The 72,089-nt window shown below is 43.2% G+C and overlaps 1 protein-coding gene, 1 long non-coding RNA gene and 1 other non-coding gene across 3 annotated transcripts; all 3 read right to left on the bottom strand.

Moving 5' to 3' along the window:
* Nucleotides 1-13,657: 13,657 nt before the first annotated feature.
* Nucleotides 13,658-14,093, bottom strand: LOC122703759 (60S ribosomal protein L10-like). The gene has a single exon (XM_043918217.1). The coding sequence runs from the start codon at nt 14,003-14,005 to the stop codon at nt 13,673-13,675; it is 333 nt and encodes a 110-aa protein (XP_043774152.1). The 5' UTR covers nt 14,006-14,093; the 3' UTR covers nt 13,658-13,672.
* A 33-nt stretch (nt 14,094-14,126) lies between these two features.
* On the bottom strand, nt 14,127-14,261 carry LOC122704151. Its single transcript, XR_006343771.1, has one exon. It is a non-coding gene; the product is annotated as a small nucleolar RNA SNORA70 (small nucleolar RNA).
* Nucleotides 14,262-16,120: 1,859 nt separating this feature from the next.
* Nucleotides 16,121-50,645, bottom strand: LOC122703762. The gene is made up of 4 exons (XR_006343596.1): nt 50,481-50,645; nt 49,488-49,737; nt 22,083-22,228; nt 16,121-16,173 (listed from the first exon to the last, which is right to left on the bottom strand). It is a non-coding gene; the product is annotated as an uncharacterized LOC122703762 (long non-coding RNA).
* Nucleotides 50,646-72,089: the final 21,444 nt, after the last annotated feature.

Raw genomic sequence — 72,089 nt, forward strand, 5'->3', positions numbered from 1 at the left:
GAGAAACCCAAGAATACTGGAGTGAGTAGCCTATCCCTTCTCCAGCAGATCTCCCGACCCAGGAATCAAACTGGGGTCTCCTGCATTGCAGGTGGATTCTTTACCAACTGAGCTATAAGGGAAGCCTTAATTATAGTATTTAATAAAACAAAGGAGGTCAAGCTCCGCTCTCTTTAGCCCTGGCCACATCTCCCTTGGGATGTGGACTTAATTCTAGGGGTCTCACTTTCAGAGGAGTATGATCCAAGGGTAATGGGCTTTGATGTGAAATCATGTTATGTGGACAAGTGTTAATAGAGTTGTAGCTGCTTTGCCTGGAGAAGGAGGAACATTCTCATCCTTTTTTCTTCTCCAGCATTTTCATTAAAAAGGGTATGATCCATCTCTCTACAACCCTTCTTCCCCTCCATCCTTCCTATTCTCTCCTGTAGGGCTGGCACCAGGGGGTGCCGTTTACACAGACTGCAATGTAAAGGATATCCTTTAGGGCTGTGCAAGGCAGTAGCCCAGTCACTGCTATTATGAAAAGGGATTTGATTTCTAACAAATGGCTCCAAAGATTGATTCAAATGCAAAGATCAGAGGACAAGGTGAGTGAAATTTTGGTTTAGGATAAGGACAAACTCACAGTGGGAGAAGACAGAATGGACAGCTCTAGATGGAAGTATTTGGAAACAGGTACAGTGGAGGGAAGTCCATGCTTTGAAGATGGATAATAATAAATTAATTGTGCTTTCGTGGTGTGACTGACATTGTGGCATTTTAGGTTTTCACAAGTGCTCTCCTTCTGTCATTACAACAATACTCCTGGGTGAGAACTATGGTTATCTTTATTTTTTAGATGGACAACTGCAGTGTGGATAAGTTGCTTTACTTTCTTTCTTAAGGTCACAACAGAAAGTCAGTCAAAGCAAGTACTTGAGCTTAGGTCTCTCTGATTTCAGAATGCAAACTCTTAACCATTATGTCACATGAAATGGTCAACAAGGAGGTACAAGATTCCATCATTCTTAATGTGTTTGTCTGTTCAATTGCAGCTAACCTTGACCTGCAAATGAAATTAGATCTTGACCTTGTATATCAGAGAGTAAAGTCATTTCTGTGGAATAAGGGTGGGTGAGCTGCATGTGCCTGGCTCTCCCTGCTCATTCATATCTCTACCTGGGACTCGGGTGAAACTGCACAGCTGGGCTCCAGATGCCCTGGGGAAGCTGTCTTCCCTGCAGCATAACCCGCCAGATCTGACTCCATCACTCAGACACCCAGCGTATGAAAGATGTGCAAAGACTCATGCTGGATATTTTGTTTGGTTTTCCCAAATGCCCGCTCCAAAAATAACACCTAAGGGAGGCAAGACATGGCCTTATGGAATATTGCAGAGTCGCTTGCTGGTGGGAGCTGGTGGGAACGGAGCCCATCAGAGCACACTCGGGGTCCACTGTCACCTAGGAAACATAAGATGAAAGGGAGAGACAAGACCATTCACAACGTGTGCCTCCGACAGCTGTGGCTCTCCCATCACTAGTGCTGGGTCTGCTCTGAAGACCACGGGGAGGCCTGCACCGAGGCTCTGTTAGTGCTAAAACAGATGTTCCTTCAGCGTGCACATCTTAGGTGGCCACTTTCACGGGGTGGAAAAGGATAATCTAAACCTTCCTGTTCTTGCCAAAATAACCATGTGTAGGTCTTTGTTCTGCAAGCCTCTGGAACACACAGATAGCTTTCCAAGCAGTGGGAACCTCCTGTCTAATTCAGTCTTTGGACCAACTCTTGTTCTGTCCATTTCACCCCAGTTTCCTGAAACCCTGGCTGGAAGGCTCCCGTGGCTGGAGCCTATGAGAGCCTCCTTTGTAAGGAGACTGTTCACGGCCAAAGCCATCAAAGCAGCAGTAAGGGACACTGGCCTCAAGCCAGTGACAGCAGTGACAGGTATTGCCTTGGCTTCCCAGGCTGAGAGGTCCCCCCACCCCTGCAGTTTTGTTTGCCTCGTTTGGCTCCTTTCCAGGGAGCGCAGCAGCAGTGTCACTGCCCGTGGGTTTCAATTGCCACTGCCAGGCTGAGGGGGAGGATGGCAGAGGACCAAGCTGTGGCTGATTCAGATGCTTGGGGAAATGTTTGGGCCTTGAGTTGACACTGAAACAAGCTACGAAGCAAGAAAAAGAATTCTCCAAAGCAACCCAAACGTGGAAGCCCCAAATTTATATTCAAACCTTTCCTCCATTTTCCTTCTCTGAAGTTGGAACATTTGCATCAGAAAGAGAAACTGGAAAGAGACGAATTTAGAAAAGAGAGGGGAGTAGGTTAGACAGTCACAAAGAGAGGCAATGTGACAAAGTGAAAAAGAGAAATGGACTTGGAACAAGATCTCAGATTTGGGCATTGTCCCTATGCCTGTGTGGCCCAAGGAAAGTCACCTTTCAGCTCCAAGATCTGGGTCACTTAGGTCCCTTTCAGCTATAAAACTAAGACCTAAGAGTTCTTGGTTATATAAACAGAATTCTTCCAAGACCATAATTATTCCCATAATCAAGAACTATTTGTGAAGTCATCAGTATGTGATTTTCTGAAGATAAAAGCAAGAAGACTTGATCCTTACAGGCTGGATAGCTGTAATAGGGACCAACAACTAAGTTTTTGAGTGTCTAAAAATTTAACCTATGTGCATTAATAATATAAATATTATGAATTTAATAAACAAAAATGTTTATATCATGGGACAGTGAGTGATAGGGAAGTTTTTTGACAGGGGAAACCCAGCTCCTGACTTTAGGATGCCACCTTCCATTTCAGGTGCTCCAGAGCCTAAGACCCACAGGGACTCTCTGGCATGGCAGAACTGTGTTCTGTATTCTGTATTTGCAACAGACCTGAAGGGGTGATGGGTCAAACAAAAGGAGCCCTTCTGGGGTTAACGACCATAAAAGCTGAAGACCAAGGCTGCACAATGATACTCAGTGGAGTGAGTTTCTTTTAATGGATGTCCTTGGTCACCTTAAAGAAACCTGAGTGCCAAAGAATTGATGCTTTTGAACTATGGTGCTGGAAAAGACTCTGAGAATCCCTTGGACAGCAAGGGGATCAAACCAGTCAATCCTAAAGGACATCAACCTTGAATATTCATTGGAAGGACTGATGCTGAAACTGAAACTCTGATCGATCACCTGTTGGGAAGAGCTGACTCAATGGAAAAGACCCTGATGCTGGGAAAGATTGAGGGAAGGAGGAGAAGGGGATGACAGAGGATGAAGTGGTTGGATGGCATCATCGATTCAACACACACAAGATAACAAAGTCCAGGAGATAGTGAAGGACAGGGAAGCCTGGCATGCTGCCGTTTACGGGGTGGCGAAGAGTCAGACATGACTTAGCGACTGAACAGCAACATTCGTCACCTTGAAGAGACTTAGAATGTTTAAGTAACTTAACCAACACTCAGTAAGGAAGGGAATCAGGATTCAAACTCAAACTGCCTGACTCCAAAGCAAACAGTTTTAACCAAAAGCCTACACTGCCAACTTCAGAATTCTGCCAACCTGAGTGGCAGTAATTTCCAATCCTGACAAATGGAAGTCATCAACATTAGGGATTCTCTAGCTAGACTGCATGTTAGGACCCCTTGGAGAGCTTTGTAAAAACCACCCATGCCAGGCTCACCCCCAGAGTTTCCAGTGTTATTGGCTTGAGGGAAGACCTGGTCATCAGTTGTTTTTGAAAGCTCTCCCTAGGTGATTCTAAGTGAAGCTGGGGTGTGAATCACCAATGTTCCTAATGAAAAATGTCAGACTCTAAATAAATGAAACTCAGGTCTGGGGCTGCCCTCGTGGGATGTATCCATGGCAGCTTAGCTGATGGTTTGAGTAGTCGCTTGTTGGGGATGGGGGGGTAGGGATACAAATCTTAGAATCGTTAAGTGGTAGATAAAGCTCTGGACCCATGAGAGCTCGGCTCTAGGTGAAAATTCCCCATGTGCCACAGGCCTCTGCTGGAGAAATCACTCAGAGAGCACAAGAGGAATTTATTTGTCTGCAAATGAATGTTTGTATCAAGAAGACAGATTTAACCATTTAAATTCCTATTAATGGAAGAACACTTTCTCACTCCTCTCCGGTTTCCAGGGATGGAGACTTCCCCTAAACGGCATTTACTTACCTCACCACTAACACTCCAGGGAGGTTGTACAAGTTCCCAGTGGGAACGAGCAGAAGGGAAAACAGGTGTCATCCAGGCCCTTCCTCTCTTCCTTCCTGGTAGAAGCCAGCTTCCCCAGAAAAGCTCACATTCTGCTCTGCTCTGCTCTGTCTTGGCCTTTGGTCCCTCAGGGGAGACAAGTTTTCTAAGACTGCCCATGTGGCAATGCTTCCTAATTCAGGGCGCAGAGCTAGCCATGCCATACTTCTCAGCTGTTCTCATTAAGGTGATATCTTAACCACCCTCAACCTTATTCCTTGTCTCTTACATAGTTCAGAACTTGGATGGGGGAAAGACATATATATATATATACATATATATGTATATATAAGTATATATATATATACATATACATAAGTATATAAGTATATATATATACTTCATAAAAATGTCTCATCAGTCCCCTTTAAAATGTCATTTTCCACAAGTTGAACAAAAGACACCAAAATATACGACAAGTTCTCTCCCCACCCATCCTGTCTCAGCATTGTACTACAACCCTCATTATAATGCATTAGCTTTTTCTTGAAATAATAATAATCACACCATTTGTAATCCATATGTTTCCACCCAAGACTGGCAACCAGAACTTTAGGATTAATTGCAAGAGCTCTAAAGAGATTTTTGGACATTTGTCCCAAGAGCTTCCACAAATAGCACCAAGATGAGCAGCAAGCCCCGACTCAGAGATCCCCACTGCTATGCCAGGTTATGATGCCTTCTTTCCTAACTAGTGGCCAAGAGAAAAGACTTTCCAGATCTTCTGGAGGGTGCATGACATGAAAAGCTTGTTCTAGTAAAGGGAACCAGACCCCTGTCATCTGACACCAACCATGTCCCTAGGCCTAGAAAGAACCAGAGGAGGATGAGCAGATAACCTGCAGCCTAAATAAGTACTGTCATCACTGCCCTGGAATCTCTCTGATGCCCGCCCAGTTACAGTGTAGAATTCCACAGGACACGTGGCCCTCTTGGACTCCATCCAAAGGAGTAAGCGATCAGGAGGTCCTCATCCCAACATGTGCCTCTGGGACCGTGTTCATCAGCCAGCTTCAGCACAGCTAGTGTTAATAAAATCCTGCTGCTAGTCCGCTAATCACTACATGCGTGTTGATTCAGTCAAGGCTCTGTGTAGAAGCAACAACCCAGTTTGTCACTCACCCATTCCTCATTCCCTCATTGACCAGTGAGCTTGTTCATAAGGCAGGTGTGGGTGTTGGACAAAATGAGCCTCTGCTTACTGGCCTAACCCAGAGGGCTTTCCTATGATCTGTGGTTTTCTATTACCAGCAACTCCGCTTCATGCCAGACTCTTGGTTCACTGAAGTTGCTGAAGGCAAGAGGATTCCACTAATGGACTCAGCTCTCCCTCAGGGGTCAGACGCCAAGACAATGTCACAGCAGCGGAAGGAAGAGCCCAGATGGCCAGGCTCAGGTGGTGAAGGCCTTTAGAATCTGCCTTGAGGCTCTCAATGGCTTTAGATTGAAAACCATCTTGGCCCCTTCCAGCAGCGTAAGGCATTTTATGACAGCCTGAAAGCACGGAGCTTAAACAGAATGATGATCACAGGGCAGGAATTTGGACTCCAGGAGAACTGCCTAAGCACAGATTATTTTTCTACGGTATTTGATGAGAACAAACCAAGTAAGAATTTTCCTTTTGTTCGTCTGGCCTCTGGCATTGTTTACTTTCTTTTTATTATTCTCGAAGGCACTTAGCGCTCTGGCAGTGTTTCTGTCCTAAAATCTTATTGTCAGAAGTTTATTTTTCAGCTGTTTCAAATCATATCTGATAGAGTGAGTGCTTTGCCGGGGTTCATCGCTTTACCTCAGAAGAAATAAAGTTCACCCTTTAAATGACAATATTGATTGTCTACAGCTTTAAGTTTTCTACACTTAAGCTGCAGGCTTCATTTCAAAACCTGTTTTCCCTCATCACAGAGGAACGATGGTGGAAGTCTCACTCCGCTGGCGTCTGGGTAATGACCTAACACCGTCGTTTGGACTATCGCTGTGTTTTGTCAGATTTTCACTGCGTGTGGAGTAATTCTTTGTCAATGGTGGTTCTGTCAACTGTGGTTTGGAGGCAATGAGGTTTTATACTTGTGCCTGAAATTTCTTAAATATATAAGCTTTTAACGTTTGCGGAGTTGACTTCAGTCCTCTTTTGAAAGAAACCCAGTATGCTGTGTTTCCTCTCCTCAATCAGAACGTGCGTCGGAGAGTCTGGACTTTACGTGCTGCTCTTGCAAAACAAGGACAAGGATATCAACCCAGAAAAATGAGCCCTATCAGACCTGCAATGATCTGTGAAAAGCTCAGATGGACTTAGCAGGCATTTTCTTGACACCTGAGAAAAGTCAGCGTGTGAGGGAGGGAGTGGCATTATGGTTAGGAGGCTACGTTCTAGAGCGGGGCTGCCTGTTTGAATGCCAGATGCTCAGCTGTAGTGGGTTAAATGTTGCCGTCTGCAAAAAAAAAAAGATAAGAGCACCTCCTAACCCCAGGAACCTGTGACCGTGGCCTTATTGGGGAAAGGGGTCTGGGAGGATGTAAATACATTGAGGATCTCTGAGATGAGATCCCCCTGCAGGATGAGTCCTGTATCCAATGAGGAGAAGACACAGACGCAGAAGAGGAGGTCATGTGAAGATGGAGGCAGAGACTGGAGTGACACTGTCACAGGCCAGGGAACACCTGGAGCCACCAGAAGCCAGAATAAGACAGAAGTGTTTCTCCTTAGAGACTCTGGAGGGAGTGTGGTCCTGCTGGCCCCTTGACTTTGGACTTTTGGACCTCAGAACTGTGAGAAAATACATTTCTGTTGTCTTAAGCCACCCCGTTTGTGGTCATTTGTTAGAGCAGCCCTAGGAAACAAACACGTCACTTACCAGCTGAGTGACCTGGGACACAATATTTGACCTCGACAAATCAGACCCCTCGAAATGCCTTCACTCAGGTGAGTGTCTGCACCTGGTATGCTCATACACATGACTTTTTTTCTCTTGTGACAACAGGCAAATACAACAGAGCTGAGATATCAACCCAGTAAGTGCTGGTCAAAAGAGTCACTATCTTGCAGATGTAGAGGACAGACTTGGGGACATGGGGGGAAAGGGAGGGTAGAACACAATGACATACATACACTACCATGTGTAAAATAGCTATCTAGTGGGAAGCTGCTCCATAGCACAGGGAGCTCAGCTCAGAGCCCTGTGATGACCTAGAAGGGTGGGATATGGGGAGAGAGGGAGGCTAAAGAGGGAGGGAATATGTGTATACATGCCGCTGATTCACTTCATTGTACAGCAGAAACACGTGCTTGGCACATGTGCTTGGCACGTAACATGTGCTCAATAGGGTATTCATCACTGTTTCACTTTTACTTACCCTACAGAGTTGTGATGAGAATCAAACGAAATAGTGTATTTAGAAGAATGCAGTGTATTCAACTGGTAATTGTGACCATTATCAAATGACTGGGTCTTTCCGCTCTCATGATCTGTCCTTTCATTTGCTTATAATTAGTGCTAACTAAGCATGTGTATAGCGAGAAGTCAGGGGCAAAGAGTGTATACATAGAACAACACTGAGCTGGAAGCTTGGTTTTCTAGCATCTTCTTAGGGCAGCTTCTACCCTGTTGCTGGTAAATCATTTAGGAGGAGACTCCTGCTCTGGAGGATAGTCTTTGGGAGACCCTATGTCCCTACGTGGAATGGTTGTTTGAATCCCCAGAGTGCCCCTCTTCTGAGAATGGCCAACGCGTGGTTTGTTCTCCAAGGGCCATGGAGATGTGTGATGGGTCTGTGTGATGTGGCCCTTGCTGACCAGCTCTGTGGTGGGCCCTGCCTCTGTCTCCAGGATTTTGCGAACATGCTCTGAGGAAGTAGGGTTGGTCCCTCTCTGGTAGTGCAGCTGTCATGCGTGAGGTGGGGAAGGTGCGGCAGCCCAGTTTGCTGCCCATCTGCAGTAAGAGAATGAGACGGACATGCAGAGAGCACCCAGGTGAGCACGCAGGGAGGGCCCTAGAACATCTGAGGCCACAGCACTCCTGCCCTTCCCAAGGTCACATCTAACCTTCCAATATATTCCCTGTTTCACCTAAATGGTATTTCTGTTACTTGCAACCAAGAGAATTTTCCTCTCCCTTTAAGAACCAGTCCAAAAATCTCTTGTTCTGCAAAAATTCTCCTGACCTCCTCCCCCACGATATCTAGTCTGGGCCGTAGCATTTTGCACTTCCCTTCCCAGGGTGGGTTCTAGTCCCCCTGAATTACTGGGGCTTCCCTGGTGGCTCAGACAGTAAAGAATCTGCCTGCACTGTGGGAGACCTGGGTTCGATCCCTGGGTCGGGAAGATTCCCTGGAGAAGGGAATGACAACCCACTCCAGTATTCTTGCCTGGAGAATTCCATGGACAGAGGAGCCTGGCGGGCTACAGTCCATGGGGTCACAAAGAGTGGGACACAACTGAGCAACTAATACTTTCCCTTTCTGAAATACTAAGCTTCTTAAGGACAGTGTTTAGGTCTAACTTGTCACCTGTCCCAGTGCTATGCACCAATGATAGACTGGCTTTGTTTTCCAATGAATATATGAATGGTGTAGAATGTATGCACTCAGGTAGGATTACCTCTATGATCTTTTCCAAACTGGAGATTCTCTAATGGTGATCCTAAGTTATTTGTAAAGGGAGGTTCTGAAGGGGTTCAGTGGATGGTTCCAGAATTCCAGAAGTGATAATTTCCATTTTTATGTTTAATTTTACTTCCATACCTCCATCTTTCCTTGACAAAGGTGTGTCTCTGGCACCACTCATAATTTGGAATGATGAATTACCGACATCACTCTTAGGTTCACAAATGGAGTGAGAAGGGATAAGGAAGGGAGAGAAGCTGCAAATGAGAGATAAAGAGCTACGAGAAAGCTCATGGTACATGTGTGTGTGAGAGAAATCCCCAGAAAGAGAAGTAAACTGAATTATGTGTGAAGGTCAGAGGGAGAGGAGTCGGTGCCTGCAGGAAACTTGCCTGATCAGTCATCACAGTGAAGCAACTAAACTGACAGACGCCTTAAGAGGTTAGATTTCTCTGTTCCTGACATACAGATGGCCAACAGGCACGTGAAAAAATGTTCAATGTTGCTAATTATTAGGTAAATGCAAATCAAAAATACAATAAGTTTCACCTCTCTCTGGTCAGCGTGGCCAAAATGTCTACAAATAACAAATGCTGGAGAAGGTGTGGAGAAAAAGGAACCATCTTATGCTGTTGGTGGAAATGTAAATTGGTACAGCCACTATGGGGAACAGTATAGAGTTTCCTTAAGAAACTAAAACTACAATTGCCATATGATCTTTCAATCACACTTATGGGCATTTATCTAGAAAAAACTAATTTGTAAAGACATATGCACCCCAATGTTCACTGCAGCACTATTTACAGTAGACAGAATATGGCAGCAACCTAAATGTACATTGACAGATGAGTGGATAAAGAAGATGTGGTACATGTATACAATGAAATATTACTCAGCCATAAAAAGGGTGATACAAGAAAGGATGATGCAAATAATGCCATTTGCAGTAACATGGATGGACCTGGAGATTATCATACTAAGTGAAATAAGCTAGACAAAGAAAGAAAAATATCATATGATATCGCTTATATGGAAATCTAAAAAAGAAAGATACAAACGAACTTATCTACCAAACAGAAATAGACTCACAGGCATAGAAAAGCTAATGGTTTGCCAAAGGGAAAAGGGTGGGGAGGGATTAAATTAGGAGGTTGGGATTAACATATCCACATTGCTCTATATAAAATAGATAACCAACAAAGATGTATAGCACAGGGAACTATATTCAATGTTTCATAACAACCTATAAAGAAAAAGAATCTGAAAAAGAATATATATGTCTGAATCACTGTGCTGTACATCTGAAACTAACACAACACTGTAAATCAACTATGCGATTTTTTTTTTTAAGTTTTAAAGTTTAAAAAAAAAAAAGATTTCTCTGTTCCTGGCCACCTAAAAAATTACTTTCATTTCCCAAAGTGTTTTCCAGAGAACAGTCTGGTAGGGGGAGAACCTGGCTGCAAAGAGGTCACGGAACACTGAGTCTACTTTCTTCATGAAGGGAGACAAGCTACTTTGGGCCATTTCTTTGAAGTCCCTCTAGAGGCTTCTAAAGGTTGTGTAGTGGCATCTGGTCTTTAATTCCAGGCATCAAACTTGTTGATTTTTGCCCTGAACCATCTGCTTCTCAACTTTCAGAGAATCTTTCCTTTGTGACCAGTAGGGAAAGAAATATTGCATTTTTATTTCTTTCTGTCTTGCCTTCCCCTCCTAGTCACAGCGTTAGAAAGGTGGAACTTACTTGTCAGCCGGTGCGCTGAAAGCCTGGACGCACAGTGCTGACCTTGGCGTCTGCAGCACATTTCCTCTAGGTGGATGTCTTTCCCTTCAATTTCTGATAGAAGTGAATGACGCTAAGTCTAGTCTTGGGACCGCTCAATGTCAGCACACTGTTTGTACTACTTGCCATCATCACGATCATGAGGAGCACGGGCTCTGGGACCTGACTGCCTGTTTGAATTCCAGTGGAACAAGCGCCTGGACATATTATCTCAGACCCAGTCTCCACGCCTCCAAGGTGACATAATGATAGCTGCTGGCTCAATGAGGCATTGTGAGGATTAAATGAGATAAAACATGGAAAACCTTCAGTCAGTGTCTGGCGTTTTGTAACTCCCATGAACATTAGTTGTGGTTTCCCAAGTGGCATTAGCGGCAAGGAACCTCCCTGCCGATGCAGGAGACATAAGAGAGGTGGGTTCAGTCCCTGGACTGGGAAGATCCCCTCGAAGAGGGCATGGCAACCTCTTACCTGGAGAATCCCATGGACAGAAGAGCCTGGAGGACTACAGTCCATAGTGTCGCAAAGAGTTGGACATGACTGAAGTGACTTAGTATGTGTGAACACTAGCTATTATTATTATACTACTACATCCTTAATATAGTAATAGTATTTTCAGCAATAAAGTGGGAGAAAGCTCTGCACCGGCCAGAGAACTTGCAGCAAGAGGGAAGCTTAAGTAGTCAAACAAGCCCTCCCTTGAGTTCATCCTACTCCAAAGAATTTGGTGTTGCCATATATGGGATACGAAGTTCAGAAATGGCTGTTTCCAAACTGATGAATTCCCTGAGGACTTTTTCTCCATTGTGGTTCATCTGATCATGCCCTCTGTTTCCAGCAGTAATGATTGTTTCAAACTAGCCACAAGCTGGAAGAACATTGCTCTGTGGTAAGCCCAGTGCCACCCTAATTCCATCTTCTCCAGTTCTACAAGCCCCAGGTGGTATGTGGGACAATTAATGTAGGCTTCCATGACAAACAGTTGCTGGGCATTGTAGAAACCCTCACTTCAAGAGGACTGCAGGTTCTGGCCATCAGAATGACAACTGTGATAATTGAGCTACCCTTCTGGACAAAATGGCGGCTCTCTCAGTGAAAAAGTTTAGGAGACTGATTTTTTTTCCCCCTCTGAAACCACTATTTATTGCATGAGATTTCAGAAGATAATGAAAAAGAGCAAGTTTATAAGACACTATGAGGTTGTATAAATAAAATGAAGTCATATCTGGAAAAAATGTACCAAAGAACATTGAACCCAAAATATCTAACTTTGCAATCCATACTCGGCCAAAAGTCCCATTGAATTAAAGCACAGACAGTGTAGCTATGTATACAAGATGCCTTTAAAGTTCCTCCATAAATTTAGAGAAAAAGGAATAGTCTGTTTAGAGGTACTAAGGCAAAATTCCTTACTGTGGATTTATAGGCACTTGCACAAGTGGTCCCCAAACACCCTTTTTAATTTTTTTATTATAAATAAGAAAGAACAGATTCTACCCTCATGACTTCCACTTTTGAACTTGTAATCACCAGCACAAAGAACAGAATTCTTGGAAAAAAGGAAGGCTGAATTCCAGGACTCTGAGAGGGAAGTTAGAGTCTGACTGAATGTTGATTGTATTTTAAATCTACCACATTTCTCCTTTGAAACCCACATATTATTTAACATCTTAGTTGCTTTGTGTTGAATTTGTTGAAGGAAATTTTTCAGTGTTTTCAGGCCTTTACCCTAATGGTTTTTATTTCTTAATTTCCCCTTTTTTCATTTCTTTTTAAGAATTTATTTTATTTTTTATTAATTTTCCTCTTTGAATAAGTGAGAAAATCAAGCTGACTAAGCAATGCTATATGAGTCATCCATTTATTAATAACATAGAAATTCTGGGAATTGTAGCTTTCTTTTGGTGCTTACCTGGTGGCTCAGGGGTTAAAGCGTCTGCCTGCAGTGGAGGAGACCCAGGTTTGATCCCTGAGTCGGGAAGATCCCCTACAGAAGGAAATGGCACCCCACTCCAGTATTCTTGCCTGGAGAATCCCATGGACAGAGGAGCCGGGTGGGCTACAGTCCATGGGGTCGCAAAGAGTCGGACATGACTGAGGGACTTCACTTCACTTCACTTCATTGCATGATTGAAATCAAGTAGTTTCTACCTCTAGGCAGACCTAGGCAGTTTTTGCATGCGTGCTAAATCACTTCATTGGTGTCTTTACTGTTAAGCCACCGGGGAAGCCCCCGGCAGTTTTTAGGGCGTGTCAAAAGGGGTGGTATCTTGGTTCTTACTGTAGAAGCGCCTGCATCTGCTGTGACCCAAATTTGAGCAGTAACTCAGGGGTGTGGCTGGCAAAGGAGGAAGTGGCTATGAAGAGCTAATGTTAACAAACAGATAACCAACCAAGGGGTGGTAAAAAATCTGCCTGCAATGCAGGAGACCCTGATTGAATCCCTGGGTCAGGAAGATCACCTGTAGAAAGAAATGACAACCCACTCCAGTATTCTAGCCTGGAGAATTTCATGGGCAGAGGAGCCTGGTGGGCTACAGTCCATGGGGTCACTTAGAGTGGGACACAACTGAGCACCACACATGTATAATCAACCAAGTCATCCCTCCCCCAACACCTACTATTACCAAGAGTGATCATGTGGAGATGGCTGTGCAATGGGCAGTGCATATGTTTGCTATCTATGAGTATTCCTTTATTACAGTTCAGTGTTACTGAACTCTGATTATACGACACAAAATGTATGGGATGCAGGAGGACTGCGGGATTTAACCTCGATCCCACAGTCTTATCTCCATATAAAGCATCTATCAACTACATTGAGACCACAGGATTTATATGAACATATCATATCATTGCATTTATTAAAAATATTCACAATCACCATTTCATAAAATTTCCCCACAATCCTATGATATAGGTAGGGAACATCATTTTCATTTTACCAAAGAAGTACTAAATATAGGAAAAGTGCTTGATCTTACTAACAATATAAGAAGTACACGTTATAACAGGAAAGCGTACTTTGACTATCAAACTAACAAAGTCATGTAGATCATCAAATCAGCAATATTTTATTTTATTTTTATTTTTTATTTTTGACAGGAAATAGCATTTATTGGTGAGCGTGATTAAGGAGGGAACAGCGCTGATGCTCATGAGTGCAGGGCCCGACAATTTGTCCAGGGGACCACAATTAGGGACGTATTTGACCGCACAGCCATCCGGGATGAGTCGCTTTTCTGCCACCATGTTCTCAAATTCATCTGTATTGAACTTGGTAAATCTCCACTTCTTGGAGATGTGGATCTTCTGACGGCCAGGGAAACTGAACTTGGCCCGGCGGAGGGCTTCAATCACATGCTCCTTGTTCTGCAGCTTGGTGCGGATGGACATTATGACCTGGCCAATGTGGACCCTGGCCACTGTGCCCTGGGGCTTTCCAAAGGCACCACGCACACCTGTCTGGAGTCTAGATTGGGAAACAGCAGGCCAGTCATGAGTGCCCACTAGGAAGAGTTGTCTCCAAGGTCCCTTAGGGCTACCTGTACAGGCGACAGGCTGCATACACTACCAAGGAGGCTGCTGTTTGCAGCCATTGCACACTGGGCCCCCATGGGGAAAAGAGCACAGTCGGCTTAACTGGCTGCAAAATCAAATCAACAATATTTTAGAATAACGGTTATGTTGGCAAAGTTGCATCAAGATGAAATTTCTCCTTCTACTAGTGGAAGCACATGCTGGTTAAACCTTTCTGAAGGGCAATTTGCAACATGTATCAGATCCTTTAAAAGTATTTAAACCTTTGGATGCAGTGATTTCATTTCTGAGAGTTCCTTCTAAGAAAGTAATAGGAAATGTGGACAAATATTGTAAACAAAGATGTTTCTCACAATATTTTTTATTAAAGTGAAAACTTGGAAATAATAGAAATATTTAACCACAGAAAACAGTCATGATACACCTACACAGTGGAGTACTATAAGGCTCCTGGAAGTGATATCTTTGAGAAACTTTTAATGATATGAGAAAATGTTCAGAATACAAAGGTTAAGCGAAAAAGCAGGATGAAAGGCTTATCTAATAGCATGATCATAGTTATGTAAAAACATGTACCTAAACCCAAATCTAAACTAGACTGGAGGAAATAGGACTGTAGCTATCAGAGGTTTCTAGGTTATGTATAATTTTGGATTTTAAAAATACTTATCTGCATGTTCCCTCTTTTTAGAAGGAGGCTATATTACTTTTGTAGTCAGGGGGAAAAAACCCCAACAAAGTTCTAAAAATAAAGTGGAAAAGTATGCTCAGAGACATTAATTAACTTGCCCAAGGTCACACAGCTGCAAAGCAGAGAAGCCAGCACCTAAACCTGGTTCTGGCTCTAATTCCAGTGTCTCCTTCCCCATACCACAGTGTCTCTGAAAATAGTTAACTTCAGCAATGTATCACTGATGTTTGAGTTGTTAGAGAACCATTTGTGGAATCATGCTAGAATCTTCATGAATTCTATGATTAGACTCAGATATACAAGCATTCCTTGGTCGGTGGTGGTGGTTTAGTCACTAACTCGTGTCCAACTCTTGCAACCCCATGGACTGTAGACTGCCAGGCTCCTCTGTCCATGGGATTCTCCAGGCAAGAATATTGGAGTGGGTTGCCATTTCCTTCTCCAAGGGATCTTCCCGACCCAAGGAGCGAACCCGGGTCTCCTGCATTGCAGAAAGATTTTTTTATCAGCTGAGCTACGAGGGAATTCCTTTGCTCAAATTTCTGAGTCCTACAACAAGCTTCTGAATACCCACATTTAGAACATACAAATATGCTAACCTCACTGCTGGGTATTACCTGCATGAGATGTGAAGCTCCTTTAACACAGAGAGCCATGGACATCCAACACAGAACAAGACCTGGAAAGGTTATTTATTCCAGTGATTTCTAAAATGAACTAAACGGAAAAATTACTGGGATGATTTACCAGAAATACAGATCCAGGTCCACCCTAGAGATTCTATTTTAGTAAGTCTGTGGTGGAGCCCTTGCCTCTGGACCAAGACTGTCTTTAAACTACTCTAGCCAGTGGTGGAAATGTGTCTGAGGAGCTCCCTGTATGCACAGTGAATCACGGGTGGTGATTCCACCACTAAAGTTTAGAAAAACTCCCCCTCCAATGTCAGGATCCACTTAGAACTCGAGTGTACAGTCCACTGAGTCCTGTGATGACTCGGCCCAGCCACTCAGTGGTTAACGGGGGAACCAGCGTGGCATCCAGTGCTGCCTGTGTTGGTTTTCTACTCCTGCTTAATAAATGACACCCCTCGCTCAAAAAAAAATACTTGGTGTCTTCAAACTACAAACATCTATTACACTTTCTGTTGATCAGAAATCTGGGCACAGCTTCACCGAGTGCCTCTGGGTCAAGGTCTCTCTGAGGTTGCAGGCAAGCTGTTGGCTAGGGTTGTGGTTTCATCTGAATGCCAGAGAGGGGACGAAAAAGGGGAGGGAACTTACTTTCATGCTCCCTGATGTAGTTACTGGCAGGTCTCTTTTCTTTTTTCTCCAGCCTAATTCACAGCATGGTTCCCACAGAAAGAATGATCAAAGAGAAAAAGAGAATGAGAGAAAGTGAGAAAGTTTGCATTCAAGCTGGAAACCACAATCTTTTTATGCTCTAATCTCAGAATTGACATTTCATCACTTTTCTGTATTTGCTAGATGCCAGTGAATAGCCAAGGGGAGGGAATTACACAAGGGTGTGAATACCAGGATTCAGAGGTCACTGGTGGCCACCTTGGAGGATACTTGCTACACTGCCCCAGGCAAACAGCAGAGTTAAAATTCTACACCAAACCACCTTCACCTCTATTCTACAACTTCTACTTGGTAAATAGGCAGAGGTGGGACTGGAGTGAACTCTGCCTGTTGGTGGTAATTGAGTCAATAGACCCAAAGTAGAAAGAAAACAAAACTTCAAGTTTAATGTAGGGCAGTGCCTGAATTTTCACTCACAGCATAAGCCATGGATGTCACTTTAGGTATCAATAGAGAGACTCAATTAGCCAATAGGTTCATTCACTCTGCTTTGGTCTTTAAAGGAGGGAACATTTCAAATGAACCTGGGAGCTATTATTTTCAACTCTGACACACTAGTGAAATACTCAGTTCTACTAGAAAGCATACCTGAACTTCATGCCCTGACCTCAAATGCAACCTGCTCAGGGGTGGATATAATTATATTTTCCATCCTCTTTGGAATATAGACAACAAATACTGAGTAAAAATAAATATATTTATTTATATTTTGTACATATATGTATATATACATATATATATATATTTAATATATATGTATACATACACACCCCACACTCTTCATTGGGACCACCTAGGGTGCCTCTACTTACCCCATGATCTCCAGCTCAGCCTTGGTAGCAGAGCCTTCTAGTAATGTTGACAAAGCTAGGCATCCAGACACAACCAGCTTATCCACTAGACCTGCCGTGTAAAGTTAATTTCAACTTGCCATCTGGTCGCCAGCTGACCACTGCTACACGCATTTTCAGCATCTCAACTTGTTATTGTCAGAGCCACAAATTAAAGCAGTCAATACAGCTGCACCATGGCTGCTCTTAGTATGGGGTGTTTTCTGACTCACTCTGTGAAATCACTGATGAGGAGGGAATCCCCACTGTCATTTCAGCTGCCAAGACATTTCACGCCAACCAACTGTGAAAGGAAAGCTGCTAATGATATGAAATCCCTTTTTATGGCCAGGGCTGGGCCAAGGCCACCAGACAGGCCATGTTTTTCCCATGCTGCTGGACCACTCAGAGAAGTTCTTAACAACCAAGACTGATCCGTCTGTTCATGGAAGATAGGAGAAGGACAGGCCAATCCCTAAGCCATGCCCAAGGACCCTGAGAACACTGGCATGATTCCATAAGCCACTATCCAATCCTTCCCTCACACCTCAAAATTTTAGAAGGGAGCTTAAGTTAGGTTTAGAGGTAAAATAGAAGAGGTAATACTTTTGGCAGATCACCTAGGAAAACTAAAAGTGATTCCCAAGGTAACTGTTTGAGTTACGGAAAGTCTCATAAATATTACTACCCCATCAAAGTCTATCTCTGCCCCTAATTCAAGCCAGGTGATGTCCCAAAGATTTGTACAAAGTAATTGCCAAGAGAAGCACTTGTGGTGCAATGGAAAGACCCCTGCTTTGGAGTCAGAGAATTTGCTTCCATGTTTCACTTTTGTTATTTTCTTGCTGTGTGACCTTGTGTAAAAACTAGGACTTTCTGAATTTCATATTCTTTTCTATTTATTATCAACAACTTCATATGATTACTGTGAAATTAAGTGAATATTAAAATAATGTCACTAGACATAGAAGGGAATATTAAAATAATGTCAGTATTTAAAAAAATTTTTTTAACCATTCTGTCCCTGTGACAGAAATTCTGCCATCAGAAGTATGATTCTTTCGGATAAAACTCTGCTCTCTGGTGTGTGTGTGTGTGTGTGTGTACTCAGTCGTATCCAATTTTTTGCGACCTCATGGACTACAGCCTGCCAGGCTCCTCTGTCTGTGGAATTTTCAAGGCAAGAATACTGGAGTGGGTAGCCATTTCCTCCTCCAGGGTGCCCTCTTTTAAAAGTAAATATCTTTGGAAAAAAAGGTAACAGGATCTAAGTGATCAGTCAATAGATTGAACTTCCCCAGCAAATAGGTATTTCAGAGTACTCAAGGGATGAGGGTGCAAGAGAAAAGGGATTTGGGGGAGCTTAGGAATGGTGTCTTCAAAGAACAGAAATGCAGGTAGGTGTCTGGTCTCCATGTGACACAGGCTGGCTGGTGCAAGGACATTTTTTGAGAAGGAGAAGGGGACCCTGGAGGTGGGGTGACCGCTTGATTCCAGTCTGATATTTGAACTATAAATTCTTGTTTCTTGTTCACCAATGTTTCCCCACAGCTTATTACAGGGCTTGGCGTATGATAGTTGCTAAATGAATGTTTATAGACTAAAAACTATGCTTTGCAGACTTTACCCTCTTCCCAGGGTCGGTCCTCAATTAGCTGATTGACCCAGGCTTTGGGGTACCTCTCCTGGACACACTTCTCTTCCCGCCCTCTGCCTTTCCCTCTGGTATTTCTGAGGTGGGGCAAATCTCCACCCCCTGCCCCGATGCATTACAACCCTGGTAATGGCTTCCCAAATGCCCCTGAAGCCCTGGACAGAGATCTGCGTGGCAGGGGCCCCTCCTCAAACAGGTCAATTCCTCATCACTTATGACTCAGAAGCAGAATGGGCACTGATTCCAGGTGTGACACGCAGGTGTAGGTGACATCTCAAAGTCAGGGGCACCCAGCCCAGCAGAATAAGCATGAGTATCATAGAAGCCAAGGGGCCAGCAGGCTCGTGGGTCAGGAACTGGCCTGATCTAATAAGTCCATGCTCAGGCCTCCTGGTATTTTCGGATTTCTGTCTTTATCACAAGAGCCTCTCTGACCAGTTTTATGATTCTTCTATATGAAACTAAAGCAACATTACAGCTCTTGATTAGAGGTAATTATAGGGCAGATATAGATTCAGGGGGAAAAAAATGTGTTTCCCCAGTAACCAGGAGACTAAATTCAGGGGCTGAGAAAATTAGAAAGTGTCAAATAGAGAAACATCAAGTTGGTTTTCACCTGATTAAAATAGCAGCTCAAAATTCCCTTTTTTCCCCACACATTCACAGTAGATTTTTTAGAGTGTTCACTGCGTGAGTCTCAGTGAAGGTTGAAACCCCTTCCCTGTGTTTTGTTGACACTAATGCAAAGACTCCTAAGTCCGGACCTATAAGGGCCTGGGGAGGCCATGACCCCCACATGGCAAAGTGATGACACTTTTTCTTGAGCAAACATTCTCCTTGTTGGAGTTTCACCTGCTGATCCATTATTAACATTCTGTCCCTTTTCTTCTCTAAAAACACGTGAATGGGAAAGCTATTCACTATTTGTCCATCTGAGGCAGGTTTGCATTGTGAAAAGTTAATACTTAGTCACAAATAAATCATTAATAGGCCAAGATTTAGGAGTGCAGTGGGGAATTTTGTCAAATCAACTGAGTCTCCCTGAAGTCTCTCAGAGTCACTGTAGAAGCAATCTCTTACTCAGCATTTGTGTGAGGGCAGGATGGCTAGGGGAGTTCCGATGTTTTAAATGACCAAGAATGAGAATAGATGTCCTTTGGAAGAAATGCCTGTTGAATTCAATTGAGGTGAACTTTCATTGTTGTTGTTCAGTTGTTAAGTCATGTCCGACTCTTTGTGACCCCATGGACTGCAGCATACCAGACTTCCCTGTCCTTCACTGTCTCCCGGAGTTTGCTCAAACTCATGTCCATTGAGTCAGTGATGCTATTTAACCATCTCATCCTCTGCCACCCCCTACTCCTTTTGCTTCCAATCTTTCCCAGCATCAGGGTCTTTTCCAATGAGTTGGCTCTTCACATCAGGGGACCAAGGTATTGGAGCTTCAGCTTCAGCATCAGTCCTTCTAATGAATATCCAGGATTGATTTCCTTCAGGATTGGCTGGTTTGATCTCCTTGCTGTCCAAGGAACTCTTAAGGGTCTTCTGCAGCACCACAATTTTAAAGCATCTGTTCTTCAGCACTCAGCTTTATTATGGAGAAGGAAATGGCGGCCCACTCCTGTATCTTTTGCGTGGAAAATTCCATGGACAGAGAAGCCTGGAAGGTTACAGTCTATGGGGTCGCAAAGAGTCAGACATGACGGAGCATGCATATGCAGCTTTCTTTATAGTCCAACTCACACATCCATATATGACTAATGGTAAAACCGTAGTTTTGACTAAATGAACTTTTGTTGGCAAAGTGATGTCTCTGCTTTTTAATATGCTGTCTAGATTTATCAAAACTTTCCTTCCAATGAGCAAACATCAGTCACCATCTGCAGTGATTCTGCTGCTCAAGAAAATAATATCTGTCACTACTTCTACTTTTTTCCCTTCCATTTTCCAGGAAGTAATGGGGCTGGATGCCATGATCTTAGCTTTTTGAATGTTGAGTTTTAAGCCAGCTTTTTCACTCTCCTCTTTCACCCCCATCAGGAGGCTCTTCAGTTCCTCTTCACTTTCTGCCATTAGAGTGGTATCATCTGCATATCTGAGATTGTTGGTATTTCTCCTGGCAATCTTGATTCCAGCTTGTAATTCATCAATCTCTTTGTATGATGTACTCCCCATGTAAGTTAAATAAGTAGGGTGAAAATATATAGCCTTGACATACTCCTATCCCAGTTTTGAACCAGTCCATTGTTCCAGGCCATGTGGGAAGCTTTATCCCAACACCAAAGCAAGCCTGGAACCCAAGCTGTAGGAACTCAGCTACAGGACTCCACCCACTGTGTGATCCACCTTCTAGAAGTCCAGTTCAACCCTCTGCAAGAGATCAACCTCTCTTCAGTGAGTCCAGGGTCCCCAATGCTTGTTAAATGTCCAGTCCAGGCCTCTCTCGGAGCGCTCATCATTACTGAGGGGTGCTGATGGCTGAGGAGACGGTGCCCAGGGCAGTCTGGGTGCAACGCACTGAAGGAGGGCAAACGTCCAGGGCTCTGCTTCCCCAGAGGCCTGGACATGAAGCTGCCAACTTGCCTCAAGCAGTTGGAATTCTTCAGGTCCTGCCTGACTCACTTCCAACATTGCATTCAGTGAAGGCGGCTCCCAGTCTGTCTGGCCAAATCCCTTCTCATTAAGGCTCTTCTGATAACCTCCACTCAGCACACAGTATCAATATGAGGTTGCCCCAGGGAGGTGGGCATGGAAGAGGCTTGGAATCAGTTATCTCATGGGCACGGGCAGTGGAGAAACAACTCCAGTGGAAACTGAGGACCATGGGAGGTAGAGCTCCACCTGGGACCCCTATCCCAGGGGTTCCTGCTCTCGCTGTTGCCTGGGTGCTGGCGTACAGAATGCTTTCACAATACTTTTCAAAGGAAGATGGCCCTCCACACACTCAGCTTAGAGGACTTTGCACTGTCAGTTACCTGAGCCACAGTGGTCAGTTCACGGCTTCTAGCTTATCATGCAGTCACACTCGGGTGTGCTCCGTGTGTGTGTGTGTGTGCGTGTATGCATTCAGTCACTCAATTTTGTACACAGCCCTGCAGATCCTTCCCCACAATGGGTCTCAGTCCTGGGCCAGCCTCTGGCTCAATCACATCTTCTATACAATGATCCTTGGTTAGCAAGTGGTCAGCTAGGCAGGAGAGAGAGTTCTGCTAAAGTCAGGGTCCACAATGTGTGTGTCAGGAACATACTGTTGAGACTATAGGTGTCAGGAAGAACATAAGGAAGAAGCATGTAGGTCATGGAAGAAAGGGCCTCGTTAATTCCATGCAGGTTATGTCATTCTTCCCACTTGGGGTTTTGCTGCATGGAACTGGACCTTCCCAGAGACTTCACTTACCTAGTTCAGGAACTGACAAGAACTAGGCTGGCCTTGGAAACCATTCCCAATGCAGAGAAGTTTGTGAACAGGAGCTCGGCGTTAGGTGTCTGGGTGACACAGCCTTGGGCAAATCACTGTTATCTTTTGTGTCTCAGTCTTCTTGTCTGTAAAACACAGAAAATATCAGGTTCTTCCCTGAGTTCATTGTGAGGGTTAAATGTGATGATGTCTGTAAGAAGGTTAACTACTCTGCGTATACCATGTGGCAACAGATCCCACTCTTACTCTGATGGGCGTGTTTTCCTGACTTAACACTTCAGACAGACTAGAGACTTCTGGCAACTTTCAGGGACACACAGAAGGTTGAAATGAATCCTTCCTGTGGGTTTCTAGAACTTTCCCAGAGGAGGAGAGCAACCAGGAGTCAGCATTTCCCCAGTGAGATATTTGCATGTGGAAAAATGCTGTTTGCTTGAATCTCTGGGACAGATATGAAGCATCTCTCGGGATCTCTGGAAGTTTCTTTGTAAAAATATTCATACTGTACCCAGAGCAAGGTCTTTCTTCATCCAGGTGAAAAGAGATTACTCTATTAATATTGAGAATGATCTAAGGTGAATCATATATAAAGTCTGGATTCTTTGTACTTGCTTCTGAGAGTGAACAACTCCTCAGCAGCTATACCCCTGGGATATTAATATTAAACATCCACACACCCTGCCCGCATGGACGTACACACACACACCATCTAAACTTGCTATATAACACTTGTTATTCTCCAGAGAGAGGACTCAGATCTGAGACTGTAGGACAGGAATGCCCCCTTCACCTAATACTGATCAAACTGTTACTCTCCCTCTTTACTCTCTCCCCAGAGTGCTATAAGGTAGGTATATGCCTATATTTTTCAATGATTTGCTAAATCACTGAAGTCTCAGCCAGGAATGAGAACCACTGTAGTTGATGTTATCCGCAGATCTTATTCAGATTAATTTTGTTAGTTTCTCTTCACCATTTTTGGGGGGTAGCGGAGAAGAGTGGTCATTTTTGTTATGTTCATGACAGCTGATTACTTTCTGTGCTCATGTCAGCTTGGTTAACAATAAGCTTCCTCTGGCAGCTGCATGAAAGTGAAGTCAATTGCCTGTATGTGGGTGAGTCTGTGTCCGTGTACTCAATTTCCTTGTATTAACTTAGGGGCCATTTCTCACCTTGTTCTCTAGCTTTGCAGCCAAAATAAGTACAGGGCTCCTATTGATTTTTGTGACCTGGAGTTGGGTTGCTTTCAGTAGAAATGAAACAGGCTCAGATCTGTCCCATGGAGAAGAGAGCAAGCAGAGAAAGAAACCATAAATTCAGGTACACCCAAGTACAGGCTGTGGTTGGATTTCCTTCTTTCTTTGAGCGCAGACCAAATGCTACGGTTGGGCTTAAACTTTTGGTACAAGGCAGATTTTTGGAGTTTTTACTGTGAAGCATAGTTTCCATTATTTATCCTACTCTCATGAGTTCTCCTAGCTAAAGGAACCACCACTGTGGAATGTATAGAACTCAACTTACGTAGAATACTAGCTCCTTGAGACAAGGTAAATTTGAAGTGGGATAAAACATGAAAAAGGAGCAGTTCTCTACCCTACCCCTGTGTGTTTTCCATTGGCAAGTATGTTCAGTCAGTTCAGTCGTTCAGTTGTGTCTGACTCTTTGCGACCCCATGGACTGCAGCATGCCAGGCCTCCTTGTCCATCACCAATTCCCGGAGATTACTCAAACTCATGTCCATTGAGTTGGTGATGCCATCCAACCATCTCATCCTCTGTCATCCCCTTCTCCTGCCTTCAATCTTTCCCAGCATCAGGGTCTTTTCAAATGAGTCAATTCTTCACATCAGGTGGCCAAAATATTGGAGTTTCAGCTTCAGCATCAGTCCTTCTAATGAATACTCAGGACTGATTTTCTTTAGGATGGACTTGGTTGGATCTTCTTGCAGTCTAAGGGACTCTTCAAGAGTCTTCTCCAATGCCACAGTTAAAAAGCATCAATTCTTTGGTGCTCACCTGTCTTTATAGTCCAACTCTCACATCCATACATGACCACTGGAAAAACCATAGCCTTGACTAGACAGACCTTTGTTGGCAAAGTAATGTCTCTGCTTTTTAATATGCTGTCTAGGTTGGTCATAACTTTTCTTCCAAGGAGCAAGTGTCTTTTAATTTCATGACTGCAGTCACCATCTGCAGTGATTTTGGAGTCCAAAAAAATGAAGTCTGACACTGTTTCCACTGTCTCCCCATCAATTTCCCATGAGGTGATGGGACCAGATGCCATGATCTTAGTTTTCTGAATGTTGAGTTTTAAGCCAACTTTTTCACTCTCCTCTCACTTTCATCAAGAGGTTCTTTCATTCTTCTTTCTTTCTGACATAAAAAGTGCCATCTGTATATCTGAGGTTACTGATATTTCTCCCGGCACTCTTGATTCCAGCTTGTGCTTCATCCAGCCCAGCGTTTCTCATGATGTACTCTGCATGTAAGTTAAATAAGCAGGGTGACAATATATAGCCTTGCCATACTCCTTTCCCTATTTGGAACCAGTCTGTTGTTCCAGATAAAATGTTTTTATACTTGATCCAGTTCTGCAAATAATGTAATTATATAACCTGATATGGTTTTATGTTTCTTTAAATATATTTATTTTATTGAAGTATGGTTGACTTACAATGTTTCAGGTGTACAGCAAGGTGATTCAGTTACACAAAATACATATATATTATTTTTGAAACTATTTTCCATCATAGGTTATTACAAGATACTGTCTATAGTTCCCTATGCTATACAGTAAACTTTATTTGCTTGTTGCATATCTATTTTTTAATTAGAAATTTAGCATTCTATTCACACTAAGTCAACCAAGTGGGATCAAGATGCCATAATTTTTTAGATAGGCAAAAATTCATAAGTTTTATAAAATATATATATCATACATATATATGTATACAATAGTTTTTATACTACACTTGATAAAGAGTTGAGAAAGAACATCAAAAACAGATGGAGAAATTGGAGAACATAAACTAAATGAAATGGGAGCACTGAATGTGAAATAAAAAAAAGTGAAACAAACTAGATAAAAATAAAAGATCATCATATAGTCCTAGTGTTTTTAAACATGACTGCTCATTAGAAATGTATCTGGAGCTCTGGAGAAAAAAAGCAATACCTGGGCATTGTATTTTTCAAAAATTTCAAGATAATTCTGATACACATCTGAATTTTAGAAAGTGATTACTGATTTTTGTATTAGATACTAGTTTTGGTGATACAGAGTTCTATTATTTTTTCTGTTGACCAATCATGATACAATAGTGTGAAGTGAGTAACAGTTACATAATCACAATAGTAAAAGATGTTTATCAGTTTTCACAATCAATAGCCAGACAAAAAATAAAAGATAATTACAGTTGCAAGCCATAATGAGAACATGATTAACTTAGCAATATAAAATAATTACATACAACTTGGGGGGTGGTCAAGGTGAGTGATGTGGTAAGTGGAAGTGCATACATGCACATGTTTTCATCCACCTAGTCAGTCTATGTCTTTTGGTTGGTGCATTTAATCCATTTACATTTAAGGTAAGTATCAATATGTATGATCCTATTACTGTTTTCTTAATTGTTTTGGGTTTATTTTCTGTAGGTCTTTTCCTTCTCTTATGTTTCCTGCCTAGAGAAGTTGCTTTAGCATTTGTTGTAAAGCTGGTTTTGTGGTGCTGAATTCTCTTAATTTTTGCTTGTCTGGAAAGCTTTTGATTTCTCTATCAAATCTGAAGGACAGTGTTGCTGGGTAGAGTATTCTTGGTTGTAGGTTCTTCCGTTTCATCACTTTAAATATATCATGCCATTTGCTTCTGGCTTGTAGGGTTTCTGTTGAGAAATCAGCTGAAAGCCTGATGGGAGTTCCCATGTATTTTTTTGGTCATTTTTCCCTTGTTGCTTTTTTTTTTTTTTCATTTATTTTTATTAGTTGGAGGCTAATTACTTTATAATATTGTAGTGGTTTTGCCATACATTGACATGAATCAGCCATGGATTTACATGTGTTCCCCATCCTGAACCCCCCTCCCACCTCCCTCCCCATCCCTTCCCTCTGGGTCTTCCCAGTGCACCAGGCCCGAGCACTTGTCTCATGCATCCAACCTGGGCTGGTGATCTGTTTCACACTTGATAATATACATGTTTCGATTCTGTTCTCTCAGATCATCCCACCCTCGCCTTCTCCCATAGAGTCCAAGAGTCTGTTCTATACATCTGTGTCTCTTTTTCTGTCTTGCATATAGCGTTATCGTTACCATCTTTCTAAATTCCATATATATGCATTAGTATACTGTATTGGTGTTTATCTTTCTGGCTTACTTCACTCTGTATAATGGGCTCCAGTTTTATCCATCTCATCAGAACTGATTCAAATGAATTCTTTTTAATGGCTGAGTAATATTCCATTGTGTATATGTACCACAGCTTCCTTATCCATTCGTCTGCTGATGGGCATCTAGGTTGCTTCCATGTCCTGGCTATTATAAACAGTGCTGCGATGAACATTGGGGTACACGTGTCTCTTTCAGATTTGGTTTCCTCGGTGTGTATGCCCAGGAGTGGGATTGCTGGGTCATATGGCAATTCTATTCCCAGTTTTTTAAGGAATCTCCACACTGTTCTCCATAGTGGCTGTACTAGTTTGCATTCCCACCAACAGTGTAAGAGAGTTCCCTTTTCTCCACACTCTCTCCAGCATTTATTGCTTGTAGACTTTTGAATAGCAGCCATTCTGACTGGCGTGTAATGCTACATCATTGTGGTTTTGATTTGCATTTCTCTGATAATGAGTGATGTTGAGCATCTTTTCATGTGTTTGTTAGCCATCTGTATGTCTTCTTTGGAGAAATGTCTGTTTAGATCTTTGGCCCATTTTTTGATTGGGTCATTTATTTTTCTGGAATTGAGCTGCAGGAGTTGCTTGTATATTTTTCCCTTGTTGCTTTTAATATTTTATCTCTGTCTTTAATTTATGCCAGCCTGATTACTATGTGTCTTGGTGTGTTCCTCCTTGGGTTTATCCTTGCTGGAACTCTGTGCTTCCTGGACTTGGCAGACTACTTCCTTTCCCATGTTTGGGAAGTTTTCAGCTATTATCTCTTCAAATATTTTCTCGGGTCCTTTCTCTCTCTCTTCTCCTTCTGACACCCCTCTAAGGTGAATATTGGTGTGTTTAATGTTGTCCCAGAGGTGGTTTTATGTTTTAAAGTCAATGGAATTCAATAGCTTTGGTGTGGGATTGGAACTGTATTTCTGCTGTTTCTGTTAGGCAAACAAAACCAAATGCTTTCTTAACTCTCTCATTGGATTCTTGGACTTGGTACCCTTGTTAAAGCCCACTAAATTGAATCATTGTGTGTCAGGGATGGGGTTTCATGTAATGGCATTCTCACATTTACACAGAGTGAGCGTATGTCTCACCTAGAAGGAGAGAACCAGTCATGCCTGAGGCTGTGAGCATTTGGACCTTCTGATTAATTTCCTAAGGGATTACATTTCACAAAACTTTTTTTTTTTAATGGATTCTTTTTTAAAAAAATATTTATTTATTTGATTGTGCTGGGTCTTAGTTGCAGCACAAGGAATCTTTTAGTTGCGGCAAGTGGGATGTAGTTTCCTGACCAGGATCAAACCCGGGTACCCTGCATTGAGAGCACAGAATCTTAGCCACTAGACCACCAGGGAAGTCACAAAACTTTTTAATTTCAGAATTTCAGATGTTGAAAAGATCAGAACCTGCAGAGGTCACTCATTTTAAATATTTTCCCTTCAATTATTTTTTTATTGATATAAAGAGATGGGTGGATGATTGTTTGTTGTTTTTTAATGAAACTTCTGTGAGGAGCGTTAAGGTAGAATTTCCTCTCTGTATTTTGTTTGCTTCCTTTCTGCCCACTTCTCTTTGCTCATCTTGCCAAAACTAACGTTTCTCTACGGCTTTGGTACGCTTTATCCTCAAGACGGACTTTTGATCTTGAAAGATTTAAAGTTTGGAATAAGCATTGGTGGCCTCAAGTTTGCAAAAAAAAAAAACACCTTCTTAATTTTCTTAATGTCTTACTTTTTTGAACTTGCCACCACTCAGAAATGTGGCTTCCCTTACGTAAGATCCAATTAATCAATTCAAAGGTGTTGGGCAATTATCCAGTGAATGTGGGAAAATACAGCCGGGCTGAAGCAAGCTGCTGAGCAGTCATGGATTCACCAGATATGACTCTCACAACTCTGCTTAGCATGATTCATGTAGACCTAGCCGAGGAATCTAACTCGGGACTTGAAGTAGGGAAAACACTCATCCTTAGTTCTAGTTGGTAGTACTGGTCTAGCAACTTCTTAAAATCTTTCCTTATTTTCAATTCCTTGATCACTCTCCTTCACAAAAAAAAAGGAAGGTCTCATTTGCTGATTAATTGTACAGCATCTTAAACACAAAGCCTGTAGGACCAGTAACTCTTTATAGTTAAGGAGTTTTATTAAAGATAGTAAGCAAGCTAAGGTAATTAAATTTATCAGTCATTAGGCCATAAGTTTCTTAAATGATAATGTGAGACTTAACCCTTCTGTGAGGTCAAAGGCTGCCCCTCTAACCACCAAGAGTTGGTCTTGAACAATGTCCTCCATGCCCAGGGGTCCCTGGGCTCTCATCTGACATTCATTGTAGCTGAGGCATTTGGTGCCCTGCACCCACAGACAGCCCATGACAGTGTACTCCCTTAATTGCTATAATTGCTATCAAAATGTTGCCAAACATCTTTCCTTTTTGATTCATATTGAAGTCAGCTTCTTTTGATTCATACTGAAGTCAGCTAAATTACTCTAGAAAAGGGAGTCCAGGGACTCTTTTGTGGAGCAATGTAATGGAATTGGCCCCCATAAGCATACACAATGAGAATTCAGATAAGCTGAAAATTGATGCAGAAAGGCAGAGACGGAAACAGAAGGGCAACATGATACTCAGTTATTGTGTGAAAGGGAAGGGAAAGCCACCTGCCATAACTCCAAGCATAAGTCACAGATGGCCCTGCCCAAATAGGGCTTGGGAGAGAACAAATACAACCAGCAGAGAGAAACCAGGAGTAGCTGCAAATGCTTCTTGCAAAAGTTTTTAATGATACTCCCCCAAACCTAGTGACTCACCTTCTCTTTCTCCTGCTGCCATCAAATACTCACTTGATAGTAGTAGATGAGGCTCTAGGTTCTGGTGAGAAAGAATCACGTTATGTTACTAGAAGAGCTACAAATGGGGCCCATTTGAGAGACTCGGCAGGGAGACGAATCTCCACAGTGAGGTGTGTTTAACTTCAGAAATTTGGAAGAAATCTCAGGACAGAGTGGAAGCACCCTTACCTTTTCCCCAGGGAGAGGATCAGAACTACTCTCCTCCCTCCCTTCCCAAGAGCCCGCAGTCACAGGAAGGAAAGCCCAGGAGATTCGAGAATGCCTGTCACCACCAATGCTGCATCGCCAGAAGAGTCTTGGGGCAGGGAGCTAAGTTATTCCTGGAGCAGGAAAGGGCTCCCAGGAGAAAATGGGGTGAATAGAGGCCTGAGGAAGGCAAAGAAGTAAAGAGCTGAGGCCAGAAAAAAGGGAAGAGAAGGAAGGGATTATTAAGAATAGAAGGTAACGTCCCCAAGACCCTCCCTCAGAAGCCCTTGGTGGTGAGGTCTCTCCTTCCGGGCAATGTGTCTATACAACAACCTGATTTCCTCTCCTAAGCTGAGTACAGCTTTGAGAATGAGGTAGAAACCCTCCATGGAAATAGACTTAACTCTTCATCCAGATTCAGGATGTTCTTCATTTGCGGAAGCAGGGAAAAGAATGCTGGTATGAATCCATTTCTTCAAGGGTGCTGAGATGGTATAAGATGGGCTGAGGGAGCAGGATTGGAAGAAAGAATCTGAGAAGCAGGAATCAGTAGTTACAACTCACCAGATCAAAAATGCATTAAACATGTGGTTGAAGGAACAGGCTCAGATCAGAATGCCTCATGACGTCAGCATTAGCTGTTACAAAGCAAACTGAATACATAAGCATCCTTTTGACTCTGCAGGTCAAAGTGCCCCAGAAAGTTTTCAGGGAGCAAGACAGAGTAGGTGGAAATTAATTCTCACTAATGTGATACTCATAAAATATGACTATAGCTTCTTTGTTTAATGTTCTGCCTTTACTGACTTATTTTAATTAATATAAAAATGTATAATAAATTTTCTAGATTCACACATGACCTCAGCTTCCCTAATCCTGTTTTTCTTATAAGCTCACATGTTTCTCAACTGGAAATTCTTCCCCCACAAAGGTCTTCACAAACCTAATATCTGCAGTTGATTATGAATTAAATGTAATGCTATCAAATTGTACAGCACTGCCATTAGCTGACAGTAAGTTTGAGATGTGGCAGATATTATAGGAAGATAAAAATAATGGCCATTATACTGCCATTTGCAGCAACATGGATGGACCTAGGGATTGTCATGCTGAGTGAAGTAAATCAGAGAAGGAAAAATATGTGGCATCCCTTATATGCAGAATCTAGAAGGAAATGATACAAATAAATTTATTTACAAAACAGAAACAGACCCACAAACTTAGAGAACAAACTTAATGGTTGCCAGGGGCAAGAAAGGAAGGAAGAGATCGTTCGGGAGCTGGGATGACCATGTACGCATTGCTATATTTAAAATGGATAACCAACAAGGTTCTACTATATAGCACAGGGGACTCTGCTCAATGTTATGTGGCAATCTAAAATGGGAGGGGAGTTTGTGGGAGAAGGGATACATGCATATGTATGGCTGAGTCCCTTTGCTGTCCACCTGAAATTATCACAATATTGTTAGTCAGCTATACTTCAACATAAAATAAAAAGTGTTTTTTTTTTAATTAAAAAAAATGCTGATCTTTGTTTATTGATTGGTTACTGCTTACCAGCCACCATGCTCTATGTTTCATCTCATTTGATCCTTCTGACAACATGGTCAGGTGGTGTTATCCTACTTGACATACTTTATAAATATGGAATCTGAGGCAAAGAAAGTATGAGGGATTTGTTCCACATTCTACAACTGTTGTAACAAGCAGCAGAGGGGGAGGGGGAATTCAAACCCCAAACTATCTGAGCCCAAAGTTTGCAGGTGCTGCCTGTCTATGGGAAAGCAAGGTGACAGAGGGCTTGTGATGGCCCTTGAAGAATGAGTGAAAATTGGATACAGAAAGAAGAAAAGGAGAAGTTCAAACTGAGGTTGGGGCAGAGGAGTAAAGACAGATGGAAAGTAGGGAAGACCCATCTGCTTGCTGTTCAAGTTCACACTGGGACCTAGCAAGAGCTGAGGATGGAAAGCCCAAGGGGACCAAGTGGGGATGCCCTTGAAATAAAGGCTGAGGATTTTCGACATGATTCATCATGGGAGAGAGAGTTCGTGGGAGTTCCCTCAGTCTTAGTTTGAGTGATGCAACCCGTTCATTTCTTTTAACAATCCTTTAGGCCATTTTTGAAGGGATTATTTTTGGCAGCAACGATGTAGGCAGGAAGTAAGGAGGTATAAGTGTGGCAGGAGAGAAGATAAAGAAGAGATTGTTGTGAGGGTATAGTAGGAATATCTGCCAGGCTGAGGGGAAATATTTTGACCAACTTATTCACTCATGTAAACTGGTTTGTCTAATTTGCTTCTTCTGGGACAATGTCAGGCCCTCTAAATACAGAAAAAAGAAAAAGGAGAAGGAAATGAAAGCAGAAAGCTTTAGCTTGGGTTCTCCGGGGGCAGATGGTAGCTGATACTCCTGTCGAGGTGAGTGGTCTCCATCCTAAGCTTAGACCTTCCTGGCTGGTCACTGCAGCTGATTTCTGTTGACAAATCAGCTGTCTCACTGTTGGGGAATCGAGTCCTCCTGAGTAGACCTACTGGTTGTGAGTCTTATTTCAGACAAGCATTTGATTAGGGGAGTAAGGACTGGTGGATTTTACTAATATAAACTGGTGGGTTTTATTAATATAAACGTTTACATTGGCTTGGTCAAAAAGTTGGTTCGCGTTTTCTGTAAGATGTTGCAGAAAAACCCAAATGACTTTTTGGCCAACCGAACATGTGTTATGTCATTTGAGTCCCCCAATAACCCTGAGAAGTGATTATTCCTCAACCTCAGCTGTGGAAACAGGCTGAGAGTTGGCACTGTGAGTCACATAGTAAGAAAGCGGAGAAGGAGCCTTTGAGCCTGGTTCTTCCTAACTCCAAGCTTAGTGCACTATCTCCCCCATTACTGTGGATTGTAGGTTAAATACAAACTAAGCAGCAGAGCCAGGGAGGAGTGGGTGAAGGAAATGCAATAAGGAAGGAAAAGAAAAAAGTCTGAGAGGTTTGCCTTGTTGTTTGCATGCAAATTTAGGTTTGGACCTGCCATTTGGGATCCCAATGGACTTGTCACCATGGAGCCAAGGGCTGCTAAAAGCACTCCTCTCCCCCAGCTTTTGAGTTTTCTAGAAGGAATCTCTCTTTCAATCTCTTTGCCAGAAAATGAATGTGAAGGAGTCCTCACAAAGAGATGAGCTAGATTTGAGAGATTTATGTCTGTGATTTCACTGTGAAAACAGAACTATTTTCCTTGATCTGTTGGGGGGGCCACAGTAAGAAGAAGCAAGTGAGGTTTACTTTTGATGAAGCATGTGGTTCATAGCAGAGCCTTTCTTACCAGTGGGGTGATTTGTAGGTAAAATATAGCGGATTAAAAAGAAAAAGAATAAAGAAAACATAATAGAATTCCAGTTACCCTGCTCCAGGATAAGGAAACCAAGGCTCAGCTTTGGGAATATAATATGAAATATTTTTGTACATTTTTTCAGCATTAAGATGCAAGTCATTCTGCACTTGGAAGTTGATTTTGTATCAGTTCACATAGGGTGGATCTACTTTTCCGTGTTGTTATAAAAATAGCTCAAGACATGCATGACAGGTCTTCTGAAAAACGCCATGATTTCTGAGCCACTGCAGATAATTACACATTAATATGAATTGACAAAGACTAGTTTGGATCCTGGTATATGACTGATAGGGTAACAGGGTGTCCAACCGATGTGTCCGTTGGGTGTAATGACTTTAGGCAGTGTTAAGGCCCTTCAGTGTAAAATCAATGGGATAATAGTAGCAGTAAAGCCACAGACCAAAAAATTTAGCCCTTTGGAAGTGGTAGTGGTAATAGTGGTAGCCCAGGCCCAGGCAGGAAGTAGACTCAGTCTGAAGTCACTTGATCTGAGCTATCATGTGATGTGAAGGAGCCCAGAAACAGTCCCAAAGTAAAGGAGAGCTCCCTGGAAACTAGTGGGTTTTTCAAGACCTGGGACTATTTGCCCCTTAAGAATAGTGGTCATGTTTTATACTCCAGTTCATCCCGCCAATACTGACCACAGATCTTCACTCTAGAGCAATGCACATCAAGGTCTGGTTGAACATGTGAACTTTTCAGCCGCCCTTTACACCCCAGACATCATGTCTATGAGGCCTAACTAGAAAAGAAATCACAATGAGGAAAAGAAGTCCCCTAAACGTTGCTTCCCAAGGTGGCGCCAGTGGTCAAGAACCCACCTGCCAGTGCAGGAGAAGAGATGCTGACTCCATCTTTCAGTTGGGAAGATCCCCTGGAGGAGGGCATGGCAACCCACTCCAGTATTCTTGCCTGAAGAATTCCATGGACAGAGGAGCCTGGCGGGCTACAGTCCACAGGGTCACAAAAAGTCGGACAGCACACACAGCCGTTCTAGGTGGAAATATTGTCTCTGAGCCCATGAATTTTTGCTTCCATGGCTGAAAGCAGCATGGCTTTTTCCACCTTGGAGTTGAGGTTCGGTTTGTTTGGGCTGGAATAGGTACTCCATTTCCTGAAAATGGACTGCTTTTGTGTGTGTGTGTGTGTGTGTGTGTGTGTACATGCGTGCGCACATGCACGTGTGCATATTCACGTTCTCTGTCGCCAAGTCTGGTGGGACTCTGCTACCCCATGGACTATAGCCTGCCAGGCTTCAGCGTCTCCTGCATTGGCAGGTGAGTTCTTTAGCACTGAGTCACCTGGGAAGTGCTTTGGGTCCCAGTGTTGTCTAAATTTAGCAAGTGGGACCTTGACCTCTTTTTCAACAGAAAATTTTCTGCTCTAGAAATGGTTGTGTGTGTGTGTGTGTGTGTGTGTGTGTGTGTGTGAGTCGCTCAGTCATGTCTGACTATTTGCAACCCCATGGACTGTAGCTCTCCAGGCTCCTCTGCCCATGGTATTCTCCAGGCAAGAATACAGGAGCAGGTTGCTATTTCCTTCTCCAGGGGATCTTCCAGACCCAGGAATTGAACCTGGGTCACCCACATTACAGGCAGATTTTTTTACCACTGAGTCGCCAGGGAAACAAAAATGTTTACTAATCACTTACTTAACCTATTGCAACCCATTTTGGGAGCCTACCTGAGTAATACACATGCTTATGTCAGTGTGGTATGAAATAGATTGGCAAGGCCCCTTCTAAGGGTCAAACAGACACCCAAATCATTGCATATTTTTGCCCTTCTTTCCCTGAGATTCTGCTACCATTCACATGCACTTCCATTCGTCTTTATCATGTATTGTTTTAATTATTCTATTCTATTACTGTGAACTCTACATAGGTAGAAGCCAAGCATAGTACCTGGTACAGAGTAGAACATCAATTTTAAAAATTGCTGATGATGAATTTAAAAAGAATAATGTGTTGGGACCTCGCAGTTTGCTCAAACTCATGTCCTTTGAGTCGGTGATGCCATCCAACCATCTCATCCTGTGTTGCCCCTTCTCCTCCTGCCTTCAATCTTTCTCAGCATCAGGGTCTTTTCCAGTGAGGCAGCTCTTGGCCTCAGGTGGCCAAAGTATCGGAACATCAGTCTCAGCATCAGTCCCTCCAATGAATATTCAGGACTGAGTTCCTACAGGATTGACTGGTTTGATCAGATCTGTATTACAGTCTAAAGACATTCCCTGCCCCAAACTACTTTCTCCTTCTTTAGTTTTCACAGACATTACTCCCAGTAAATCTCTTACACTCCTGTCTCCATCACAGTGTCTGCTTCCTAGAGGACCTAAACTGACACACCTACACAATACCTCATCAGATTTATTTTCTTCCTTAAACATGGTGGAGAGATGTTATTAACTTGAATGTATAGTGTTTCCCCACCTAACTGTAGCTTTGTTGAAGTGCCCTTCCTTACCCCAAGGTAAGGTTTGTAATGTTTAACATTACAACAAATCCTATTCCAAATTGTGCTTTGGAGCCTCCTATTGTTCGCACAAAAATGCCATCTCCTTGGGGTGGCTGAACTTGAGAATGGGGCATTCTAAGACACATGAGCTCTTTGACAAAACTTTGCAAGCTTGGATCACAGCCTAAAAGAAACCTGAGTGCCCCTCTGGGGGTTCACAGGGGCCCTGAACATGTTGGGAGGTGATAATGAGCGCAATCATGTTTGAATGGGTTTGTGAGGGCTCTTGGATGGGACCCTTGAGAAGTCGAGTGCTTTTCTTCCACTTGGCATTTTGCATTTTTGGCACAAGATATGTTAAAGCTTGGAATGAGGTTATCACAAGCTATTTATTTTGCCAAAAAGCAACTACTGCTTCAAGTCTTGTGTTCCCTCGTTTCTTGTTTGCTTCTGCCTTGCCGGAGAGACTGCTCTCATGTGGCTCCTGGTAGCCCCGCTGGGAGCTGACAGTGAAACTGGGGGAAGTGGGTGAAAGATGTAGCCAAGAAAACCAAACAACCCAAGTCCTATTATTTCTCCACTTGCTGCTCACAATCTGGCATTCCTGCAGACTCTCTTGGAGCCCCTCTCCCCATTATGAGGCATATCAGCTACACAGCAGACATACTTCTCCTATTACATAATGCCTTAATACTAGGCATTGAAAATATCAGTTCCTTCAGCTATGACTTTGTGTGTTCAACTACATTTAAAAAAGAAAAAAGGAAAATACTAAAAAGCATGAATTCAAGCAGGCTTTAGTTTAATGCAGCAAGAGGATCGCTGGGGCACTCTTTTAACGAACAGAATGTAAAATGTCGATATAGTTGACTGCTTCCTCCAGGGAGCCTTCCCTGCCCTCTCCTTGGCTCCAGCCACTTCAATCATTCATCAATCTCATAGGCCCTTGGGTATGTGACTGTGTAACTGTGGTTGGTTTGTTTGTGTGCCCTTTCTGGGAGTTGAAAGGAATGGGACATACAGAACCTATGTGACATATAAGACATATAGAACGACTTCCAACAGAAGCCAGGAAGTCCCTCTCATAAAGAGTAGATATGTCTTAAGCAAGCATTGAGTTCCAAAGTCAGCATGTAGGGTCAAGTCAGGTGTTGTTAGCATTACCTTTGAAAATCCCCGAGTGAGAGGCACATGGGAGCTGAGGCAATATGGGACGGAGGGGGGCAGACCCATGTCTTTGGTATCACTTTTACCCCAGGGAGGAAACAACTTTATAAGTGGGATGTTATGGAGAATCATCCACACTATTCAATCATTTTCCATTTGCATTTTTATCAAAGTTATAAATGTCATATTTTATTGAATCAAACTATTCTACCAGATTTGTTATAGAAATGAACAGTTCCCATACCTTCTCTCTTATTTTCCACCATTGGGAATGATTTCCAACTCTAATGAGAGCATCTCCACATTTAATTCTAAATAACACACTCATATTGCTACTTCTTGCTCTTTCAGTTTTAGGCATTATCTGTTGACTTTCTATCATGGAAAACAGAGAGTTTAATTTGTTTTTATTTTCCTTCACCTTCACATGCCCATCCAGTGCCCTCATCCTCCCACTGGAATTATATTATAATCTTGCTTGGCTCAATATTTAGTGTTTACATTTTTATGTCTATGTAAATGGTATCCACAGCTAAGCCATGTAAACATATAAGTTTCCTTTCTTGAACAACTTTTCCCTAAAACTAATAATTTTTTTTATTCATCTAGTTTTTTATGCACTTTCACTACTACAACCTCAAACTCTCCATCAGTTGCCCCAGTCTCCTGCCAGTATGTCCAAATACATCACAAGGGTAATTGACTTTATCTTGGAGAAATCTTCTGGAGCCTTCTGACCCATCCCTATATGGTCCAGCTACCCTTCCTAGAAAGGTCACAGCTGTCATCCTGAGTCATGCTTCCACCCTATCCTGGGAATGCCATCGGCTTTTCTCCCATGTTGGGTCCCCTCTTTCCTGAATCCCATGGTTTCCTCTTCTTCAGCTCAAATTAGGGTGAGTGTAACTTACCAAAACTTCTTGAGAAAAGGTGAAGAGAAATACACTTTTAAAAAACCTTGAATGTCGAAATAGTCCTCATTTTATCCTCAGACTTCACTGATGTTTTTTAAAATATTTTTGTTTATTTATTTGACTGCGTGAAGTCTTAGTTGTGGCATGCAGGATTTTCAATCTTTAGTTGTGGCGCGCGAACTCTTAGCTGCAGCACGTGAGATTTTAGTTCCTCAACCAGGGATTGAACCCGAGCCCCCTGAATTGGGAGGGTACAGTCTTAGCCACTGGACCATCAGGGAATTTCAGACTTTACTGAGACTTTGAGTACAGAATTCAGGGTTAGAAGTTATTTTCTTTCAGAATTATTCTGTTCTAACATCTAACATTGCAACTAAGAAGAATAATACCATTCTAAGTTGTTTCTTTAAGTGTGCTTTTTCTCTGTGAAAGCTTGTAGGATCTCATCCTTGTCTCAAGCATTCTGAAACTTCACAATGATTTGCACTGATATGAGTCTATTTTTATTTACAGGCCTGGGCACTTGATGGATCCTTTCAATATGAAAACTCATATCTTCCAATTGAGGAAAATCTTCTCAAATTATTTTTTTATTGATTTTCTCCCTTCATTTTGCCTCTTTTCTTTTTTCTGGGACTCTTGTTTGCATATTGGACTCTTTAGAGTAGTTTTTCTTAACTTTTAAAAACTTTTCTATCTCTTTTTGCTTTACTTGCTAGAAAATTTCTTCAACTTTATCTTTCAACTCCTCTATCAAGTTTTCCATTTTTGCTGTCATATTTTTAATTTCAAGAGCTTTTTTTCACCAGTGAATGTCTCTTTTTAATAAAGCATTCTGATCTTATTTCATAGTTGCAGAATCTTATCCCACTAAAGCTACTGACATACAGCTGGGATTTACACACACACACACACACACACACACACACACACACACACACACACACACACACACAGCGACATGCATTCTCTTCTCCCTTACAAAGTCTCCACTTCCTCTAAATTGGTTTAATTTTTAAAAATTTGTTTTCCTTTCCATCTTCCATGTGAGGTTTTCCTCATATGTCTCATGATCCTTGATTACCTTTACTATTTGTTGTTGTTGTTTGGTAGCCAAGTCACATCTGACTCTTTGCAACCCCATGGACTACAGCATGCCAGGCCTCCCTGTCCCTCACCATCTCCTGGAGTTTGCCCAAGTTCATGTCCATTGAATCGGTGATGCCATCCAGCCATCTCATCCTCCGTTGCCCTCTTCTCCTTCTGCCTTCAATCTTCCCCAGCATCAGGGTCTTTCCCAGTGAGTTAGCTGTTAACATCAGGTGGGCAAAGTATTGGAGCTTCAGCTTCAACATCAGTCCTTCCACTGAATATTCAGGATTGATTTCCTTTAATATTGATTGGTTTGATCTCCTTGCTTTCCAAGGGACTCGCAAGAGTCTACTCCAGCACCATGGTTTGAAAACATCAATTTTTCTGCGCTCTGCCTTCTTTATGGTTCAGCTCTCACATCTGTTCATGACCACAGGAAAGACCATAGCCTTGACTATATGGACCTTTGTTAGCAAGGTGATGTCTTTGCTTTTTAACACACTGTCTAGGTTTGTCATATATTTCCTGCCAAGAAGCAATTGTCTTCTAATTTCATGGCTGCAGTCACCATCTGCAGTGATTTTAGAGCCCAAGAAGAGGAAATCTGTCACTGCTTCCACCTTTTCCCCTCCTATTGGCCATGAAGTGATGGGACCGGAAACCATGATATTAGTTTTTCTAATATTGAGTTTTAAGCTGGCTTTTTCATTCTCCTCCTTCACCCTCATCAACAGACTCTTTAGTTCCTCTTCACTTTCTGCCATTAGAGTGGTATCATCTGCCTATCTGAGGTTGATATTTCTCCCTGCAATCTTGATTCCAGCTTGCAACTTGTCCAGGCTGGCATTTTGCATCATGTGTTCTGTGTATAAGTTAAATAAACAGGGTGACAATAAACAGCCTTTAATATTTAAGGCACTAAAAAACTGATTGGACACTTCAAAGCATTGGTGGCTCTTGTTAAGTATTAGCTTCTTTGTAGGGTGATCTGGCTGGAAACCCCAATGTCAGTCTCTTGAGGTGTTTCCTCTTGACCTGGTCAGGTTTCCCATAGATGACACATCCGATCTTCCATCTGGAGGGTGAGGACCCATCAGTTGGTGTTCCAATAGCTGACTGTTTCAGAAATTTTGTAGGGTAAATTGAGCTTCCTTTTCCATAGTTGCCTGAGAATTCGGCTGTCTTGGGTTTACCGTCATGCCTCCAACCTGTTGCTGTCATTGTTTCTTTTCCCATTTTCCTCACCCTTGTTAGTTTGCTGTGTGGTGCTAAGTTGCTTCAGTCATGTCCAACTCTTTGTGACCCTATGGGCCATAGCCCGCCAGGCTCCTCTGTCCATGGGGATTCTCCAGGCAAGAATACTGGAGTGGGTTGCCATGCCCTCCTCCAGGGGATCTTCACCACCCAGGGATCAAACCCACATCTCTTGTGGCTCTCCCATTGTAGGCAGATTCTACCGCTGATCCACCTGGGGAGCTTGTTAGTTTATGCCTATTTTTTTTAAAAAAGTTCAGGTTTTGAGAGGGAGTGAAAATAGATATATGTATTCAATCTACCATCTTAACTAGAATCCATTATTTAATTGTCTTCTTTCTTCATTTATAGTTTCACAAGCAAAAATTTGGATTTGTGTAAGTATATGCTCATAGGCTTTGTCTTCCCAGGGATTATGGTAATATTTGATGAGTTTCTTATAATTTATAATTATTTTCTCACTCCTGATCTCATTTGGTTTTCACTATGACCTAGTGAGGACTCAGGTTTGATCCCTGGGTCATGAAGATCCACTGGAGCAGGAAATGGCAACCCACTCCAATATTCTTCCCTGGGAAATCCCATGGGCAGAGGAGTCTGATGGTCTATAGTCCATAGGGTCACAAGAGTCAGACATGACTTAGCAACTAAACCACCAGTGAGGCAGAAACTATTCTTTATTTTTAAGTATGAGAAAACTAAGGTTGAAAGAGGTTGAGTCCTACCCAAGTTCCGTTAGTTGGTAAGGGGCTGAGACAAGACTCAAAACCAGATTTCCTGACTCCAAGCTTTTTTGGTGAACATTCTATAATCAATCAGTAAAGAAGCCTGTCTCTCTAGTGGACTCTGCTAGGAGATCCCTCCTGATTAATAGCTGAAACCTGCCTCCTCTAACACCTTCCCACAAATTCTGGTTCTGCCATCTTCAGCTACATGGCATAGATCTAATTTTACTTCCCCATTTGAGGCCTTTAACTCTTTATATTCAGCAGTCACTGGGATGCGGATGGAAGGCAGTGGGGTTATGAAATTTAAAATCTGAGTCTAGGATGTTAGATGAGTGTCACAGTTGCCTTTGGTCGCAGGTAGGGTGTGAATGAAATGCCAGAATTCTCAAAGAATGATGGGTAATGACTGATGGGAGGGTAGTAGATGAGAGCAACATGAAAGTGAAAGAAAGTGAAGTCACTCAGTCGTGTCTGATTCTTTGTGACCCCATGGACTGTAGCCTACCAGTCTCCTCTACCCATGGGATTTTCCAGGCAAGAATACTGGAGTGGGTTGCCATTTCCTTCTCCAGGAGACCTTCCTGACCCAGTGATTGAACCCAGGTCTCCAGCATTGTAGGCAGATGCTTTACCGTCTGAGCCACCAGGGAAGTCTGAATAGCTTGAAACTCAAAGGAGGAGGAGACTTTGCCTGTGAGTGCCTGATAGATGTGCAAGGAGAAGATTGCAAAAGGTCATCCCTGCCTCCTAGACACAGAATTAGGTTGTAAACAATCCAGATAAGACAAGGAGGTAGAAGAAACAATGGTCTTGTAGATTGAAAATGTAGAAGTGTTCATTATAAGGAAATGAAGTTTCAGCAAGGTGAAGTGAAAATAATTGAGATGAGTTAGTGAAAGGTGTGGAGAAGGAAATGGCAACCCACTCCAGTATTCTTGCCTGGAGAATCCTGTGGACAGAGAAGCCTGGTGGGCTGCCATCTATGGGGTCGCACAGAGTCGGACATGACTGAAGCGACTTAGCAGCAGCAGCAGCAGTGAAAGCTGGCTCAGCTGGTAAAGAGTCCACCTGCAGTATAGGAGACCTGAGTTTGATCCCTGGGTTGGGAAGATCCCCTGGAGAAGGGAGTGATTACCCATTCCAGTATTCTGGCCTGGAGAATTCCATGGGCAGTATAGTTCAAGGAGTTGTAAAGAGTTGGACATGACTGAGCAACTTACACTTTCAGTGAAAAGCAGAGTTGGGAAAAAGTAAGCTCAACACAATTCAAGGATGTATCTGGGGGACTTCCTTGGTGGTCCAGTGGCTAAGAATCCATACTCCTAATGCAGGGGGTCTGGGTTTGATCCCTGGTCAGGGAGCTAGATCTCCCATGTTGCAAGTAAGAGTTCACACACCACTACTAAAAGATCCCTGCATGTCAAAACTAAGACCTGGTATGTATTAACTATAATTATAATATTTGTAATATTATGAACGTTTATTTATTTAAATAATTCTGTACCTCTGACCTGCTGCTGAGTCAGTTGAGGACAGTACCAAGACAGCCGGAGTCTTGCTTCTGTCTCTCCCTTCTTCCAATGGGAACATGCCTGTCGGAAAAGCCTGTGTTCTCACCTGTAACATGTCCTGGCTTGCCACCTGGCCCACAGCGTTTTTTCTTGTCCATCACGGCCAAAGGCGCTGGGTAAAGGATTTGGCCTGAAGCCAAAGCAAATAGCAGCTGAGAGACACCCAACAGTTGGCGTCTGGCTCAGATGGCTCTGGCGCCTTCCTGGAGAAGCCCCTTCCCCCAAAGAAGTCTGCCTGGCTTGATGAAAACTACAGCTAACATATGTTCAGGGCTTTGGGGTTTACAGGCATTTCCATGTATAATATCTCATTACATCCTCCCAAACTATGTTGGTAATAAGTTTTGACTCCCGTTATATAGATGAAACTGAAAGTCATTCGTGTCTAACTCTTTGCAACCCCATGGACTATACAGTCCATGGAATTCTCCTGACCAAAATACTGGAGTGGGCAGCCTTGCCCTTCTCCAGGGGATCTTCCCAACCCAGGGATCGAACCCAGGACTCCTGCATTGCAGGTGTATTCTTTATCAGCTGAGCCACAAGGGAAGCCTCTGACCTGGTGGCTCAGGTGAACCTCTGACCTGGTGGCTCAGAGGGTAAAGCGTCTGCCTGCAATGCGGGAGACCTGGGTTCGATCCCTGAGTTGGGAAGATCCCCTGGAGAAGGAAATGGCAACCCACTCCAGTACTCTTGCCTAGAAAATTCCATGGTTGGAGGAGCCTGGTAGGCTACAGTCCATGGGGTTGCAAAGAGTTGGACATGACTGAGCAACTTCACCACCACATATAGATGAAGAAACTTCCTTCTCCATCCGTTAGAAACGAGTGACATTAATCCCTTCTCCCCAGCAACCATGAGTTCATTTTCTAAGTCTGTGAGTTTCTTTCTCACAGAAGTTTCTTTCTCATTTACTTATATTATAAGTAAGTTCATTTGTATGGAAGTGATAGCTAAGGACTTTAGGAAGGTCATCTACACACTGCTATATTTAAAATGGATAAACAACAAAAACCTATTGTATAGCACATGGAACTCTGCTCAATGTTATGTGCCAGCCTGAACGGGATGGGGGTTTGGGGAAGAATGGATACATGTGTATGTATTGCTGAGTCCCTTCACAGTTCACCTGAAGCTATCATAACATTGTTAATCACTATACCCAATACAAAATGTTTTTGGTGTTTAAAATAAACAATTTTTAAAAAAGAAAGAAATGAATGACACTGAGTCATTAACTCTGTCTGAACATCAGCTTTTTTAGAAATAAAATAGGATTAAGACTTGGGGCTTCCCAGGTGGTGCTACTGGTAAAGAACCGACCTGCCAATCCAGGAGACGTAAGAGATGTGGTTTCGATCCCTGGGTTTGGAAGATCTCCTAGAGAAGTGCCATGGCAACCCACTCCAGTATTCTTGCCTGGAGGAGCCCATGGACAGAGGAGCTTGGCGGGCCACAGTCCGTAGGACTGCAAACAGTCAGACATGACTAAAAACACACACATGCATACATGCATCCACAGTTCAGGATCTTACATACAAAGACTCAAGCTCAGAGTATCACTGATTCTTACCTCATCTTTATGACCAGTAAAGAATCAGACTATTTATTCCTGATAGAAGATCCAGGAATATTCCTAACATTATGCTGGGAGTTCACAGTCAAGGTTGTGACCAAATCTCTCAGTCCTTGACCCCTGTCACTCTCTTTGGCCATGTGGAGGGAGCACAGTTCCCTCATCACATCTAATCAGTTTTCCAGAGACCTCTAAGTTGTTCTGGAGCAAATAATGCTGAGAAAAGGGGATACAGAAGCTGAAAGGATGGAAACAAGATATTTCAGGGTAGATGAATTGATTATTTCAGACCTGATCCTGTCTGAATCAACATTTCAGAACTGTGGTCTGAAGGGGCTGAGACAATCCCTGAAGAACTTCACAACAAAAGTGAAATATCCAATGCAACCCTTTCTCTGAGCGGAGAAATCCAATGGGTACTTCCCAGACCCCCTGCAGGTTCTGACCTTGGACTTGCTCATGGGTGGGAGAGAAGACTGAAGTGACTTCATGCAATGGATACCAGACCACCTTCTCCCTGCAGACTTTAGAGAAATTAATCCCTGGGCCAATGGGAAAAATGCTAGTAAATTATTCACATGTATATCTGCTTGTCATTTAGTAAAGTGAGATTAATAACATGGGTCATAAGTCACTTGTGAAGCATAAGGGGTATGGGTTGCTGTGTAGATTTTAAGCTTCCTCCCAGTGGCTAAAGTTGGTTTTTGTTGGGTCTGTCTTACTTCCCTCCTGTTCTCTCCACCAACAGCAGAGATAAGGACAGGAGGAAGTACTGTTTTGATTCTGAGCTCTTTTCACTCTGCACAACCCCCATGCCCATGAGGGCAGGCAGGAGGAAGAGAAGGGCCACAGACTGGGGGCCTCCACTGCTCAGAGCTGTGGTGTGCAACACCTCCCTCCGCCCAGCCCACAACATTTATGGGGATTCCTAGCAGATTCTTGAAGAAAGGACGCCAGGAATAAGGCAATCTGGCTCCAGAACTGCCATATGTGACATACAATGTTGTTATTACTAAGATGAAGAAGCTAAGGTTTAGAGAGGTCAAGCAATTTGCTCAAAGGCTTACAGCAAACAGAACCAGAATCTGTTGCCTCCAATTCCTTCTGCTTCTCCTACCACCACTTGAACCTTAACTTCCCTGAGTCGGAGTCTCATCATCACTGAAATAATGACAATTTTCCTGGGCACTTTCTCTGTGTGAGGTAAGCACACTACTCCTGTTAACTCATTTAATCCTTAAAATAACCTATGGGCAGGAGCTATTTTTATCCCTGTTTTCAGATGAGAGAACTGCGGCTTAGAGAGATCAGAAACCCACCCTAACCAAAGCCCATGTTCTAATCCACCTTGCTGTATAAGTTCCCATGTGCAATTGGAATGATTTTCCCCACCCTCTGACCTCACCAGGTAACACTGAAGACAAAATTAGATGATAGATGTTAAAATGCTTTGCAAAAGTTAAATGCGTGTGGCATAAAATAAAGACAAATTAAAATCTCAACTCTTGCAGATCTTATACTATAATAAAGCCCAAACTAACTCCCGCAGAACTGACACAACCACAAGTCCTTGCTCACATAAAGTGGTAGAGAGAGAGAGAGAAAATAGCACAAGCAAAACCATAGAAGGCACATTTAACATGGTGCATACGTGCTAAGCCACTCCAGTTGTGTCTGACTCTTCACAACCCCACGGACCATAGCTAATCAGGCTCCTCTGTTCAAGGGATTCTCCAGGCAGGAGCACTGGAGTGGGAAGCCGTTCCCTTCTCCAGGGGATCTTCCTGATGCAGGATTGAACTCATGTCTCTTATTTCTCCTGCACTGGCAGATGGGCTCTTTGCCAGTAGTGCAGTAGCTGACTGCATAAAGAAGTCGCAAAGGGAGAGTGCAGGAGCTAAGAAGGCCCAGTCCTGGCCAGCGGGGCCAGGCTGTCCTGTCCCTGGGAAGGAAAGCAGGAGTTCAGGCAAGGATAGAGATTCTGATAAAAGTGAGTGGAAGGGGGCTATACTCTTAATGCCACAGCGATGTGTGTGTGTGTGTGTATGTGTGTGTGTGTGTGTGTGCGTGCACACACGTGTGCGCATGAGACAGGCAGGGCCACTCACCCCCACCCTCTGCAGTATCATGCACAATAGTTTTCACCTTATCTTAAACACTGACCCCAACTCATCTTCCACCTAGCACTTCTTGCTGCCACAGCCCTTGATCCCCTACAGAATCAAAATACACTCTGCTCTTGGCGCAGACTCTTGCTCTCACTTGTGGGCCTTTTCCATGGACTTTTATGTCTCTGTTTACTTTGTGTGTTTCTTGAGTGGCTCATGCCTTTAAAGGAAATGCTCCAACCCTGGCCTGTCATTACGGCCCTTTGCTGGCCACTGGCTGTGCTCACCCCACTCCTGGGACGGGTGAGCCTGGGCTTTTAATTTGCTGTGACAGGAGATAATTGTTGCTTGGGTTTTGACCTCTGAAAATAAACCAGGGTGGTGCTTCCCAGCTGGGACTCCACAGAGGCAAGCTCACCCCTGCGGCCCGTGCCAGGGGAGGCTTAGCCAGGGCTAAAATGGCTGGTCTCAATGTCCCTCACCCCCTTTCCTTTTCTGGATCACCAAACATACAATTAGTGTTTTCTTTAAGAGCTCAAGATGGCAAAGTTAAGAAAGTTCAGGGATATTTTCTGATATTGTATGCAAGGATTCCAGAGGGGGGATTCTGTGAAATCTCAGTCTCTGGGGATATTAACCCCTCCTTCACTCAGGCCTAATCCCCAGTTACAATTCTGTTTAAGTTCAAGTACATCACAGCCAGCCCACCAGGGCTATACTCCATATCTTTTTCAAAATACAACATCATGCAGAGAAGTATCTAGGCAAGGTCTCACCAATCGAAACACTTGGAATTGCAAATCAGGCTATCGGGTTTTGATTGATGGGCAAGACACTTCTCACTCTAAAATGAGATAGCTGGAGAGATGTTCTAAGTTTCCTTCCAACACAGGGATCCATTTGTCTTGAACTCCATCGCCCAGCTTGTTTCACCATACCAGAACTGTGAGAGGTATTGTGAAGCCAGAGTCTGTCATACAAGTTCAGAGAGTATTAAGATGTCTAATTGTATATTTCAACTCTGGCTTGGGACTAAGATAATACAGAAGGAGAAGCAAAGGCAGGGAAGCTCAGAGTGGTTGAAAAGAATGAATTCATGAGGACCCTGCCAGCATGTGCTCAGGGCCCTTTAAAAGGCCCTGCTTGAGCCCCAGGTCTCTGTTCAAATCTGTCCCTCTCCTTCCAGTAGTCATGTATGGATGTGATAGTTGGACTATAAAGAAAGCTGAGAGCTGAAGAATTGATGCTTTTGAACTGTGGTGTTGGACGAGACTCGAGAGTCCCTTGGACTTCAAGGAGATCAAACCAGTCAACCCTAAAGGAAATCAGCTTGAATATTCATTGGAAAGACTGGTGCTGAAGATGAAGTTCCAAAACTTTGGCCACCTGATGCAAAGAACTGACTCATTTGAAAAGACCCTGATACTGGGAAAGATTGAAGGCAGGAGAAGGGGATGACAGAGGATAAGATGATTGGATGGCATTACCGACTAGATGGACGTGAGTTTAAGCAAGCTCTGAGAGTTGGTAATGGACAGGGAAGCCTGGTGTGCTATAGTCCATGGGGTCACAAAGAGTCAGACACAACTGAGTGACTGAACTCATTAGCTATGTGACCGTGGGAGAGTTATCTAACTTCTCTTAGATTCCCCAGCTAGAGTGTGGGAAACCCAACAGACACCTCACTGTACTGAGGTTTAAGATGGATCTCCTGAGGTCTAAGATAGATCTAGTAAGTGTGGTAGTCATTTGTGCATCACTAACAATGCTCACTTTCCTCCTTTTGGGTATGTGGTCAAACAACATTTCCTTCATCCCTTGAAGTTGAACTTATTCATGTGGCTTGTTGTGGCCAATGAAATGAAAGCAGTATTCTGTATTGCTCTATGCAGAAGCATTTAATAGTCAGTGTAAGACACTGCTGTGCTCCTATTTTGCCTTGGCAACCTGTGATGCCATAGAAGGAACAAGTAGAAGCCCTTTTACTCCTGGTAAGCATCTGAAGAAATGTGGAGCAGAGCACCCAGCCAACCTTCACTGGACATTTAATGAGATTGAGAAGTAGACTTTATTTGCTCCTGAGGTCTGGGGAATACTTGTTACCACTGCACAAACTAGCTTACCCTGACTATAACAATATTGATGAAGCACCTAGCAAAGTTCTTATAACAATTATTATCTCATAGTAAATGATAGTTCCCATCTTGATTCATACAAGAAGGCTAGGACTACTGTCTTTGGAAGCAACCACACAGACTCTAACACAGTTCTGTCACTTTCCTAGTGACAAAGGATGAATTCAGAGTCACTGGAGGCTCTCAGGTCCCAGGTCAACACTGTATCCAAGAAAAAGGAAACTCCTTCCAGGAATCAGAGAGGAGTATCACTATTTGCCCCAGGTGTACAGTCAAGGCATCTTGTACCTGGGTTTTCACCAACCAGAAGGTAGGTGGCAGAGCAATTGGTTTCTTCAATGAATAACTTCAGTGAAGTTATTTCTCAGGCATAAGGCTAACACATCCTCTGCTCAGAGTAACAGATAACAGCTGGTTACCTGATTCCAGTATTTGGTATTGATTATCAGTGCAGACACCAAAATCTTTGTTCTTATTAACATGTCCTAGGAATGTTTTTCTTATTAAACTCAATAAGTTATAAAATTATAGGAATCTCATTTACATTTGCATAAAGGGAACCACAGAATCTGGTCATTCTTTCTGGTGGGTCCCTGGTGACAAAGCAATTTATCACCAGTATAGAAGAAGCAACACAGGTAAAAGTTAAGAGCATGACATTGGGTGCTCCTAAGACATGCGTTTGCATCCGAATTTCTTCACTTAACTGTAAACAGTATGTGTTCAGGAACTTAGAACTGTTTTTGATCCACAGACAATAGTCAATAAATATGTCTTATCATATACAATGGTCTAGTTGATAATTTTTCACGTTTCTATTATTGCTTTAGTCATTTATTCATTCAAAAGATATTTGTGTCAAGTTTTCTCGGTGACATGACTTCATTTCATCTTCCCAGCAACTCTTTGAGGTCGGTAATAATGTTCTCTTGTTTTTTTTTTTTTTGACTGAGCCACACAGTTTGTAGAATCTTAGTATCTTGACCAGGGATTGAAGCCGGGACCTCAGTGGAGAGAGTACAGAGTCCTAACCACTGGACCACCAGGCAATTCCCTTGTTCTTATTTATAAGCCATTAAATTGAGGCACAGAGACAATAAGAAACTTGAGACAACATAGCTAGTTAAGTGAAAGAGCTGGTTAAGAGAAAACCAGATCTTAAAATAAAGAAGTCTCACATATTTATAGCCATAGAGAAGTAGATCTTGTGAGTAAACTCCAAACTCTACACAACTCCTGGAAGAAGAGAAAAGGTTCTTTTAATATCACCCAACTCACTCTGAAGCCAAATGAGTTTGAACTTGACAGGGATATTATAGAAAGGCATGCAAACCAGGAGTGAGTCATCTGAGCATAAATACAACCGTGCAAAGAATGTGTAGTTAAAGAGGAAAAATGGCTCCCCCCCCCACCACAACCCAGGAGGCTATGCAGTCCCAACACAGCAGCTGAGGACCAGCATCCATTGTCCTCTGGCCAAGAGGTCTCCAGAAGGAGGATGGGAACCTGGGTCTCTAAGCCAATCCTTATACACAAGTTTAAAGCTTATCCACTAAATTGAACACAATCTCAGGCATCTTACCTTCTCACAAGGCACCCTGGTGACCACTGGGATCCTGACTGCACTCAGGAACAAGTGTGCACAACCTCTGGCCAAGCTCTGGGAGGAAGGAAGCTGGAGCTCTAGGACAGAGCCTGCCTCCAGCCATTCAGCACTGCACCTCCCGGGTCTCTGTCAATGCCGCCTCTGCATTCTCCAGAAAGTGGGGAGTCTGCCCTTCTCTCCCCCTCCTGAGTGGAGCGCCTTCAGCTTCTGACTTAGTCTGTGATTCCTGTGGAGAGAGAAGAGTCAAGTCTGGGTCCCTTTCCTTGGCCTCACTCCAGCCCACCCACCTAAGCACATCCTCACCCTTTAAAAAGAAAAAAAAAAAAAACTTATTTGGCTGCAGCAGGTCTTAGCTGTAGATGGAATTTTAGTTGTGGCATGTGGAATCTAGTTCCCTAACCAGGAATCAAACCTGGGCCCCCTGCACTGGGAATGCTGAGTCTTAGCCACTGGACCACCAAGGAAGTCACTGTCCTCATCCTCATCCAAATAAAAGGGGCTGTGCACACCAATGCCTTCCAATCATGGCTGGGACTGGGCAGATGAACTCTCACTGTGGTTCCATGGTGCATTATCCAACCCAGGAAACAGTGGAGAGTGCAAAGGCAGACTGTGCTCAGTCACTTCCGTTGTGTCCAACTTTTTGTGACCCTGTGAACTGTAGCCTGCCAGGCTCCTCTTCTCCAGGCAAGATAATGGAGTAGGTTTCCATGCCCTCCTCCAGCAGATCTTCCTGACCCAGGAATCGAACTCATGTCTCCTGTATCTCCTGCCTTGCAGGTGGATTTTTTACCCACTGAGCCACCTGGGAAAGCTGGGTGAGGCTCTAGAACAACAAGCATAAAGCAGGACAGTTCCAGGAAGACTGGGGGCCTCTGTCCATGCTTGTTCCCCATCAAATGAGTCTCTGAGTACCCTGCTACAAATTCTGAGAACTCTACCCTTGGCTAGTGCTGCGTTTACACTTACTGGCCAAAAGATGCAAAAGAGAACCACGGGCAAATTTCAGCTGCCTGCCTGGAAATATAAGACAAGTACCCAGAGATTTAAATGGAGAAGTAGGTTTAGGCATTTAATTTCTACCAAATCAACCCAACCATCATGGAATCCAGAGACCCCAGTTTAGGAGACAGCTGCCTGCAGCCCAGTTGGTGGCATTTTGGGGAGCACAAGAGGCCTGCTTGTCTTCATTTACACTGATTTGCTGCTGCCAGTTAAAGGGCTCTTATTTAAGACTAGAGTCATTTGTTTCCTCTTTATGCCTTGCACAAGATTCCTCCCTGGGCTGGAGAAGAAGTACAATGTTTGTAAACAGCTGTCTTTAGCCTGGCACAGCAGCCTTCCCATTATGCAACTGAGTTTTCTCTGAAAAGACAGCTGTTAAAAGCCCAGCCTGACACTTACTGACTTGACTGTGCTGTGTCCATGGGGAAATCAGAGTCACCGGTTTGGATGGGCTAATCAAGTCCTATGAATCACTGTCTGTATGAATAGCTACTTTTCCAGAGACCAAAGCCACATGGCTGGGAAGAACAACTTTCAGCTGCTTTTCTTGCATCTTTTTCCGATCAAAATGACTTATCACTTGAATGTCATAATTATCGCAAGGTCTTTTTTACTTCCATGTTTTATACCAGACTGTTGAGTATTGGATGATTTAGCAACTTCAGTCCATTAAGCTTATATAAGTTTAATCTGTGATTTAAAAAAAAAAAAAATCCTTCTCTTTGAGCATCTATGAAACAGGACGAGTTAAGAACTTTAAAAATCAAGCAATTGGCAGGAGGCCATAAGCCTGGTCCGTCCTCCTGAAAGATAGAACTTCATGGAAGCTGGGGGTAGAGATGTGTTAAAACTAATGTCTTTGAATCTTCTGAAAATGTTATAAGCAGATTCACTCTGCAGAGTCTGATTAATACCAGAGATGGAAAGGGATCTCTGGGTGGTGTAATAGTCTATCATAGGGTTGCAATACAGCCCGTGTGTCCTTGACTTTTCTAAAAGCTAATTCTCAAGATAAGCAGTCCAGGAAAGCACCTGGCAATGGCAGGGACTCAGGAAATAGTCATTGATGAACTGACCTGGCATTGTCCCAGCTTCCCGGGTACCTGATGGAGCAACTTTGTCTTCCCAGAGGCTAAGATAGATCCCAGCCATGAGTCTAACCCACTGAGGTGGCCCCTCCACTTCAGACATCCATGGCCCACGTGGGCTGGAAGAGAGAAACTGTGAATGGTCACTTAACTGTGTTTGCTGTTAGAAAGAGCAAACCCTAGATGCTTGTTCAGAACCTATTTCCTTCCTTGTGGACAAGTGAGCTCTGCATGGGGGAGCAAGCCAGAGGACTGGTAGTGGGGCTTCTAGAGGAGATGATATTTTACAGCAACTCCAAAAGGATCAGAAATGCCCCCAGCCTCTCTCAGGTGTGGAGCCGAATCCAAACAGATGGCTCAGAGTGAGTTTGTTAACACCGGTGCTTGTGCGAGCACGGGGCAGCTGGAGGAGCCTGGGGCAGCAAGCGCAGACACACCTGACGGAAGCCGTATTGACAGAGGAGCTGGGTCTTGAGTGAGGGCAACCCAAGGTAATGCTGTGACCCTCATGCCAACTGGAACTCCCTACCTCCTGCCCCCAGCCCAGCCACTCAGCTTGACCTGCAGGGCATCTCCAGGGACTCTCACCAGCCTTCTCCAGAGATATTTGCCATATACCGGCATTTCCTACACTCCTGGCAACCGCACCTCTGGGGGCTGCTGGGAGTTCACTGACCGAGCTACCCGGGATGGTGGGTCAGCAGGCTGGCATCCTTAAGGAGGTGGTGTTTAGCTCTGACGTGGGAGCTTCTGGGACTCAGTATCCCCTCTCCCCTGCCATGCCCAAACGCCAAGGTCACCTTTCCTAAGAAAGAACTCCAGAACATTCCAGCCTTAGCTCCTTCCGATGTCCCTGCCACGCGGGCAGCCCTGAGTGACAGCATCCCCTTTATGTGCCATGGCACTGGGCTGGCTGCAGAAAGGTCACTTAAGGAGCGTGATGAGAATCCAAGCTCCTGAGCCTCACCCACAACACTTCCGAGGTGGAGGCAGGATCAGGGGAACGGCATCCGGTATGCAGACAGCGGCATCCGGTATGCAGACACGTCTCCAGGTGCTCCTGCAACAGCGCTAGGACTGGGAAGCGCTAACAATTAGAACTGCAAAAGTGTATTTAAATAGTCCTTACTTCGTTAAACCTGTGAAGCAGTAAATTTGACCCCCAGCTTTAAAAAAAGAAGCTTCCTGACAGCTTTAGAAGAAGCAGTTCCCTCTTTTACTCAAACAAGGCTACTCTCTGAGTTCTTAACACTCTGGACCAGCAAGAATCCTTGAGCAGCTCCAGTGCAGCATGGGCTGCAAACCGCCTTCCTGAGCATTCCAGACTCCCACAGATGCGGCTCCCAGCCGCCCCCAAACTGATGTAGTCGAGTGAGGCCGTGGGCTTTCCTGCAGGGCTCACCAGATCCCAAAATCTACTAGGAGGGGGTTTTCCTTGGGTATGGAGCACTTACAGCTCAGGAAGAAGTCAAACTTGACTCACATTGCAGAATGAACCCCTGGAAACAGCTAAATCGCCAAATTGTGTGAAGGGCAGCAATGTGTCTTAAAAAGAAAAAAAAAAAAATGAGTGAAGCCAGAAGGCACGTTGCTAACAACATTCTGAATTAAGTAACAAGAAAGACTGTGCTTGTTGCTAGTGCTGAGGCAGGAAATAACTCCTTTTCCTTTCACTAATCTCTTTGTTTACTTTATTTCCTTTGTTCCATAGGACTGGCTCAGAGGCGGCCTGATTTTTTGTGTGTGTGATGCTTTGTTTTATAGTTCTTGATTGGTAGGATTTGGTACTGTTGAGCCTCAGTCCAGTGAGTCCCATGGCTGAAGCCACTCACTCACAGCAGACTCACTGCAGGACGAAGGGTGCAGGCAGCCAAGGCCAGCAACACGTGTGCTCCTCAGTTGGGAGAGCACCTGCCTTGTCCACCATCACAGTCCCTGCCCAAGGCTGCCGGCTGAGCCAGGCAAGGCTGACCTGCCTGTTAGGTGGGGGTGGGTGGAGGGGGAGGCTCGTCAGACTTTCTCACATTTGTTGTCAGGTGTTTGGCACTGTGCTTAATGAATGCCGAACACAAGAATGAGCGATGAGGAAACAACAGATGATTTCCAAAGAGGGCTAGACAGATTTCTCTGTCTCAGTTTCTGCTCACACTTACTCACAGATGCATTCAAAGTAGGGGAAAGGGGAGAATGGGAAGGAAAGAGGGAGAAGGAGGAAGAGGGGAGGGGGAGGGGGAGTGAGGGGGCAGGAGGGAGAATGAGTGGGGTAGAGAGAATGATAAACCACAGGGTCCTCCATGGGCTGAACTAGGCTGCCTAGGAGTGGAAGGGAGAGCCCATCCCCCACCACCATGGTTCAGCGATGTCAAGCACATCACCTGCCCACTTCATGCATTCCTTACAGTGTGGCGAGGTAAGAATAGGCCATGGTGAATGGTTCTAGACCAGCAAGGTGGTGCGTGCCCGCATTGCTCCTCAGGCATGGTCTCTGGTGCCAGAGCACCCCTAGGGAACTGTGTAAATGTCCTGCTCTTTTTTCAAAGTTGATTCTTTTTAATTCAGAGAACCCACTGGTTTGATCTCTGGTTTGTCCGCATCATGACATCTGGGGACATGAGGGGTCTCTGCCCCTGTCAGTCAAGGATGGGGAGAGAAGGCCCAGGAGCCAGTGTCCATGGGGAACTGGGAGGAGGGGCAGTGCCCAATACATTTAACCCCTTTCTTCCCACACTGTTCTCTTCCTGGTAGAGACAACACCCAAGCTCAGTCCACCTGAACGTTCATGGCTTTAGGTACCGCAGACATCACGGATGAAGAAATGGGCACATATGTGTCCAATGGCGAGATCCTACTTAAATACACTTTCCTGCCTTCCAGTAACAGAAGGAAATCACTGTTCTTTTGGCTCAAGAGAAAAATAAAGCTGTTTTTTGAAAGCGCTATTTAAAGAGCTCATTATCTCACAGGCTGCTAACTATGTACTCCGCACCACACTCAATAAAACTTCATATAACTGTCTTTGAAATTAACAGCCACCTCTTATGCTGCTCAAGTTATTAAAGACGTTGGTATGGCAGAGAGACTGTAAACTTTCTATACTGGTGATTAGTCAGCGAGACTACAGCCCACCAAATCTCTCAGAGCGTTCCCAACAAAAAGTTCCTTGTGACCCAGGCACCAATTTTTCTTTCTTGTCTGTTCATTCTAATTCCGCTCAATTACTCCTGAGCAAGCTGTTTTATTCCTGTCAACTCATGTTATTTACTGGAGCCTGTCAGGAGGCCCAAAGTGGAGGCTGATATTATGTAGGATGTTTTGAGACTCATTAAAACACTTTAAAACAATCATCTATTGTGATATTCACAGCCGTAAATGGGGTGGCCGTGCCTGGACTATTTGGAGCCTGGGTCGCTTTATTTACTTGCTATTAAAAGTTTCAGGTTAGAAATGCTTTGACTTGCTACACAAATTTTGGACCTGGAAACCCAGGACCTGATCTGGGCTCCTGGTGGATTCTGAGTAAGGATCTGAAAGTAAATGGATTAAGTGTGTGTCTGTGGTGGGGGGAGGGTGTATCCAGGAACAGCTCTGCCTCTGCCTGCTGGGCTGAGGAGGGATGGGGGTCAGCAGGCAGCCTCCAGTAGCCAGAGAGGTCTGCATCCCAGCAGAGAGGAAGATTTCCCGAGGAGAGTTTAAGAACAGTTTTCCTCTGAAAATGGAGAGGTCTCCTGCTGTCACATTTATTGTGTCACATATATAATAATGTCCACCATTATTCCACCATTATTCATATGTACAATACCTGAACAGTTTGTAGGAGAAAGGCACCAGGCTAGATTTCCCAAGGTTGTAAAGCATGAAACTGTAGTTCTTGCATCATCAGATGAAGGGTCCATTTTGCTGATAGCATGTGGAGTGTCAGGTTCAGCTGGAGCTCTGAGCCAGAGAGGAACCAAAGCAGCCTCAACCTGTCTGCCTACCCTCCCAGCTGCCCTTTGCTTCCTCTCTGATCATCCAGATGCCCACGGTTCCCTCTGCTATGAGCATCTACTCCTGACTGACCATTACCAGGAGCTCAGCCTAGGCAGCCTCTGGATTTGGAGGCTGACTTTTGTGCTAGAGCATAGAATCCAACAAAAAAACTGTAATCAACCTGGGGTAGAAATAGAGGAGACTTGGTTTCCAAGTTTCAAGATCTGGAATTTCTTCTGGGGGAAGAAATGAGTTCTCCTCTCTTCAGTGATTCTAAGATGCTCTGCGATTCCAGAGGCTGCCATGGTCTCACAGGCAATGCTCAGAATAAGGTCAGGTCACCTTGCACACTGTCAGAACATGGTGTTCCCACAAGTGTCACATCTGTTTACAGCCTGCCGTCCTCACCCCATGGTGGTTGTTAGTCAGTCGCTCAGTCGTGTCCGACTCTTTGCAACTCCATGGACTGTAGCACACTGGGCCTCCCTGTCCTTCACTATAACCCTGCATTTGCTCAAACTTATGTCCTTTGAGTCGGTCATGCCATCCAATCATCTCATTCTCCATTGTCTCCTTCTCCCTACCATGGTGGTAGCAGGAATCAGCCAGGAGTATCCCAGGCAGGGGAAAGTGAGGCTGGAGATCAGGAGTCATGTGCCATCAGACGGTCACTTCTCCTTTCTTCAACAGCATAAAGAGGAGGTTGAACTAATCAGTTTTTACCATGCTGTGTCCTTCAGGCAGTGAGATACTGAGATGCTAGTCTACGCTCCGAGAGAAGTTGGTTCCCGGTCATGTCCTGGGGGAAACACTGTCCATGACATCCCCAGCTCTTAAACCAGCTTCTTGCTCCCATGAGTTTAAAAAGTGCTGCATTAGGACTTTCCTGGTGGTCCAGTGGTTAAGAATCCACCTGCAAGTGCAGGGAACATGGGTTCAATCCCTGGTCCGGGAAGATTCTATATGCCATGGGCAGCGAAGCCCATGCTCCACCCCGAGAGAAGCCATCGCGACTGGATAAAGACCACATGCATCAACGCAGACCCAGCCAGCCAAAAATAAATAAAATATAAAAGTGCTGCATTAACTGATCTTCAGGATCCCTCTAACTCTTGAAATTCTAGAATGCAACAGACAGAGAACGTAAATGCAAAAAGTTCTAAGGCATTTGCCCGAGGCAGTGATTTTACATCCTGACTGTGTATCAGAATCACCTGGGGAGCATATATTGAAAAATAAAACTCACAAGCCTATCTCTCAACCTGGAGGTTATAGTTCACCGAGTCTGGGATGAACCCTGGCACCTGCATTTCTAACTTGCTGGTCCACATTGATATATGGCAGACATCATAGCTGATAAGCTGGGGTCAAGTTGAGAATCAGACACTTTCATGAGGCAATGAAACGAGAGAAGAGATAAAGCAGGCTTTTAGTTGCTCACTTCTGTTCATGGGATTATTGGGCCCATGGGTGACTGTGTTTGCTATATTTTTAGAAGATACTTTACCAGAAGTCAACAATTTAAGATGCAGTGAGGAAGAATTAGTTTTGTTTTGTTTTAAACCACTGACTGCCCCTCAAACCACATCCCAAGGGCAAACATCTTACAGCTTAATTGATAGGTAGCCATTGCCTGGAACTAGAGGGAAAGAGAAGCTGCAAGCTGCCCACCCCAGAAGTGATGAAGAAGGGTCCCTGTGAAAGGTAGCCTCTTCAGTGTCTGCTGGCTGCAGGCAGAGCTGCCCCAGGCTTCTGTCCAGGGGCTCAGAGCTTCAGGATGAGAAAACAGAAGGTCAGAAAGACAGCCAGATCGGCTTCCCAGGCCAGTTGGTCTAGTGCTTGTGAATGGGGCAAGTTTCTGAGTGAGAAAACCACCTTGACCCCTGCACCGCTGGTCCAAATATACACACACACAAGAGAGAAGCTGGGCTGCTGGACAGGCTGCCTGCTGACTGAGGGAGTCTGGTCCTGCCAGGATAAGCCAAAAGTGATGGATTCCTACATCAACTGAAGTTCAAGGTGAGGTGCAAACCCAGAAAATAAGCCTTCTTCCTAGTACTCCCTCTCATACATCTGACAATTCAGACAAGCTGGATGACTCACTATTTAGACAGATCCTGTTTTTTTCCCCTCTTTGAGCATTCCTTCTGTTCTTTTGCTCCACACTCCTGTCTGTTGGGCTCCTGCACATACTTCAAGGCCTATGTCAGATGCCTCCTCCACTGATATCCCCATTAGATTCAGTGATAACACTCCCCTCTGGAGTTGCCAGCATTTATTATTTGTATCTATCATCTGGCATTTTCACACAGTCATATTTCATATCTTCTTCCTCTGTAAGCCCCTGGAGAGTGGACTGGGTCTTATGTCTCCCTCTCATCTCATTATCTTCAGCATTGTGCTTTGTACACAATAGGTGCCTAGGGGAATGGAATGGAAGATGTTCATTGTAAACAGTAATTGTAAAGCATCATGGTCCTCAATACTTATCAGTGGGCAACCATTGGCACACCCTCCATCTCTGCAGCATCCCTCAATTTCTGTAGCATCTCTGCAGCAAGACATTAGGAGATGGCTAGGCATCCTGAGGAGAACTACGGTCTTGATTGGCAGGTCTTGACTTTGAGTTTCAGTTCCCACATAGTGTTGCAATTCCAGGCTGCATTGCTTTGGGAATCCTCTTCCAGAAATAATTTTTAAAAGGAAATTCATTCCACTGGGAATAAAACTTGGGTGTGTATATGGACCATATTTTGCCACAGATGAGTAAATTATCTGATTAATAGAATTGATCATTTGTCATAATGTAAGACAGTATTTTTATTATTTGGCATTTTCATGATTATCAATCTTACCTCCTCAAGAATGACCAAGCTTCTTAAAAACAGAATCAGCAATTTATACAATGGTAGAAAATTCATGGGTATTGGAGTCAGATATGAATTTGAAGCTTGGTTTCATCACTTCAGAGCTAGGTATCTTGGGCAGGTCATTGCATTTCTTAGAACTAGTTTACAAATTTACAAACTCAGAGCAACAATGCCTATCACTGGTTACACATAACCCTGCAAAATTTCTGGCAGTTTACCTATCACCAAGCAGGCATTCCATAACTGCCCTCCCCTCTCTCCAACTTCTTTACTCCTCCTTTAAAACACACAGGTTCACCAAGATTTCTCCAACCATATTTTTGAAACAAAAATTGAGGGAACATGATTCTGGTGCATTTATGGGGCGATCAAACAAAATATTAGCTATTAAGTCTGTCTCAGGAAATGCATATGGCCACTCCATCAATATGACTTGTTCAGGGACTTCTCTGGTGGTTCAGTGCTTAAGAATCCACCTTCTAATGCAGGGGAAGTGGATCCGATCCCTGGTCAGGGAGAGATCCCACATGCTGTGGAGCAATGAAGGCCAAGCTGCTACTACTGAGCCCATGCTCTCTAGAGCCCACTGCTGTGACGAAGGATCCTGCTTGCCACAGTGAAGATCCCACATGCTACAACTGAGACCTGACCAGCCACATAAATGAACAAAGAAATCATCTTTTTTTGAAAAAAGACTCCCTGTTCATTTGAATGAAACAAAAAATAAAAAACAATTCCAAAGCAACATCTGCCGTGTATCAAACTCTTAGCACAATGACCAGATCTCCACTTCACTCTGGGTCATGGAGACAGAACAGAGGTGGGGACAGGAAAGCCATCCTGCTGTTCTGGGAAGCACCTTCCCAGGTTTATCACCTAAGACCTGCTTATCTGAATGACTCAGGGGAGAAGGTTTACATGCCGTCCATCTACCGGCTGACCCTTGGGTCACAGCGTCTCATACTCCATGTGAACTGCCGTTCATCTCTTGTCCTGTGATGTTTGCTCAGAAGCTCTTGAGGAAATCAGACATCCAGCAACAGTAAGCTCTGCTGTTTATTCTATAGCAGAGTCTCAAATTAAGAAAAGGAAAAGAAAAAAAGCTTATACGGGCCTTGGGTATTTCCAGTAGCTGGAATTTCCCACTGCTGGAAACCTAATGAAATAGTCTCAATACAGCATTTTATAGATCCTGTAGCAGAAGCTGAATTACCCTGGAAGGACCAGAGAGGCAGGCAGGAAGAAAGCCTGTGAGTGACCAAGTCTCTAATAAATTAAACGGCTGTTTTCGTCTTGGTAGATGTGTGGTTATTTCATTATGGATGATAAGGTGGGATTTTTTCCCCCAGAGTTTCAGAGAAAGCAAAGACACATCTTCAATTCATTACCCAGGGAACATAAGCATGGCTCCTTGTTCAAAATTTCAATTGAAAAAGCGGCCAGCAGGGTCCTAAAACAGCCCTCCTGCGGGCACACCGTGAAGTAGCGGACTGTGTTTTGACTGGGACCTGTGGAGGCAGACTTCTGGGGCTCCATCTCTTAAACACATGGTGTTCTGAATACGGCTCTGATGGTTGTTAGCCAAAGTGGATTTAACACACCGCCTCGAAACCAGCAGCTGCCTTTGCCACAGACGTTGACCCCATCCTGCCTACAGACAGGCATCGGGTCTAATTATGCTGAGCATTTGCCAGAGTGTGGGATAAATGCGGGGACTTCCCACCAGGGACGTTGCTATGACACAGTGGACTGGATTTAGCCCGAGAAAGAATAGTTGTGGTGTACAGTCCAGCCCAACTGCCCATTCCCTCTCCTTGACCTACCCTTTGTGGGAAGCCAGGAATGCCAAATATTTCTTGTCGCTCTGCCCAGGCTTCTGCTATATTTACAGTCCCCCCCACGCCCCGGCCCGGCCCCAGTCCCGTCTCATTTCCTGTGGCAGCTCAGGCATTCCTTCTCTCTCTCCTTGAGTGGTTGCATTTTTGTTTAAGATGGTACCAGCTCAGGTATTTCAAAGGAAAAGAGACAAAAGCATATAATGAGGGATTTCCCCGGAGGTCCAGTGGCTAAGACTCCACGCTTCTAATGCAGGGGATGCAGGTTCAATTCCTGGTTGGGGAACTAAGACCCCACATGCCACGCAGCCAAAAATAAAAATTGAAAAGCATAAAATGAAATCCACTGAACAAGCAGCTGTGCTCCGGCAGGGATGGGCACAATTCACAGTAAAAGAGTTGACAGACTGTATCAGAGTTTCTAGGTGGTAAATACGATAACTTTTTTTTTCAAAAAGTGAAATGCGATAGGGTCAGGCAGAGGCAGACCAAATGAACATGCGGTGGAAGACTGATGGGAAGCATCTTTAAAGAACCACTGGCCAATCTGTGTGTTTTGCTTCCTGAAGGGCAAAATTAAGCCCTTAGATCAGGTCTTTCATTTTCAAGTTTCTTCTCTAATTCTAGAATCTCCTCTAACCACACTGGGACAAAGTGGGAATAGAATTCCATCTATAGTTATTGCTGCACACTTATGAGGACATCGTCTTCAACAAATCTTGGAGCAAATTTTGGGGCGAAAAGTTTTGCTCCAAAATACATTCTCAAAATCATTTCCAGGCAGTATAACCCTGGAGGTGAGGCATCGGGGAAGCTATAGATGTTTTTACTGCAAACCTAGTAAAGAGAAAGTACAGGTATCCTGAGCAGGCCTCCTCTGGGTAGCAGAGCCCTGTGTCCCCACTTGTCTGGGGTGGGCTCCATTCGTATCTATTGAGCTGGTGTGAAGATTACTAGTGCCCTCTTCCAAAAGTGTCTAGTTTGGATGATAAATTATACAGGCATCCTGCCTGCCACTATTTCTGATGTCCATTGCAAACATCGTATGTTCTACCACCCTTCTGGCGGCTGGCCTAGCTCTCTGAGCTCGCGTGCAGCACACTGGTCTCCGAGGCCACAGTGCTTCTCCTCCCTCAGAGAAGGTCCTGAGCTTTGCAGCCAGTTGATGGCTGCAGGCTGCAAAAGAGATTTTTTTTTTTTCCCCTCTCTTTCTTTTTTTTCCTTTTGCAAATGAGATTTTTTTTTTTTAAACCTTGTGCTTGACAATATGACACTTGGTATCAGAATAGAAGACAAATCAGACCTCTGGGTTTCTTCTTCTCTGTCTCAAGCCCTCTTTCTCATCAAGACTCCTCCACTCCATCATCATCTGCAGTGTAAATAGTTACATTGCTGGCTAAGGACCCACTCAGTCCAGTTTGCCTTCCTTGCTAGGATGGGTGGAACATCCATAAGGTAAAAAGAAAAATAACACCCACACATTTTTATCAGCAAATGTCAAAAACATCGGGAGTCTGGCCTGTGCATTACTGCTTGCTCAACAAACAAAGCTGATTTAAATTCTGACAGTGTACATCCAAAATTAATATGCAATAAACCTGTTCAGTGTGCACTATTTTGTATTTTAATTGGGGTTAATTTTAAATGGATTGCACCTGGGATGCTGCAAAATGCCTTGTTAATTTCCAAGCTAGCCATGACATTGATGGACACAGGACAGACACAGTGTCTGTTACCAAGACTTTCCTGCCAGATTCCACTTTGTTGAATTTAGGGTGATACTGCACAGAAGAAAGAGTTTTGGTTAAACTCTAGGGCTAAAAGAAGTAAAAAATGAGTTGTCAAACCATACCCACTTGAATCAAATCCACATCTGTTTGCCTGTATCATGATACGATGTCTATAAACAGAATAAGATAGAGGAAAACTAAGAAAACAAAGCATGTTGGTTTCAGTGTGGGAATATCCTCCCCCTCCCCATTTTATTTTGTCTGAGCAAATGGCTGAGAGTTAAACTGTAGAATATGTAGAATTGGAAAATTATCAATTGACTTTAAAAATGCCTCTAGTCAGTTAGTGGCTCAGTTGTGTCCAACTCTTTCCAACTCCGTGGACTGTAGACCACCAGGTTCCTCTGTCCATGGAATTCTCCAGGCAAGAATACTGGAATGGGGTGCCATTTCCTACTCCAGGGGATCTTCTCGACCCAGGGATCGAACCCAGGTCTCCCGCATTGCAGGCTGATTCTTTACTGCCCGAGCCACCAAGAAAGCCCTAAAAGATGTCTGTAAATTCTGTAATCTACTTTGAAGAGACCTTTCAAGGACAGAGGTCATGCACTAAGCCACATAAGGAATGAACACAATGAGGAGAGCTGAAATGAAAAATAGCAAATACCCCCACACTGGCAGGGTAAAAAACTAAAACCCAGTTTGGGGCAGTTTACAATAAGATTATATTTATTTGATAAACAGTTTTTGAATAGTAACTTTTCATATTTTCTTTGCTAGATGCTTTATCATTTATCATCCTGTGTTCACCAAACGAACAGCTCCATGTAGTTACTGTGGAATTCAAGCCACACAGCTCTGTTTACAGAGTGAACTGGTGCTGACGGGCTGCCTGAGTCAACTCCTCCCCTTCCTTTTACTAATTACATTCTTGACATTTGACTTGACAGTAGTACTTTAGAGATTTAACACATAACTCTTATAAACAAATATAATATTCTTGGTGCGAGTTATTGCTTTTTATAAAAAAAGAGTCGGTAGTTTCCAAACTAAAGAAAGAAAAAAAATTATTTTGTCAGTTATAAGTTTCTAAAGTTTTTGTTGTTTTCTTTCTATTTGCTTCAGAATCCACCAGAGAATTCCTCTATAGTGAACCTGGTGTGGAATTATTCTGCTCGTTTCAAAAAATAGCTGATTTATGAAACAGTTGGAATGTATTGGAGTTGTTTGTTTATACACTGGAAGTATCTGGCATGTGGCATGTGGTATGGATCTTGTTTGGTCATAGCACCAAAATGGATGTAAAGAATAGTATGTGTGATGTGCTCAGTCGTCTCTGACTCTTTCTGATCCCATGGACTGTAGCCCTCCAGACTCCTCTGTCCATGCACATTCTCCAGGAAAGACTGGATAACTGGTAAAAAAAAAAAAAAAAAAAAGAAAGAAAGAAAGATTGCTCCCCTTCTAAGGAAGATCTTCCCATATGGGACATGTAGTAAAGAACCCTGCTGCCAATGCATGAAACAGGAGATGCAGGTTCAAACCCTGGGTGGGGAAGATCCCCTGGAGGAGGGTACGGCAACCCACTCCAGTATTCTTGCCTGGAAAATTCTATGGACAGAGGAGCCTGGTGGGCTAGGATCCATAGAGTTGCAAAGAGTTGGACACGACTGAAGCAATTTAGCATGCATGCATGTTTAGCATGCATGCTTCTAAAGAAACTGCTGTTTCAGCCTGGACCAAATGATCTTTCCTTTGATGCACCAAAGATAGCAGATTTACACTCATTTTCAGGACATATTCTGTATTTGTCATGTATAGTTTCTAACTCTTTAATCATTCCTCTGATTAACTAAATATAATTTTAACAATTAGGCTGGAAATATATTAATAATTACCTTTAAAGTGTAGTAAATATGTAAACTTGTATAATTCAATAAGAAAAAGTCTCTCAAGTAACCCAATTAAAAAGTGTCCATTGATGGATGCATGAATATATATACATACACACAACTATACACACATACACATAATGAAATATTATATAACCATGAAAAATGAGAAAATCTTAGTATTTGCAATAATATGGATGGACCTTGAAGGCATTATGCTAAATGAAATAAGTCAGATGGAGAAAGACATGTACTTTATGATACCATTTATATGTGGAATCTAAAAATCAACTTATAGAAAAAGAGATGAGATTTGTGGTTATCAGAAGTAGTGGGTGGGGCTGGGAGGATTGAAAGTTCAGTTCACTTCAGTCGCTCAGTCGTGTCCGACTCTTTGCAACCCCATGAATCGCAACACGCCAGGCCTTCCTGTCCAACACCAACTCCTGGAGTTTACTCAAATTCATGTCCACTGAGTCGGTGATGCCATCCAGCCATCTCATCCTCTGTCATCTCCTTCTCCTCCTGCCCCCAATCCCTCCAAAAATCAGGGTCTTTTCCAATGAGTCAACTCTTCACATGAGGTGGCCAAAGTATTGGAGTTTCAGCTTCAGCATCAGTCCTTCCAATGGACACCCAGGACTGATCTCCTTTAGGATGGACTGGTTGGATCTCCTTGCAGCCCAAGGGACTCTCAAGAGTCTTCTCCAACACCACAGTTCAAAAGCATCAATTTTTTGGCGCTCAGCTTTCTTCACCGTCCAACTCTCACATCCATACATGACCACTGGAAAAACCACAGCCTTGAGTAGATGGACCTTTGTTGGCAAAGTAATGTCTCTGCTTTTTAATATGCTATCTAGGTTGGTCATAACTTTCCTTCCAAGGAGTAAGCGTCTTTTAATTTCATGGCTGCAATCACCATCTGCACTGATTTTGGAGCCCAAAAAAATAAAGTCTGACGCTGCTTTCACTGTTTCCCCATCTATTTGCCATGAAGTGATGGGACCAGATGCCATGATCTTAGTTTTCTGAATGTTGAGTTTTAAGCCAACTTTTTCACTCTCCTCTTTCACTTTCATCAAGAGGCTTTTTAGTTCCTCTTCACTTTCTGCCATAAGGGTGGTGTCATCTGCATATCTGAGGTTATTGATATTTCTCCTGGCAATCTTGATTCCAGCTTGTGCTTCTTCCAGCCCAGCATTTCTCATGATGTACTCTGCATATAAGTTAAATAAGCAGGGTGACAATATACAGCCTTGACATACTCCTTTTCTGATTTGGAACCAGTCTGTTGGTCCAAGTCCAGTTCTAACGGCGGCCCAGAGGAGCTACCCCATACCCGAGGTCAGGAGCGGCGGTGGAGAGGAGCAACCCCACATCCAAGGAGCGGCAGCTGCGCGGGCACAGGAAGGCCGAGATGAGCTACTCCACGTTCAAGGTCAGGAGGGGCGGCCGTGGGGAGATACCCCTCATCCAAGGTAAGGAGCAATGGCTACGCTTTGCTGGAACAGCCGTGAAGAGATACCCCACGACCAAGGTAAGAGAAACCCAAGTAAGACGGTAGGTGTTGCAAGGGGGCATCAGAGGGCAGACACACTAAAACCATAATCACAGAAAACTAGCCAATCTGATCACAGGACCACAGTCTTGTCTAACTCAGTGAAACTAAGCCATGCCGTGTGGGGCCACCCAAGACGGACGGGTCATGGTGGAGAGTTCTGACAGAATGTGGTCCACTGGAGAAGGAATGGCAAACCACTCCAGTATTCTTGCCTTGAGAACCCCATGAACGGTATGAAAAGGCAAAATGATAGGATACTGAAACAGGAACTCCCCAGGTCGGTAGGTGCCCAATATACTACTGGAGATCAGTGGAGAAATAACTCCAGAAAAATGAAGGGATGGAGCCAAAGCAAAAACAATACCCAGTTGTGGATATAACTGGTGATAGAAGCAAGGTCTGATGCTGTAAAGAGCAATATTGCATAGGAACCTGGAATGTTAGGGAGGATTGAAAGAAGGTGGTCAAAAGGTACTAGCTTCCAGTTATAAGATAAACGCAAACTTGAGATGTTGTGTAGAACATGAGGTCTATAACTGACTCTGCTCTATGATAAACAGGAAAGTTTTAAGAGAGTAAATTCTAAGAGTTCTCACCACAAGAAGAAAATGTTTTTCTGTTCTTTTTGTTTTCTTTTCATTTTATTGTTCTATATGAGAAAACAGCTGTTAGCTGTACCTACATGGTAATTATTTTACAATATACGAATCAAACTATCATGCTGTATGTCTTAAATTTTAACAGTGATGTATGTCGATCATTTCTCAATAAAACTGGGAAAAAAATGGAGGAGAGATCTGGGATTGATATACAGATGAAAGTGAAGACACTGAAACAAATAAAATCACCTGTTTTCCTATTAATGTATATAAACTTCAGCTTGAAAACAGTGTAGAATTGATGTGGTCCTCAGAGACCAAACATAATCAGTATATTTATAACAACAGTGATAACACATTATAGACATTAAACATTTACATCAACAAATTTCCTTTCCAGAATATCCTGGAACTCTAAAACTACAAATTAGAATCAGCATAAACCCAATTTTCATTAACTATATGCATTAGTTATCAGTCACTTTTTCATGTTCCCCCATTTATTGCACAAATTTTGCAGTTCGAAAGAAAGGTCAAAATTCAACTTTTTAGTTATATGATTTAATATCATGCCATGCTCTTTTCTAACTATATTTTGAAATAATTTAAGATTTAATTGCAAAAGCAACTCACAAAATTCTCTTTGTCCTTCACCCAATTTCTCCTATTGTAGCATTTTACATAACCATAACAATAATCAAACAGTGTAATAACCTCGATACAGCACTGATTACTACTGTGCAGACCTTATTCAAATTTCAGCAGTTTTCCCACTAATGTCCAGGAACCAACCCAGGATCCCATATTGCTTGTTTATCTTTTCAACATGGCTTCATCCTCTTTTGAGCACTTCCTTACCACCTGCTATGTTGTTTTTTTTAAAGAATGATTCAACTGGTTTTTATAAAGCCAATATATATCCATTACAATAAATTGAAGTAATACAGAAAACTATAAAACACAGTGTAAAAATTATACAAAAATTGTACCGTGAAAAAACAACTATTTTATTTTATTTTTCTATTTTTCAGCTGCACTGAGTCTTTGTTATTCAGTTCAGTTCAGTCGCTCAGTCATGTCAGACTCTTTGCAACCCCATGGACTACAGCATGCCAGGCTTCCCTGTCCATCACCAACTCCTGGAGCCTACTCAAACTCATGTCCATCGAGTCAGTGATATCATCCAACCATCTCATCCTCTGTCATCCCCTTCTCTTCCCACATTCAATCTTTCCCAGCATCAAGGTCTTTTCTAGGGAGTCAATTCTTCGCATCAGGTGGCCAAACTATTGGAGTTTTAGCTTCAGCATCAGTCCTTCCAATGAATATTCAGGGCTGATTTCCTTTAGGATGGACTGGTTGGATCTCCTTGCAGCCCAAGGGACTCTCAAGAGTCTTCTCCAACACCACAGTTCAAAAGCATCAATTCTTCAGTGCTCAGCTTTCTTTGTAGTCCAACGCTCACATCCATACATGACTACTGGAAAAACCATAGCCTTGACTAGATGGACCTTTGTTGGCAAAGTAATATCTCTGCTTTTTAATATGCTGTCTAGGTTGATCGCAGCTTTTCTTCCAAGGAGCAAGCGTCTTTTAATTTCATGGTTGCAGTCACAGTGATTTTGGAATCCCCAAAAATAAAGTCTCTCACTGTTTCCACTGTTTCCCCATCTATTTGCCATGAAGTGATGGGACGGGATGCCATGGTCTTAGTTTACTGCATGCGGGCTTTTCTCTGGTTGCAGAGAGTGGGGGCTACTCTCTAGTTGCGGTGCACATGCTTCAAGGCCCTAACTTTTCATTTTCTATTATATAGTCCAATTTTACTTTTTAAATAAAACTACATGCATTTAATCTATGTATTTTATTTTCTTTATCCCCATTCCTAGATTGTAAGCTAGATGTTGCCAACCTTAAATACTGCTAAAATCTAGCATTTATAGCAATCCTGACATGTATAGGGTATTCAGTAATTATGTGTTGAACAAATGAACAAAAGTCCTATTTTAGGGTAGGACTTATTCTTTGTTTTTAATTGGAGGATAATTGCTTTACAATGTGTGTTGATTTCTGCCATACAAAAACACAAATTAGCCATAGTATATATACATGTATACATATATATATATATATATATATTAATATATCCCCTCCCTCTTGAGACTTCCACCTGCGCCCCCCCACCACCCCACAATTCCATTCCTCTAGGTCATCAAAGAGCACTGGAATGGGCTCCCTGTGTTATGTAGCAGCTTCCCACTAGTTATCTATTTTACACATGATAGGGTATATATGTCTATGCTATTCTCTCAATTCATCCCACCCTCTCCTTCCCCAGCTGTGTCCACAATTTCATTTTCTATATTTGCATCTCTATTACTGCCTCACAAATAGGTTCCTCAGTACCATTTTTATAGATTCCATATATATCCATTAATATATATTTGTTTTTCCCTTTCTGACTAACTTCACTCTGTGTAACAGGCTGTAGGTTCATCCATCTCAGTTCAAATGATTCACATTCATTTCTTTTTATGGCTGAGTAATATTTCATTGTATATATGTACAGGTGAGGTTTATTCTAAATTTTGTTGTGCATAGTATAGCTTTCCTCTTTGTAATATTTTTCATTTACATGTACATCCTATTATTTCTTTGCAAGTACAGAGAATTATTTGTCTGAACTCTTCCTTTGTTTACTTGGAAATGTTCTCTAGTTCTTATTTATATTTATTTTTGTTTCTTTGTCTTACTTTTCTTATTTATATTTCTTTGTCTTACTTTCCTTTCTTCTTTATTTTCCCTCTCATGTCAAAGCAGATCTATGGCGAGGGTCTCTTCTGATCACTATTCTTCTCATATATCAGCTGAAAGATAGTCTGTGGAGGAAGGAAAGCAGTGGACGATGTTAGTAAGCTCAGAGTACCACCTCAGAGCTCCTCACCAAATCCATTGTTTTTCTTAACCTGTGACTATGTATCATCACTTAGCCTTTGGCATGTAAGAAGTTGGTATTTGGAAAATGCTGTTTTCTCCACTCTCTTCATCTTGACTCACCTTTGATCATCTCTATGGCTCAGATGGTAAGGAATCTGCCTGCAATGTGGAAGACCTAGGTTTGATCCCTGGGTTGGGAAGATCCCCTGGAGGAGAACAGGGCAACCCACTCCTGTATTCTTGCCTGGAGAATGCCCATGGACAGAGGAGCTTGTCAGGCTACAATCCATGGGGTTGCAAAGAGTCGGACATCACTGAATGACTAAGCACACACATACACACAACTAGGAGAATAGACAATAGGTAAAGATCGTGTGTGAGCCTGGTTTCCCCTTGATTTCAACCTGCCATGTTCTATGGTATCAAACTGGGTCTCTATGGGAACATTTCTGCCATGGCTCACTGTGCCCCCAAATCTCATATCACTTGAAGAATCCTGTAGTCTCACTTGCTCTTGATGAAATATCCATCTTGCCCAAGGTCTGAAAATATGTTGTTAGTTCTCTGTTCTTCCCCATTTTTGGTCTAGATTGCACAGCATTTAGCACGTTTGCTACATAGTTTGTGGTTTAAAACTGCAGTTATATCCTTATTTTACTGGCAACTAAAATATTGTCTCCATCTTTTATTCTTTTTGAGATTTGGAGGGAAGAGAAGGGGGAGAATAAGTATCTACACACCACGATCTTTAACCAAAGCTCTCTTTGTGCTTTTCCCATTGCATTCATCAAATCTATGTCAGGAATGCAGAAGAGGCCCTAAGTATCATTCACCCACCACTTTTGACTTAGACCCAAGTTCTTACAAAGCTTATATACATTTTAATTGCATCCATCACCTTTCTTCTCCATTTCCTCTGCTCTGCTTTCTCTACCTCAAAATCTCTACAGGTTCTTTTTGTTTGTCTGTTTCTTACCTCCCAGTGTAACCTCAATATTCTCTTTTCCTCCTCTGACAGTGATTTCTTTGTACTCTTTGTGGCAAGAGTTTTCCTGGTCCTTCACCTCTCTAACCTCTCTAAGTTAAGCCCCAAAGTCACCTGGCCCCAAACAAGTAGTGAGTTCACCATCATCACCACCTCTACCATGACAATCACATTAATTGTTGCCTCTGCTTATTGATTGTCTACTTTATGCCAGTAATGCTGCTAAAGCATGCGCATCCATTATCCCAGGCAATCCTTCCAGTAACCCAACAAATTTAATATAGTTACTTGCAACTGAAATGTAGAAATGTGAACAATAATTTTTTTCTCAAAACTAGTTCCAGAATTATGCTCAAAGAGACCACTTGTGTTTGGTTCAAGAAAATACTTTGAAAGTTATTCCTAGGGTGGTTGACCTCTTACAATGACAGAAAAGGGGATGGGGACAGAAGTTTAAAAGGAGAAATTGTTGTGTTACTATCAGAAGGAGAAGGAGAAAGAAATGAAGGGAGGGACTTCCCTGGTGGTCCAGTGGCTAAGGCTCTGTGTTCCCAACACAGGGGGCTTGGGTTCAATTCCTCGTCAGGGAACTAGATCCCACATGCCACAACTAAGAGTTTGAATGCCACAACTAAAGATGCCACAGGCCACAACGAATACCAAAGATCCCACATGCCACAGCTGAAACCAGGCACAGCCAAATAAATAAATAACAATAAATTATTTTTTAAAAATAGGCACTGCTCTTCAAAAAACAGAAAGGATAAAAAGAAAAGAAATGAAAGAAAAAGAGAGAGGGCCCGGAAGCTAGAGACCAGCCTGAGAAAGAGCTGAGACACTCCTGGGACTCTCCCATCTGAAGAATGGGCCCTGCCTCTCTGTACAAGTTGTCTGTGCTCCTCTGGGTCTCTCCTCATTCCCACATCTTCTGTGTACACAATTCCTAGGACAGGGTGGGTGTTCTGCAGTGCTTATGAAAAGTCCTGGGTATCCTACCTTGGGCAATGCCTCAAGAGTCAAATCTGCACCTATGGGATCAGAGGCTTGAGATACAGAAAATGTATGAGGACAGAACCCCTCAGGAGCTGGAAAATCTTTGAACAAGAGCATTTGAACATTTACTAGGCACAGGATCATGGTGGTGGTGGTGGAAGGAGAGGGATGTATTAAGCCAATTTTTTTAAAAATCATTTTTATCAATTAACAATAGAAAATTTACTAGCTCACATAAAATTATTAACAGTTCCTATTCTCCATGGAAAATTTTAGGTGATAAAAGTAATAAAACATTCAAACTTGACTACTTGAATCATATCAATCGTTACATACCCTAAGAAAATCTTGATAAGCCAGTTTTTAAGAGAGAGAGGCCACAGGGTCTACTGTTATCTGGGTTGCATGTAGGTAAGGAAAATGAGGCACAGAGAAAGTAAACTAGCTTAAGGACACTTAAACAATGGAGGGCCTTCTTGCTGTTTAACAAACAAGCCCAGTTCCTTTCTTCTCAGAATATTTCTGGGGGAATGTTTTTCCCCCAAGATCTGTGCATTGCCAGCTCCTTCTTATCCTTCAGAATTTTACTCAAATCATCTCCTCGGAGCTACTTCCATCCACATCCTGTTAGAAACAGTCTTCACAATACACCCACCACTTTCAATCTTTATCTCCTCATCATGCTTTATTTTTCTGAAGAATAGAAGGTATTACTACTAGATACAGTATTAAATATTTTATTTTTAGTTGGTTAGCTCTAATAGGATGTAAGTTTCAGGAAGCCAGAGATTTTGTCTCTTATTCACCACTGTATCCATGTTCCTTGGTATTGAGTTTAGCACTCAATAAAGTTAGTGCTCAATAAAGATTTGATAAGTGTACCCAATAAGTACGTACTCATTGGGTGACTTCTATATGGAGTATATATACTCTATATGGAGTATATATATAGTCTCTTGACTATAGTTTTTGACTGACCAAATGCAACACAGTCCACCAGTTTTCAAGCTAGCCATGCAGACCACCTGAACTGAGCCAAATTGCACATTATACCTGTCCTCATGAATAACCGCAGCTACTTACTGACTTTGAAAAGAACTTCAAGGAGCTC

Source organism: Cervus elaphus, chromosome 11, assembly GCF_910594005.1.
Source record: "Cervus elaphus chromosome 11, mCerEla1.1, whole genome shotgun sequence".
Lineage (NCBI taxonomy): Eukaryota > Metazoa > Chordata > Mammalia > Artiodactyla > Cervidae > Cervus > Cervus elaphus.

Bases quoted from the DNA above. Each gene is read 5' to 3' on its own strand.
- LOC122703759 (XM_043918217.1), bottom strand. From the start codon at position 14,005: ATGTCCATCCGCACCAAGCTGCAGAACAAGGAGCATGTGATTGAAGCC.